The 72089-nt window shown below is 33.1% G+C and overlaps 5 protein-coding genes across 9 annotated transcripts in view; all 5 read left to right on the top strand.

Annotated features, from left to right (window-relative positions):
* LOC132753866 (mediator of RNA polymerase II transcription subunit 25-like) overlaps positions 1-7321 on the top strand; it is a gene marked incomplete at its 5' end in the record, with an annotated part of 26870 nt that extends 19549 nt beyond the window's left edge. For all 3 annotated transcript variants that reach the window (XM_060744408.1, XM_060744407.1, XM_060744406.1), the window contains 2 exon segments: positions 391-509; positions 1904-7321. In XM_060744408.1, the coding sequence (XP_060600391.1) occupies positions 391-509; positions 1904-2086 (302 nt within the window).
* Positions 7322-20314: 12993 nt separating this feature from the next.
* LOC132753869 (chromosome partition protein Smc-like) lies at positions 20315-30881 on the top strand. Its single transcript, XM_060744410.1, has 9 exons — positions 20315-20396; positions 22418-22500; positions 23896-23964; positions 24988-25165; positions 26226-26997; positions 28013-28131; positions 28649-28721; positions 29284-29947; positions 30743-30881. Exons 3-9 carry the CDS (start codon positions 23897-23899, stop codon positions 30879-30881), a joined length of 2013 nt encoding a protein of 670 aa, XP_060600393.1. The 5' UTR covers positions 20315-20396; positions 22418-22500; position 23896.
* A 323-nt stretch (positions 30882-31204) lies between these two features.
* Positions 31205-35774, top strand: LOC132753868 (bromodomain and WD repeat-containing DDB_G0285837-like). Its single transcript, XM_060744409.1, has 3 exons — positions 31205-31289; positions 32246-34419; positions 35595-35774. Exons 1-3 carry the CDS (start codon positions 31205-31207, stop codon positions 35772-35774), a joined length of 2439 nt encoding a protein of 812 aa, XP_060600392.1.
* A 136-nt stretch (positions 35775-35910) lies between these two features.
* LOC132753865 (uncharacterized) lies at positions 35911-49666 on the top strand. The gene is made up of 8 exons (XM_060744405.1): positions 35911-35942; positions 40293-40382; positions 41606-41695; positions 43309-43389; positions 44256-44396; positions 44814-44885; positions 45536-45636; positions 46900-49666. Coding segments are annotated over exons 2-8 (528 nt in total). The 5' UTR covers positions 35911-35942; positions 40293-40340; the 3' UTR covers positions 46901-49666.
* A 5408-nt stretch (positions 49667-55074) lies between these two features.
* The window catches only part of LOC132753864 (uncharacterized), a 17277-nt gene continuing 262 nt past the window's right edge, over positions 55075-72089 (top strand). The window contains exons 1-9 of one of the 3 annotated variants that reach the window (XM_060744403.1): positions 55075-55220; positions 58096-58257; positions 58758-58895; positions 59461-59631; positions 60885-61025; positions 62107-62274; positions 63698-63850; positions 67244-67360; positions 68537-72089. The exon at positions 68537-72089 is cut by the window's right edge and continues 262 nt beyond it. In XM_060744403.1, coding sequence (XP_060600386.1) covers positions 55142-55220; positions 58096-58257; positions 58758-58895; positions 59461-59631; positions 60885-61025; positions 62107-62274; positions 63698-63850; positions 67244-67360; positions 68537-69630 — 2223 coding nt within the window. In that variant the 5' untranslated portion in view covers positions 55075-55141 and the 3' untranslated portion in view covers positions 69631-72089. Of the gene's footprint in view, positions 55221-58095; positions 58258-58757; positions 58896-59460; positions 59632-60884; positions 61026-62106; positions 62275-63691; positions 63851-67243; positions 67361-68536 lie in introns of those variants that run through there. The other 2 variants (XM_060744402.1, XM_060744404.1) reach the window with 2 other exon arrangements.

The raw sequence follows: 72089 nt of genomic DNA, 5'->3' as shown, positions 1-72089 counted from the left end.
CAAATTTTAACTGTTTATAATAGGAATTTAGTATATAGCGATAAAAGATGAATGATTGTAAATCATCCAATGCCCAATATTTTGAAAAAATAACATTCCGGAAATAACCGATTTGCTACTATATTGGCCGATGTTAATTTTTTTGGCTGGAAATCATTACAGTAGGACTACCTTAATAAGGACATTTGTTAACATATATAATCAAAAGCTTATGTTATCTGATAAACCTAAAACTGATCAAATTGACAGCATAGATTAAGTTTTTGCTGACTCAGCAGATATGTTGTGGCATGTAGCTAGCATATAATTTACGAGTGAAGGGGTTGAGTAAGCAACGGCTATGTGAGAAATTAAAAATCTAGAATCGTTTTCTTTCTGTCTTGTTAACAGTTCAACAACAACAACAACAGCAGCAGCAGCAAATGCAGCAGCGTCAACAGTTACAAATGCAGCAGCAGCAACAACAACAACAGCAACAACAACAACTTAGACATCTGCTGCTAAATCAGGTAAATTTTGTTGTTGTTTTGTCTGTCTCATGTTGGCAAGTTAGCAAGAAGTGGTTAAGATGAGCTGTATGATGATTGACTGTCTATTTATCTGTCATCCATAAAAAACATTATTAACACTTTCCACACTAAATATCTTAAATGGACTTGTCCATCTTTCAATATGGACTAAACCATTCATCATTTTTTAGGGAAAATTTATTAAATATCTGTTTTGAAATTATACTAACGGGTGCAGACCATGTAAAAATGGTGAAGATGATCTTGGTCTGATGAGTACATAGTGAGCAAAAAAACGACTTGAAATTGTTCATTCCTAAATACTTCATGATTTCTTAGCTCGTACCTTTTTCTATGAAAGGAGTTATGCTATCGCCGGCTTCAGGCTTAGGTAACCTTTTATTTTTACCTACCCATATATTGAATATTAAAGTATGGCTTTGAACTTTAATTATTGTTCCCCTTAACTCCCATGAAATTTTAAGTTTTTGCTGACCAGCAGATATTTTGCTGTTGTAGATTTTAATTTCGAAAGTTGAGAAAACCCTTGGGGTTACAATCATGTTCCCATAACATGTCCAGAGAAGTAATCTGTCAAAGATTATTGAATATGGCCCATTAAAATGCAAGTTTGCAACATAGGCAAGCAACAAAAAACTTAACTCCTGTTTTTTTTTTTTTTGCTTACCAGCTGCAGTTGACTTAAAATTTAAACTTATGATGATTGTTCTAATGGTATCACACAAAAAAATTTAATTCTTCCACTAAATATCTTAAATGCTTGTCCATTCTTTCAAAATACAAGAGATTCTTATGCTTTTACGAATTTTTAAAATTTTTTTATTTGGCAGACATATAAAAAGTCGATGCGCTGCTGTCATTACGGACAAGCTTTTGTTCATATCTTCTTCATAGCCCTTTCTCAAGTTCTTTAAAAATTTATTGTAACATGGAATTTTCGTTACAAGAAATGATATCCAGATTATCAATACTTTAGAGTGGTTGATCAATGCTTTATCAAAGTCTTTACATAATTTTCATCTAATAAGATTATGGTCTTTAAATACATAAACCTTCTTTTTTAAAATAAATAACCAGAGTCCATATGATGATTAATATTTTTATTTCCTTAAATAAGTACTTACTTCTATGCCAAAGATAATTACTTAACGGTATTATGCAAATTGTTAAATCATTGTAAAAGCAGGGAGACTAGATATTGAATTAATTGTGATTGGTCAATTTTGTACATGTGCTCTTCATTTTAAAGTACAGTTAATGTTAGAAAAGAATGGCCTCAATGACTCAGCAGTTTTGACAAATTTTGCTAATTTTTCTTCTTTGTCAAGTTGTCTGTTGCATATTGCAATAATTTTATACATTTCATGTCTTAGCGTCAACAACAGCAGCAGCAACAACAACAACAGATGATGATGCAAGGTCAAGGTCAGCCACCAGGAATGATGGGAGGTCAACAAGGGATGCCGGGTCAAGTTCCAAGTGGAATGGGGAACCAGATGTCTCAACCACAACAACAACAGAATCTGCTCTTTGATGACTTTGATCTGCCTTTATGAAATAATAATATAACAAGCTAAAGTTCTTCTTTTATGAAATATTTATATGCCATAAATTATGGAGTAAGCATTTAAAATGCCAAAGTTAAGAGCTTGACTTTATTATGTATGTTGTAACAAGATCTAAATCTGCCCTTGTGTAGTGTTTAGTTTTATGTACATTGTAACAGGCACTTGATCTGCCTCATTAAAGTGCTTGATTTTAGGTATATGATCTGCCTCATTAAAGTGCTTGATTTTAGGTATTTGATATGCCTCATTAAAGTGCATAATTTCGTGTACATCGTAACAGGCACTTGATCTGCCTCATTAAAGTGCATGATTAAATGCACATCATAACAGGTACTTGATCTGCCTCAATAATGTGCTTGGTTTTTATGTACATCAATTCAGATATTTGATCTGCCCCATTTAAGTGCATAATTTTATGTACATCATTACAGGTACTTGATCTGCCTCATTAAAGTGCTTGATTTAATGTACCTCCTAACAAGCATGTGATCTACACAAATGAAGTGTTGGACATGTCATTCATTCAAAATGAACTAAATCATCTTCTTTTTTAAGAAAAATTGACCTTTTCGAAAAACCTAGCTTAACACCGTTTTCCGGTACGTTACCGTTTTAGCTCTGGGGAATTACACCAAATGAAGTACATAACACAGTTACGTGATATTTCTATTTTCTATCATTATTTAACCCTTTAAGGTGAAAAAATTGATGTTTTTGAAAATTATCAATATTCCTTTGATATCTATTGCAAATTATTCAAAAAAATAAATCATTTATAATGAAAATCAATAAAATTCAAACAGACGTAGTGGAATCTTCCATAATAAATAAGGTTATTTTCTGTGTAAACTTGTGCATTTACTTTATTTTTTGTATGGAAATATTCAGACAATGATATTTAATTATTTTCTTATAAAAGAGATAACTGTTTTATTTCAATTTAATTTAAAAAAGGCCGAAAACATCGAGTTCCCTATTACACTCCATTAGGTGAATTCCCCAGAGCTATGTACAGAAAGTACCGGAAAACGGCGATTAGCTAGGTTTTCGAATTCGTGAATTAAAACTGTTGTACAGACTGAATTAACAGTGCAGACCATGATCATTTGGCACAGATTAAGTCATAACTTGATAAGACAGTGTGGATGTATGGCTGATTTTTATTGCACTAATCAAATGGATATTGTATCAGGCTAAATAACTTAAAATTCCATCTGTTGCATGAATGAGATATAAGAAACCTATCCAGAAATCAAAGGAATATATACTAAATGAAAAAAGTGATTTTGTTTTGCCAGTTTATTCTATATTTTTGTACTTCCGTTTTTTTGAAAGCTTTTGTAAAGCCATTGTATTGAATGTATTGTATTATATGAGTCAGTTTTTATTTTCAAACATGTTTAAATACTTGTTTATAACAGTATTTATATTTAACTGTCTCAAAATGTGTGTGTATATAGATATGATCTGTTAATTAAGTCAGTAACTGTCTATAAAATACTTGCATAAATTATGAATTATTTAACAAACATTAATGAATACTAAGAGGAGTGTTTAATTTAGCCATTTGCTTTGAAAAATGAGTCTCAAGATATTAAAGACTTCTATATTAAAGGTCCAATTTTTATAGAATCTAAGCTTCAATGAAACCCTGTCTGATGACGGCATATTTGGTTTTCATTGCAGTTACTGTATGGTAATAACTTATGAAATACATTACATCCTTTATTGTCAGAAAATTTGTTTGAAAATCATACCAAAGTACCTAAATTTGTAAATTTCTGTTAAAGTGAGTGGGGCATACTAACACCACTACTGGCATGCGAGCAGTTCCCGTAAAGAAGCAGTACCCGTATTTTTCATTTAAACGCTTGATTTTTACTTGCATTCTTCAAAAATTCATTTCAAATCAAACAGATACATAAACGAGACAAAATCTAAGTGTCAGTTCTGCAGTACGTATATAAAGTCTCATTTTAAATCACTTTCACCTGTGCGTCGTCAAAACGTGACCTTGTTTTCTCTGGGGGATTCCGTCCTTGCGTGCATGCGCAAAAATACTTACATGTGAGGCTTGTTAAAGGGTTTTCCACTAATACCACCTGTTTACAGATAAGTAGACAATGTGATGAAAACTTGTTTAATTATCAGAATTTTGACCAATATTACTATATAAAATAATATTTATGGCTTTGATGCGTAAAATATCATGCATACAAGCATGCGATTGCATGTGAATGCGTTGGGGTAACGGTACCGGGTAATAGATACCCGCGTTAAGCCTACGCTCTATTTCCTGAATTACATCTATTTATCTCTTAGATAATGGTCTGTTCAACAATTGTAAATGAAAAATAGGTCCGATAAAATAAAATTGTATAATTATAATGGGTTAGATTTTATGTACGGGAACTATTTCTCTTCATACAAAATAATGAATAATTTCGTTACCCCATATGAGGCCTCATAAGTAAGGGTTATTCTATGTTTAGAACATGATGGAATTTCCATGATTTGTGTGACGAGCCGAATATTGATGTGTAAAATTCAAATTTTGGTGAGTGAGCGTAATAAAAAATAATATTTAAGTAACTATGATTTTTGTACGGGAACTGCTCGCATGCCAGTATGTATTCTAGGTGATTACATTTTATTCTTATTTCTAACATAATTTATGGATAAACTTTTTCTAAAACTATCGAGAAAACAGTTTGATTATAAGAATATGATATCAATGTTGTTAAACAGCTTTTTTAATGTGTTAAATAATTCATAATTTAACTGTCAGATGTAGCATGACAATTAATATATGATTTAAGGAATCAATAAGAAATGCTTTCATATCACTAACCAATTAGATTACCTGCATGATTTTTATTTAAAAGTTGAACGAAAAAGGAGTTTATTGCCATAAAAGGTGTTTGACTCAATTAATTGTTATTGTTTTCATTTTCTATTACATTGATATATTTATTTATTCATGGACATTGCATGATTTTTTTGATACTGACTTAGGTGTTTTGTTTTTTTCAAAACAATATTTTTTGAGAGAGATTTACAAATTTTGACAGAACAGTTTTAAAGATATTTGTGAGATGATTTGTATTGTATTTTGTGCATATTTGTATTATGTATATATTGTTGAACAATTTGTTAATCAAATGATGATCTATCATTGTATTGCCGATTTATTACATCTGCTATTGTACTTAAGTTATATTGCAGATTGGTGTACAGTTGTATGTAAAGTTATATTGTAGATTGATAGATCTGCTGTTGTATGTAAGTAGTATTACAGATTGATCTACTACTGCATAAAAGAGTTTGCACATTGATAGATGTGCTGTTGTATTTAAGTTATATTGCAGATTGATGTATTGTTGGTGAGTTATATTGCAGTTAAATGTAAGTAATATTGCAGATTGACCTGCAGTTGTGTGCAAGTTATATTGCAGATTGATCTTCGATTCTGCAAGTTATATGGCAGATTGCTCTGCAGTTGTGAGCAAGTTATATTGCAGATTGATCTTCAATTGTGCAAGTTATATGGCAGATTGATCTGCAGTTGAGTGCAAGTTATATATTGCAGATTGATCTTCAATTGTGCAAGTTATATGGCAGATTGATCTGCAGTTATGTGTAAGTTATATTGCAGATTGAACTGCAGTTGTGTGCAAGTTATATTGCAGATTGATATTCAATTGTGCAAACTATATGGCAGATTGATCTGCAGTTGTGTGCAAGTTATATGGCAGATTGATCTGCAGTTGTGTGCAAGTTATATTGCAGATTGATCTTCAATTGTGCAAGTAATATGGCAGATTGATCTGCAGTTATGTGTAAGTTATATTGCAGATTGAACTGCAGTTGTGTGCAAGTTATATTACAGATTGATCTTCAATTTTGCAAATTATATGGCAGATTGATCTGCAGTTATGTGTAGTTATATTGCAGATTGATCTGCAGTTATGTGTTATTTTGCAGATTGATCTGCAGTTGTGTGCAAGTTATATGCAGATTGATCTTCAATTTTGCAAATTAAATGGCAGATTGATCTGCAGTTATGTGTAAGTTATATTGCAGATTGATCTGCAGTTGTGTGCAAGTTTTATTGCAGATTGATCTTCAATAGTGCAAGTTATATATGGCAGATTGATCTGCAGTTATGTGCAAGTTATTACACTGTATTTGAGTTATATTGTAGATTGGTCTTATATTGCAGATTGATAGATCTGCCATTTTATGTAAGTTATAATGTAGATTGATATGCTATTTTATGTTGACTATTTATATTGACTTTATGCCATGTTTGTTATGAAAATGATAGTTATTGTTAAGTATGTATGATGAATTAATTATGTATACAGTGTTAACTGGCATTTCATTAAGATCTGAAAAATGGTATTAAACAGGTGTTTTCAAGTACCGGTATCTTATTCCCGGCATTTAAATTGAAAAGTTATTGAATATTTCTGAAATAAAGTCACTCGTGTTTAAATCTATTATGCTTACTTTTATTTTGATAAATGAAATTTTGAGTTTAAAAACCAAAGAACAACTACTTCTGGTTGAAGATATACTATGCTGAAGTAAAATATTTGTATTGCAGAAATTTATTGCAATCTATAAAATTCTTACTGAATATGTCATATTTAATTAAAAGAACGTAAAACTATATATTGGAATCTTTCTTCCTTATTACAGGTCAAATAAAGCTGGTCCTTTCTAAAAAATATGACACTTTATATTGAAAGTGTGTCCACAAATAGTGTGTAGGATTTAAAGCATAACATATCTTCTTTGTTTGAAGTCAAAACATGTTTATTTTATGTTTTTAAAAAAAAACTGTGTAGCAATTATCAATATATTCAAATGTTGAGCAAGGTACATGTATATCTTTAATTGCTTTGTAGTATTCCTTTCCAGGAACAATTTTATACTATGTTAACACAACAAATCTTACAATGTAGGAAAAATAATAGTTTAAAGGGAGCAGTGACTTAGTGATAACAGTGTCCGTGGGTTTGAGTCCAAATTGCAAGAGATTGTTATGGCAGTCAAGCTTAGAAAGAATTGATGAAAGTAATAGATGATGATAATCTAACATTTAAGACATACTATGATTGAAAAAAGTGTTCATTGTGCTAAATTTATTCGTGGCATGTCAGTATCATGTATTATTCTTGATCTATGTTGAAAATAAAATGTGCTAGAATGTAATAATATGTTTCTTGTTTGTGTTGGTTCGTGTTTGTTTTGAGAAAAAGTCAAGTTAGTATGACTTCTGCGTTGTCGTCGTTGCTATGTAAAACCTTTAATCACGGACATTAAAAGTCCGAAAGGCCATGCTTTAATGTAGTCCATCTAATAGTATCACTTTAAAAGGCATTAACACGAAATTTGGAATGCTTGCTTATCATGACAAGGTGCAGTTGTAAGACAAGGGGCTTCTTTCTGAAAGCTATATTTTTGGAGTTACGCCCCTTGTAAGTTTAAACGTAAGTAGCATGATTTATAGTCTATGAAATATATCAACATGAAAGGTGTAATTTAATTGCACTAAAACGCTACTAGGCAAAGTTTAAAACTAAATAGTCATATACAATTAATGTACTATGTATTATAGAGTTACAGCGATTTCTATAGAAACTGACGAGCCTATACATTAACGTAGCATTTTAGCTCACAACTATTATCATGCATTAGTTTATAATCTTAAAAACAGAATAAATAAAATAGAAGAAGAAAGTCGAAACAATATTGATATAATCATACATAGTTTAAATTAATTCCTTTTCGGCGCAGTTAAAAAGACTACCAATATTATGCACCCGCCCAAGTGTTTAAATGTATTGCAGCACATATTCGAAAATTTATTTTCTGTATTTGATAAACGAAATAGTTAAGTAAATTCTAGTTCAATAGCCCATCTCCTGTATAGATTTAAGTAGAAAGTCTTAGTAATAAATGTGTACCCGACAATTTATATCAATAGTACATGTATTAACACCCGACAATTTATACACGGAGTATTAACAGCAATTCACGTCTCAGTAGGTATGTAGGGTGAATAAATAACTTCACAATCTAGTTCTCTATTATTCTGACCGTACACAGCTTTATCGTATATTGGTTTGCATATAGCACCGTAAAATCCCGACATGTGTACGGAAGGGCTTTGCAGCGATCCTGCAGATATTTCTTTGACGATTTTGAAACGACTCGAAAAATGTTTCAAGGGGACTGAATGTTGTGGCGGGTATCTAAGTTTCTTGTGTTATGCAAGCCGGGTCTTTATTGGGCTTGGTTTAGACGGAATGGAAATTCTAGTTTTGAAAACGTCTGTGTTTTCGGATTTGACAAAAGGCAACGATGCAGTTGATGTTGGGCTTGGCGTGATGGTTTTTGTTTGTATGACTATCATAGGGATTCTAGGTGGGTTGGTTATTCAACCCCGTATCAGTAAAGATTCTCTTCAAAGACGTAAAAACATATTTTACCTTGCGTTTAAAACGATCAACGTGGTGTTCGCGGTGTTTATTAGTATCGGGACCATATACGGAAGAGACCAACTAGATTTTGACAGATGGGAGCATATTTTCTTGGTGGTCAGTCTTGGTTTGGACGTGCTCTTTGACCCATTTGAAATGATACTAGGATATTATCAGTGTTGCAGAAACTGAATTGACATTGAATATGAATGCAGAGAAATTTATCCAGTCTGTCTTATCCGTAAAAACAGTTTAGCCAACATATTAAAAGACATTCGATCACCGTATAAGATCAAACTATTTGGAAATGAATAGAAAAGACCTATTTGACGTAGGAAGCTTTGCTGGACTTGTTGTATTCTATTCTCCAGATATTCGGAATTTTGCGGGATTTTAGGACTAACTAAGTGCACTGAGTTTATTTCAAGTCGCCACTGGAAAACAAAATTGACTCCTTCCCCGGAAAAACAATTAGTTTCTTGGAACTGGAATTTAATTTGCATTGTTTGAAGCACCTTTACATGGACCTAAGATGTTAAATTTTGAAAATATCACTTTAAAAAAAAACTTGATAATAAAATATGTTAACATTGGTACTTTGTATTATATGAAATAAAGCTTTGCTACTAGAATCTAAATCTTTTTGTTGATATGATTTTCTACTACAACTCTATCTTGTATGATGATACAGTTGGTAACGTTACATGTATAACTTATTATTATTATTATTATTATTATTATTACGAGCATTAGTATTAGCGTTAGTATTATCTTAATCAAGTCATAAAATCAATATATTGATATGTTTATTGTGTGTCGTCATTCATTATTCTTAATTATTTCTATTTCTCTTTTATTCATAGATGTACATTAAATCCTTGTCGTTCTCTTTCAAGTTATAATTATAGTTTTTGAGTTGGCTACCAGAAACAAACCGTGCGGAACACTTTGAAATAACCGTTCATAACACCTGGAACATACTGTGCAGTACAAATATTATATGAGGAAATATGGTCGAGACTCGAGTAGGGCTCGAACCTACGGTCCCAGTCACATACATGTACTGGGTGACATTATTACATATACATGTATATTCAAATATAGTTAAGAAATATACTTTAAATAAATTGAAAATCGTATTTTTATGTTTTCCTTAGCACGAGTTGAATGAAAAGCGTTTAAACGCTTTTCATTTTAGGTCATTTATTTACAATTTGAATAATTACTCTGGAAAAACGAAGTGCGCGAATGATCTGAAATTTTGCATAAAGATTAGTGGTCTAAACCTACATCAAATGGTACATTTATCTGGAAATTTTTTTTTAGTCCCATCATGTCAAAAAACCTCAGTGGAGTCCCTTTAATAGTATTACACTTTCTAGTACATGTGATATATGTGATTAAATGAGGGCAGGATACAAAAAAAAATGTATCGAGATATTTTTGGCGGGACACAATAACAAATTATTGTTCTCTTAACATCCTCTCTTGGCATTCAGATATTCTTAAACATGATTTTACAAGTTTTCTAAAAAAAAAAGAAGAAACCTTGTCAATTGGAGTTGTAAAGTATGAAATCTTTTAATATATATTTTCGGACAAAGGTATATATTATTGTGGCTAAGGATCTTTCGTTCAAAATGTTTACCATGTATTGTTATTTTGTTGTTTTTCATCGGTTGTGCATGTATCTAGAGTTTGCAATGACCCATTTTTTCAGTAGCTGGTCCCTTCATAAGTATTACTTTTTAACTGTCTGTAAAGCTGAACGTTAAAAAAAACGAATGTATGTATATACGTATCCTTTTCTGATCACAATATGTATAAAATGAATTGATTCACAATGAGAATTAATACATTCACATATTTTCAGTGATACTCCGCTTTTCATGGAATGACACTAACGTATCACATTGAAGGTTCCATGACAACCGCAGTATATGCGAATGTTTCTACATTCAAAATTTCACCTTTACCATGTTTGAATGTTAAATTCTGGTAAAGCTGGGGCTGGCGAGGGGTCGAGGGGTACGGTGGGCATGGACGGTAGCTTGCGAATGCTATTACCTTCCATGAACAGCCTCAATCAAACCGAGTCTGCAACATTTTCATTTATGCCGTTTTGGGCTTTCTGTAGGGATTCTGCTTTTCTCTATTTTCTTTGTAGTTCTTAACTTATAAAAAAAGTTCTTACTACAAAACTATAGCGGCATCAGTTGTGATAATTCTTAACCTCCTGAATCTGTGTAATGGACTTATGGGAACAATCCATACAAAATTTCATTATCAGAATACATTAGAATACAAAAAAAAAGAGAGAAAAAAACGAGTAACAAACAGCATAGGGCTTGGTCAGACTGCACAAAATTGCAGACTGATCTGGCTCTAAACTTGTGGCAAAGATTAATCACTTTTGATTTGAGCAGGGTAAGGGTTAACAGAAGAGCATAAAGTTGACAAAGCTTCAAATGTATCTAAAAATAATATTAATAATTTTCTCAAGAACGAGCTTGAAATATTAGCTTTAGATTTGCGAAAAACGTGGAGAAAGATATTTTAACAGTTTCTTTATGGAATGCCGGTAGGGACATGCCACTTTGCTTATTTGCCAACTTCTGAATTGCTTATTTGCTAATTGCTGATTTGCCAATTTGCTTATTTGCTAATTGCTGATTTGCCAATTTGCTTATTTGCTAATTGCTTATTTGCTTATATACATAAATTTGTATGCTATTGTCAGGCGATACGTCCGACTTGCGGAGTACGTTCTTGTTTGATATGAAATAACAAGTCTTTGTTGACTTTATTTCAAGCTCATGAACCTATATATGTTATTATGTTTATAAATTTTGTGAATTAAATACTTGGACAATTATGAGCAATCCATCATTACCTAGAATATAGGTAGAAAGGCAGATGGATACTTTTTATTCAATTTCGAAAAAAGAAATAAATTCAGTATCAAAAAGTAGTTGTTTCTTTTTTAATTATCTTGAGTTTCAGTTTTAGTTAGCACTAGGGATGCTATTCTATCCACCAAGGCATTGGGCTTTTCTTGGTAACTTGTTTTTTTGTCATATCTCTGTTACATTCTGCTGATTCATGCATCTTACTGCAACTTGCATAAACTTTGCGTTACAAGCATGCATACAAAGTACATGAAGAAAAGCTGTGCCCCTTTATATACTGAATGCCAAAGGTCACCAAAGTATTGTACTACAAAGCCTTTGTTTTTTTTGTCATATCTCTGTTACTATTGCTTACATCTAACTGTAACTTCACATAAGCATTAAATAGGCATCACGCATACACAATATTCAAAGAGGCTTTGTCCATTATACCCTAGGTCATGATCATGGTCATGGTCACCTGATGGCATGTAAAATGTTTAACATGAAGAAACGGAAAAGTGTGACCAAATTTTACAGAGCTAAAAACGAAAGCCTATTGCTTAAATGCAAAGATAAACACCCATATTTGGCATGCACCAATTGGATCATTCGTCATACTATGGTTCGTACCACTAAAATGAGGCTCTACGTACATGACAAATCTGCTGAGAATAACGACATTTTTATATGCCATAAAATAAGAAATAGTTTTGTTTTCAAGTTCTTTTATTTTCAATCTTTACCCAATAATTTTCACTTATATATGACTATATCAAGTGTTTATTATGCATCAATCTCTGACTTAGGCTGCACAAACAGATCTATAGCTGCAACACATTATATAAGGCATTTCTCAAGCACAGACGCTGGGGGTCAGATCCCTGTCCCCAACGTGATACGCCTCTGTAAAGACTATATCAAAACTATTCTATTATTTATTTTAATACGAATTTGACATCCGTTAACAACGATAAAAACCATTAAAGTACTTTATTGAGACTTGGTGGTAATAATGGTATATTTTTTCATACTGGTATATTAAAAATTGTTTGAAAACCAGTTTTTAACGATGTTCCAATTCTTGTTTAAAATATTAAAATATTTTTAATAGAGTGTTTACAGGGTCACGTATCACGTTGGGGTTCGGGATCTGACCCCAAGCGTCTATAGTTCTCAAGGACATGTCAGCCATCAGTTGTAGACATATATCTGCGTAGGTATACAGCAATTAAATTCATTGACCAACAAGTATTTCTTGGAAAAACTGATTTACAAGAATACTGTTGGTAAAAAAGTGAACAGATATGACTCAACTGGTTGTTTTTCATATACTTCCGGCACAGTGTAAACACTATTTCTATTGCAAAAAAGCAAATTAGCAATTGGCAAATAAGCAAATACGTAAACCAGCGGTTAACAAATAAGCAAATTAGCAATTCAGCAATTGGCAAATAAGCAAATTTGTCATTAAGCCTATCAGCCATTGGCAAATAAGCAAATCGGCAATTAGCAAATAAGCAATTCAGCAAGTGGCAAATAAGCAAATTGGCATGTCCCTACCGGCATTCCATAGTTTATTACACTATAAATTCGCTAATGTTGTATATGTTTTTGTATCATAATTATAGATGAATTACAAACTTTAAAGTTAGCTTTAAACCTGACGCGAAACTTCAGTTAGTTTTAATAAAAGAGTTGTGTTTCACAGTTGGGTAAACACAACAGTCAAGTACATCTAGGTTAATGTTGGCATAATTTACATTTTTGGAAAATTTTCTCTGTCGATTATCGTGTAATATTTAACCGGAAACTTAACGAAAATGGGGTCTGACGGACTTTGCAGTGATCCAGCGGATATCTCGCTACTCGTGTTAAAGGTTTTCTCGTCGTGTTTAGGAGGAGATTTAAGCTTTTTGTTTTATGCAATACGAGTGTTATTTGGGTTGATATTAGACGGTGCTGAAATGCTTGTTCTAAAGACGACAGTTCTGAAAGACCTGACAGAAGATAACGACAACCTAGATTTCGGATCTAACATCGCTATTGCGCTGATGTTTAGTATTTCGCTAATCATTGTTGCAGTGTTGGGCGGAATGGTTTTGCAGTCAGGACTTGATGAAGAAGAGGTGCAAATTCGAAAGAACAGATTTTTCATCGCGTTTAAAACGACAAATATTCTGTTTGCGATTGTAATAGGTGCCGGTACGGTGTATGGTAGGGACGAATTAGACTTTGATAAATGGGAGCACATTTTCCTAATCGTCAGCCTCGGTTTGGACGTAATGTTCGATCCTATAGAATTGATTATCGGCTGCTGCGTGTGCTGCAGAAACGAGTGATCGACGGTTGAATGGTAACAATGAAGAAGATAACGGAACTTTTCGTTCATTGTAAAATATTATTGACTGCCACGCTTTATATATTATAGGGACTTGTCAATCCTTTAATCTGGACAAAACCAATCGTAATTTTAGGGGAAATTACTTGATGAACATTGACTGAATAGCAATCAGTGATACACGGGTTGTACAGGCTGATCTTGGTCTGCACTGGTCGAATGGGTCGATTTTTTCGCCGCTGTCATACTGAGTAGCACATGACAGAAAATAAAAACGACAAAAATGTTCGTTTAAAAATATTAAGAAAATGTAGCATCTAATTATGTTGTAGTGTATATTGTATCATCTAAATTTCATTGGTTTCCAGTTCTCATATATGTTCCTCTCTAAAGGTATATTTCTTAATATCTTATTGTGTTGATATTGTCACTTTAAATCGAATGTTTCAGACATTTTCAAATACCATTAATCAAAATATATTATTATACGAAAACCGATTATTATTATTATTCATTACTTTATTTCATTGATTTCAAGTTCATACACCGTTTCAATGGATTACATTTTTAACATCATTTTGTTGATATTGTCAATTTTATATAGAAGTTAGTACAATGTACATTGTACCTTTAATCAATAAAAAAGAATTGACCGCTGTCATAAATCTAAAGATAAATATAACTTAAGTCTTGCCTTTTCAACAAAGTTACCAGAGCGGATAATAATTAATCGTCCAGCTATATAGAATAAGCTTACGATAGAAACATGCATAGATTTCATTTTTTTGCTCACCTATTCCATTCAATATAAGAGTATCAAATTCATTGTTAATGAGCATTATTTTCTTTGAGCTTGGAACAAGTGCTCTGACCAAACCTGTTAGAGCATCAACATAGTTTCATGTCAGATTCAATTAATTTTTTAAGAGATCTATTAAAAAAAGAATTACATGTATGTATCTGATTTTTAAAAGAAATCTTATATTAGAAATAACATTGATACATTGATATATGAACTGATTAATAAAATATACCATACAAAATAAATATTCTGTAAAAAAAATATGCTTAACAGTTAACTGTCTGGAATAAGAGAAGATCCCTCGAGCAAAAGAAAGGTTGAAATTCCCGACTCAGTTTTATTGAGTCTATTAATGAGAGCTAGTGATGGAAGCTAACCCAACCCCGTCCCAAACCCGTCCCCAAGCCCCCACCCCCTCCCCCTCCAGCTTCAGCTTTAGTAATAACTCTTTTATTGCAGCGATTATGTTAGGACTTTATGATATATATATATAATACTGCCACACTTAAAAATTTGAATTTTGTATTATTGTTATAGATATTCAGTGTATGTAGACAATATACTATGTATAAGTCTTCAATAAAACATGATCTGTTCTGTCGTGTTTATCATAATTTGAATAATGTCCCTCCAATAACAGAATTATATGATATCAGTAAACAAACTTATTACACTTTATTATATTTACTAAAGACATACCAATATTAAATTGTGGTTATTATCATTATAATAATGATTATCTCATAGCAGTATGTGAATTATTTTAAAGTAGTACATGTACATCAATGTATTTTAAGTGTATTTGGTATGTTCGTGTAATACAATGAATGTCACCATTCGGATATAGTTTGTTATTGATTTCAAATAAATAAGCTATCATGCTATGAGCTTTTTTGTGACTTTTTATGTCTTTCCAGCTCATTTTCAAATTGGTCATCTTAGTATTTGTGTCATGTGACTTCAAAGTTTCATTTTTATTTGTTTGGGTCGTCAGATCAAACAAATAATGGTAGCGAAATTTCAGACTCTGATGCTGTTAATTGCAAATGCCGAAAGTAGTCCGCTTTTTTGAAGCGGTTACTTCCCTTTAGATGTACACTAACGCCGGAAAATTCAGGGGAGATCACTGCGTAATGGTCAAATGACAGGCGCATTAATTTTCAAGCAAAATAGTTCCCGAATGGTCGAAGATTTCTAATATTGTTTAATTCCTTATAGATATGCATGCTTATAGTAAGCTCCATAATAATTATTTACATCTGTGTAGCGTCGAAATAATAATGGTTACAAACCTAATTTAGAATAATATGGTTTTCTTCAGGCCGTTAACATATAAGTTCTCCGTGGCCGAGGGGTTTGCGCGTTCGCTTAGGAAGCGAGAGGTCTGGAGTTCAAATCCCAGTTAAGGCAACTCATTTTTTTTTCAAATTATTTAAGTCACATAAACATTGAATTGAATATCAGTGTTGCAATTAGTCTTATAGACAATTTACTACAATTAAAACGCTGGAAAGCATTGGTAGCACTATACAAAAACAAATTGGTTTATAATCTCACAACCTTCACCTTTCTGACATTCTGAGACCCAAACAAATTCAGCGCCTTCTATGCTTTGATTTCATTATATCATCATATACCAAAAATATGATACTATTATCTTGGTCAATTCTTTGTTGAAAAAGTCGAGCGAGCTATCTTCCCTTGACCGCTCTAGACCGTATTGAAAATTCTTTCTGGATTGACTAAATTCGCCATAAAGCCAATATCGGGTTATCCGTGTAGATGGGTTATACACAAAAGGCCATAAATGACATTTAAACCTACCTGTGGTATTTGCTAAAGTTGAGGTGCAATAGAGCATACAATTTTTTTCACGGCTTAAATGACTAGCATTATAAAATCTATTTCAGTTTCGATTCCCATTTGATAGGTTGTCAATAGTAGAGGTGTGGTCTAAACATGTCGTCGGATGGACTTTGTAGTGATCCGGTGGACTTCTCGTTACTAATACTTAAAATTTTGGCAAAATGTTGCAAAGGAAGTCTCAGCTTCTTGTTCTACGCTCTACGGGCCGCTCTTGGTCTTCTCATAGACGGAATAGAAATAATGCTGTTATCATTTGTGTTAGGTAAAAAGATCGAGGATAATAAGGATCTTGGGACTTCTCTAGAGATAGCATTGGGATTCTTGGTCAGTTTTGGTTTCATAGCCATCAGTATACTAATCGGTTACGTTCTGATAGGGATCTTCTCCGACGAAAGCGATTATCAGGTTCAGAAACGGAAGAACAGGTTCTTCTTGGGGTTTAAAATTATCAATTTAATCTTTGCCGCTGTTATAGGGGCAGGCACGATTTATGGAAAAGACGAAATTGATCTGAGCAACCGAGGACATATTTTGTTAATCGTCAGCCTTGGGTTGGATGCCATTTTCGATCCCATTGAGCTCGTCGTTGGAAGCATAATAATGTGTAGATCCTAAAAGTGAAAAGGATATCAATGTCAAAATAGTACAAAATGTGAACTAACAGTTACTTGTGTATCAAAATAAGTTCATGATAATGCCACATGTCTTCATTTTATATGTAACAGTATGTAACCTATAATACTTCAGGATGTAACCAACATCAAGTGAGAAAATGAACGTAAAGATGGATTCAGTCAACCTAACCAAGAAGTTGGACACAGTACATGTATTCACATATATCATTCTGTGTCAAACTGGATAGAAACATGAATGGATGTATTTGCTAAAAATATATTATAAATGAGCTGTTCGTGGAAAGCAATTTAATTTTTACATAAGTTGTTTTCATCTGAACTAAGCCATGTATGACAGCCTAATTACATCTTAAATATATTCGTTCTGCTATTTAAGCGAACATTTTCATAAAAAGTAAAGATTTCAATAGGTTATGTTCGTGTATATTGAAAAAAATTCTTTTGATGTAAGCATGAAAGAGATTTTTGTGTTATAATAGTATAAAGTATTTTAATTGTCGGACATTTATTTTACAAAAATACTGCTGGTGTAAGATCTAGGCCAAGTTCAGTGAGATCGACCCTGAAGTGACCTGAATTTCTGACTTAAGTATATATGTGAACTAAATATAAAATATACTCGAATTGATTTAATCGAGATTACTATTAACATAATATTGTTAGATTTACAAGACATAAATCAATGTTTACAACAATACTATGCTATGTATTCAGTGAAACATAAATAACTGTGAATAATATTGTTCGTTTAATCGCAAAAAAGCTGGTCTATATTTGCACGAATAAATATATATAAAAATGTTATATCGACTTTATATTTGTTCATTTACAATGTTCTGTGGTGTTAAAGTTTCCATGGTTATCTTCATATTTAATCACATGTTCCTGAAATTTGAATATATCTAAAAAATATTGGATAGTCGTATTTAGTCAACAGTAATATGGCAAACATAAAATATGAATATCAATAATATCTGTGCAACCATTTTGACAACTTGACCGATAATAAGTAAAAAACCTTAATAGTCAAGGGAACTAATAATATATTCGTCATTCAAGCAGAGACAGAGATAACATTATCTACACCTCTGATAGAAGCATGTTGATAGATAATTTAAAATATCTCTTCCAAGCCCCCAGGCCAGGAGATTTGCAACCGGATGACTGCATTAAATGTTTTGATAAGGGAGTACACTACAACAAATAATGCATGAAACTAACACAAATATATTCCAGCCCAACTCGTAAACGTATCTTTGGGCCGAGCGAGGGGACGACGAGGGGTAGGGGGTTCCGCCCTGAAGCCCGGTGCTGATCCTTGAAATACCCTATCCTCCTAAACATTCATGGCCAGCACATGTAGTGCGCTATGACAACGTAAGAAGCGTTGACGTCAAAACACTCACAAATATTTTCAACGTATCTGCTGCTGCCCGCAATACAAAGTAAATATGCCCGTGAACACTTTTGATAAGCATGGTTGGAGCCATTTTGTTCATATTTTTAGACGTGGCTCCCGTAGAAATGAATGCGAGCGACTAAAATATGTGACTTTAAAATTATGAGTATCTGTCTATTATATAGAGGATATAGAATGAGAGTAGGTTCTATACTGAATTTATTGAACGAGTTGGCGAGCAAAATATTATTTTATTCATCGAGTTCAATAAATCCAGTAATGATCATACACGAATATAATATTTTATTTATCACATGTCCAAAATAAAGACTGTTAAAATGCAAAATTTACGTAAGAATAGTGTAACGCTAACATTGAACGTGTCTTTGCACTTTGTTTATATGCACGGTCGAGCAATACCATCTTTAAGGAGTCGTAAACTGGACACGGGCATGTGATAAAATGTGTATACATTCAATAGGTAGTGTCCGAAAGAAAGACCCTGGTGTAAAGCACCTAAACGCCACTGTTTGTTAGTAAATGTTACTGTATAACTTTAAAGGACTTGCTGAAGAATTGAGTATTTTAAAACGTTGTTCTACACAATTTACTGAGACATTATTAAAATATTTTATGTCAAATTTCCCACGAATAAGCGATGACACGAAATATTTCCTACTGAAAGGGAGACAATCATCAAGCAAATGCAAACTCAGCATCGATCTCTACGTAGTGATCAGTGATCACCCATTGTTGTAATTGAGGTTGCATACCACACTCAAGTGAAATTATATATATGTATATAATTATGCTTATAAAACGATTTTCAAATAATGTAGAATATGTAAAATATGTACTGCAAATATTTTACATATTATATGTAATCATTAAAACATATGCATTCATTTCTTATTGAAAAGTTTGACAAAGGCCGCTATTCCATTAAGGCTGCTATTCCATTGATACGTGATCAGTGGTCCGCGTCCGTCATCCGTGTCCGCTACCGATTCGCTAATCAAAGAATACGTTGAATCTATTCCTTTTGTCCGTCTACCATTCGCTTCCGATACGGCACCTGCGACGTTTCGCAGGATGAGCGATTTTTCACGGACGCGGACAGTACGGGTAACGGACATGTCTCGTCGCGACCAAATGCCTCGAACGAAATTAAATACTTAATCAATTTCGAAAGGAGCTCATCAAAGTAGTGTGGGAGAACCTATAAGTTTATGATGCACCAATGACAGATTAAAAAAAAACAACATCTGGTCTTCGATTGCTCACGGATTTATATTATATGTAATATAAATCCGTGGATTGCTCAAGAGATGTTATCCAAAAACCTAACTGGTATTCAGTGTTTTTTTCCTTTATTCTTTGACGTTACAACTGGTTTTGGTATTAAAATAGAATTATAATATCATATTCTACAAATAAATATCATCTGTTCGCTATACTACAATTAAAAGTTTATAGAAAATAATACGTACCTATGGAATAATACTCACGGACATGCACCGGACACGGATCACGGACGCGGGTCAAGGATCGCGTAAAATTTTTTTTTTATTACCTCCCTTTATTTTCATGAAATGTTCAATTCGGTAATATCTTTATAAATAATGCTTTTTAGAACTTAAAGGATTGATAAATCTTAATTTGAGCATCACATTTATGATACAAAACCAAACAAAAAATTGTTACAGGATCTTTAATTCTTCGGCGTTAGTGTACATATAAAGGGATGTAACCGATGCGAGGAGTTTGATTCAGCATATTTAAGATTTGTCTCCCTTTGACTAATCGGACTGCAAAGTAAGCGTCATAAATTGGAAAAATAATGATGTCAAATTGAATTGCAGATATCTGTAACCATGTAAGACTAACTTTATTTATGAGTTTTTTATCTTTATTTACAAAATAAATAATACAGAAGAACAATTGGTTGGACAAAGGTACTTGTAATAAATGTTGTACTGACCTTGTTTATAATATTCAATTTGTAATTAGATTTCGCGAGGGTATTTTTTTAAATCCTGAGGGTTTCCAATTTTGACGTTGATATTGCTTGCACGTTTGGATATTGAGTGATAAATTATCTGTTAATGTAAACATGAAACATTGAAGTAGAAAATCTGTGACAGTGAAATGTTCATTTTTGTCTTTTTTCAGCTTTTAGTAGATGACCTAATTAAAAAATTATAATGACAATAACTGCAGATTTATAATTAATACATTAGATCTATAGATTTTGAATATATTTCCCCACACCCAGTGTCGTGATTTGATAAGAATGTGAAAACTCTCAGATTTTTAAATCCTCTTCAGTTGTTTTTTTTGGTAGATCTATATGCGATTATGAAGTAGATCTATAAATATTGAAAATCAACTAAAATTTTGACACTTGACCCATTTACTAAAAGGATTTGTACCTCAACCGGATCTTGTGAGAAGATCAACATCAGTTCAGTAAAAACAGGCGGGATGACCCATAAAACTTTTTAAGATGGCTTGCATTTAATCTGTGAAGTTATGTTAACATTTGAATCATAATAATTAAGAAATAGTTTATCTTTGGTTATATATATTATATGCATCCATAACCTACTTCGTTAAATAATGCACATGAAATGCTGTGCTCTTTACATCATATTTTGTTTTTGTCAACACATGCTGATTACACAAGCAAATTTTTTCCTAAAATTGTTTTACTTCACTATAACTCATATCTGAATCTTAACCTCATGTTACCGGACAGACACTAGTAGATATCTCTGAATAAGTTATTGTGCCGCAAGAGCATGACACATCTTTTAGTTTTATATAAGTAACTAATGCTGCACATATATGGGGAGCTTCATCATGTTTTCACTGTCTAATGAAGTAGCTGGTGATAGTTTAATCAGAAAGATAACAAATCTATTCTTCATTTACCATTCATTTTTCTTTGAAGAGATATAACTTTAGCTAAGCTATATAATAAGTAGTATAAACGTTTCTACTATTAAGTTCAACGGCATTGTTGTTAGTTTTGACGAGACCGTAATATGATATCAAGTATCAATCCTCCTCAAAGATCATCAAAGGATTTTAAATTTTTTTGATTACTTATTTCAACATGTTGAAAAGCTTTACACCTACCATTTCATTAGATCTATGCTTTTTAAAACATGGTTTTATATTCTCAGAAATGCATTGACTATAACATAATGTTGTCTGCACTAAATCTACTACTATAATTTACTACAGATTTACAAAGTTTGTGTATTGTACTTTTAATCTCTTTGTGATAAATCTGATGATACCATAACTACACCATTAAATTTTTAATGAAAATTAAATTGAGATAATTTTGATAAATATCAATGTAGATTTTATGCATTATAGGCAAAGTCAACATAGAGCTTTGATAGAATAGAAATATAATATATACAGGTAGTGAATGAAGTTTATGCTAAAAATTTCATTAGGGGTGTTGAAATTAAGGTGTTGTTACTGTAGAGTAATAATGAGTATGCTCACAATATTATTGAATGGTTCTGTCAAGGAAATCACTCTAAAATAGACTTAGCATTTTAAAATTTTCATGTGGAGTCATGCCATCCAAATCCGCTCTTCCCTACCTGCAATGCATTGCCAATTTTTAAACGCTACATGACTCTGACAGGTATGGTCAAGCTTAACTTAACTGCAAGGCTTTTAGAAGTGGCTTATACCTATATACATGTATGATTATTACAACATCATATATTTCTTATTAAAGTAAATATTATTCAATATTGTAAAAATCCCAGCTATTTCTGTATCTGTTAAGCTGAAGGAGACTAAGGTGATGATACCCTAAGGGTATAATGATGTTTTTATGATAACATCTGTTATATTTTTCGCTCTTGACAGGACATACCTGCCAATATTGAATCAATTTTAAAACTGGTGGAAAAGTTACTAGGATTCACAGAGCTGACAGTGTCAAAATAAAGGTACTTATTAATTTTAGTATGTTCATATGATCTGACATTTGATTGCAAGTAAAATAAACTTGTACATAATTGAGAAATATTTTATCAACATACAATGATACATGCCTTGTTACTTTTGAAATTAGAGATACACATACATTGTAATACAGATTTTGCTGTTATTTGAATGAAAAGTGGCAATATAATTTCAAGGGACCCTATCTTGGCTGAAAGTTAAAAGTAACTGACTGTATCCCCTGTTAATCATACCAGGTGAAAAAAAGTGGTGACATGGCCGAGTGATTAAAGCGTCGGACTAGTAATCTAATGATCGCTATGGGTTCAATCCCCATCAGGGGCAAGTCGTTGTTTCCTTGAGCAAGAAACTTTACACTCATTGCTCAGTACTGGTTGGTTCTAGGAACGGATTCGAAAGTGTGTCTATAAGCTTAAAGCTTCCTACACAATCGAACTAAAATAAATTCTGTATAAACCAATCATACCAGGGACAAAATATTGTCTCAAGATTAGAAAGCTGTTTGTCCAACAACTTATGGAAGGTCTGTGGGACCACCTTATTGTGCTATGTGGCGAGATATTGTGCTATTTTGAGTATGGGCAAAATCTCGCCTCTGGAAGAAAGATTCTGAACAAGAACAAAAATATATAAGAATCCAGCTTTGGCATGTCAATATATTTTTACTATGTTTCCACCCAGGTTCATACATGTACAACTTACATTATTAATACATGGAGGAGTATCTAGGGTTTCCTTCCTTTTGATTTGTCAGTTTAAGCATCTGAACTTATGACAAGATTATTATTAAAAAAGGACAACAGTTGCATTGAATTAGGATCAGCCCTAAAATGATAACTGGCCTTTCCAAATATATGACAATCTGAGAACAAAGACGTTATGCACAGCTGGGAATCCCGAGATAGGAGGGCTTATAAAGGTTTAGAAAGTTCATAAGCATTTTTGAAGACTACATATTTTTGTGAGTTTTGAAGTCATACTATTGACAGACTCTACAAGTGAGAAAGTTATGACGGAATTTCAGTGGTTCTACTCAGGTACCTTTTTACCTGAAACAATGTACAGAGGGGTTACCTGAGGTCTTTTTCCAGTAAAACTGGAAAGTTGCTATATGACCAATTCTGTGTTAGTGTGACCTTAAACCCAACCACTTGACACTCCTTGTTCAGTACTGGCTGGTTCCAGGAGTAGATTTGAGATTGTGTCTATAAGCTTTAAGCTTCCTACACAATCAAACTAAAAATAAATTCTGTATTAACCAAACCCAATTAATCAAAAAAAAAAAGAAAAAATGAATAAATAAAAAAAATGAAGTCCTACAATTTGTATAAATTAAATGTGAAAATTTTAACTTCACCTTTGATTTTGTTTTGTTTCAGCATGTCAGATGAGGAACTGTGCCTAGTGAAACCAGAAATTACTCAAATATCATGTCTAGGTAGTGAAAGGTATGAAAACAATGTTGTTCCACATTACCAGTACATTTTAACCTTTACCTTGTTGAAATTGTTAATTTGACTTGTCCAGCATTGGTGATATCAAGATGAAAATTTAAAGCCAACATTATATAACTTGGTTAGACAATACTAAATTTGGCATAGACTTATTGCTTTAGGTTCGTTTAAGGTAAGGTTTAAATATAGAGCATGCACTTTTCAGTCAAAATCACTTCAGTTGTAAGTTTCTCAACTGAAATCTATTTGGATGATTATTTTTGTAGTATAACTAAAATGTGTCTTAGTGAAAAAATGCTAGAAACCTTCACAAAATTAAAATGTTTTTTTTTACAAAGATCAAATTTTTTTGTGCAAAATATTGATAATGTCCTTTTGTCTACAGAAGCTTTAGAGGATGTTGAAAGATTTTTTTGTGTTTAAAGATATACTATGCTCATCTTTTGTTAAAATACTTTTAATGCAGAAATTTATTGAAATATTGGAAATGTTTCCTGAATATGTCTTATTCGAATAAGTGAATATGGGAAGCTGAAATTCTGGTTACTTGTCAGATTATTTTGGTCTGTAAAAGCTGCCAGATTTTTTAATGACTCTATGTAACCTGTAGTGTGTAGAGGTTAAATCGTTACATATTTTGTGACTTGGCTTGCCCGGCTATAGACTACAGGTGTGTAAAAAACCATGAAAAAAAGATCAAGATTTCCATACCTATCAGTGAAATTTTCAGTGTCATTTCTAGGTTAGCGCTGCCATTTTTAATGTAAACCAATGATAATCAGCCAGGTATTCTGATAAAGGAACAGTTGCAGCTTTTGGCTCTGCGGTGTTTCAATTGAAAACAGAAGTGGTGCATGAAATACCAAATGACACATTTAAAAGAAAAAAAGTAAATAAAAAATGAGTAGAATTTTTTTTTAATCTGATTTCCCTGTTCAAAGGCTTTGCCTACTTTTATATTAAACCTTAGCAAAGAATTACAAGAAAATACTGATGATGTTTAATGATATATTTCAGTTTTGAGGAGAGATGGAAGATCTGTGTTAGGGTGACAAGTAAATCAAGAAAGTTAAGGTCAGATGATGGGACACAATATTTCAAAGTTGTCCTTGAAGACAAGTCTGGGCAGATTGATGCGCTCGCATATGGAAGTCAGAATGTCCATAAATTCTTCGACAGATTTGAGGAGGATAAGGTACTAAGCTTACAGCAAGTCCCTCTATTTTTCCCCCAATGAATTATGTTACATGTAAAATGGTTACCCAGTAATATTACAATCCATCCAATTCCTGATAATTAATATTTTTGAGATATTATGTATTACTGGTATATTAAGCTCAAATAAGTGTCATTTCTATCTCTAGGTTTTATAATAATGATGATGATGATGAACATTGTGCCAGATTCTCAATTTAAAGCTGTATGCCTTGAAATCTTTGAAAAGTAAAATTGGAGCAAAAAAATTAAGAATTATATTAAAACTGTCAGTCACAAAATGTTAAGTTGTTAAATGACAATTTTCATTTCCTGAGCTAAATAGGACTGAATTTTACTTTAAAATTCTACTTAAAAATTCAGTTTAATTTTGCTTTTGCTTCACAGTATCAAGACAAGTTGCATTTCTTTAAAGGAACTCCACTGTGCTCCATTAGCCTAAAATTATAAAATTTGAAATTCTTTCATAAATCAACTGGTGTACTTAAAATTGAAAAATATGCAATAGATAACATATAAATGAATATACTTGATATTAAATTGAATATTTACTGTTACATGATTTTTGGCCAATTTAGTACAACACTTTTCATTTTGGGGGTCAATTTGCATGACAAAATTGATTATTCCTGGGGAATGGAGTGAGCAAATGATCTGAAGTTCTGTAGACAAGACCTACATCCAGTTAAAAAATATTGTAAAATGAAAAATATTTTCGATTAGTTTGTGTCAAAAAACCTCAGTGGAGTCCCTTTAACTTGAATGAAGCTAGTTTGGTATTCATAAGCTACAGTCCTAGGTGTAGTACATTTCTTTTTATGATGGTAAGGATGGTAGTCAGGCCATTTGTCTTCAGCTGCTTGACTACCAGTAAGTGGAAAAGTGAGCGATTACTTGTGAAGACACAGGTTTTATACAATAATAGAAATTAGGAATCTATGATATGAAAATACATGTATGTACCGGTAAGTGTCTGAAATTCTGTGAAAAAACTGGTGCTAAAACAAATTTCATGTTAAATTTGAGCTGATTTATTTCAGGTTTACTTTATATCTGATGGAAAGTTGGTAAAACATATAAAAAAGAATCCACATAAATCTGCAAAAGATAATTTGGATGAAATAGAGAAAATCACGCATAAAAATGATGACAACTCAACTGATGGAAAGGCAGAAACTGAAATAGGAGAGAGGGTAGATCAAAATGGAAAGATACAAAACAAAAATGAAGGGACAATAGATGAAAATGAAGGGAAAATAGATGAAAATGGGGAAAAGATAGATGAAAATGGGGAAAAGATAGATGAAACTGGGAAAAAGGTAGATGAAAAAAGAGAAAAGATAGATGAAAATGGGGAAAAGATAGATGAAAATGGGGAAAAGATAGATGAAAATGGGGAAAAGGTAGATGAAAATGGGGAAAAGATAGATGAAAATGGAGGGAAGATAGATGAAAGTGAAGGGAAAATAGATGATAATGATGGGAAAGTACAAAGTGAAGAAGAAAGGAAGATAGATGAAAATCAAGGGCATTTACAAAGTGAAACTGAAAAGAAGATAGAAAATATAGAGGAAAATGTTGATAAAATCATTGATGAAAATGAGCCAAAGAAAGAGGATGAAATAAACCTTGTAGCAGAGAAAGATGATGATAAAAATGACAGAAATAAAGATGATGATATGGATGAAGAGTATTTCTATGAAATACATCTTGAGTCAGGAACTGTGGTTACATGTAAAGATGTAGACAGCAAGCCTACAAGTCATTTTACCCCCATTACACAGTTAAGGCATGTCAGTAAAACATTTGTGGGTAAGTAGGCTTACTGATTAATCAGTTTTCTTGTTATAAAGTACATAACATATTAAGTGTTACTCATTGGGCAAAAGAGGATGGATGGATGGCAAGTTAAAAGTGAACGTAAAAACATAAATGAGGACTAGTAATGCCTTGAATATTTTTATTATAGTCAGCATTGTTTCAGGAGTGTATTTGTTTTTCTTTTGAGTAATATTTATCATTTCCCTTCCTTCATAATGTTTGTTTTATCTTAAAATGATAAGACATTATTGAATTCACCCTTGCAATGCTAAAACCAAAATTGGAAGGCCTTAGCCAGCAGTATAGAGCCAGATTAAGCTAAAACTGCTGGTTTACTGTCTTGCAGGTTCATTGAGGAAATTTAGCAGGTTAATTAGAGAACTATGTCTTACATTTCTTTACATTCAGCAGGTTTTTTGACACACCCCCCTTTTTGAGGCCTCAAACAGTCTACAATACCCTATTTAGGCCCAAAACACTGTTTTTCGTTTGAGAAATGTTGATAAAAAAGTGATCACTTTTTTGGTGCCACCCCCTCTCAAAAAGTACATCAAGGGGTCGCAAAGAAAATTTTGGACATGTGACATTTAAAAATGGCCTCAGGTCAATTGTAAGGGAACGTGTAACCAGCGCTGAAAAGCCTTTGACTCTATCTCAGTCCATTAAAAAGTTGCAGCACTTTGAAATTAGTTTTGATGGAAAAAACCGATGCAAAATAGTGATTTTTGGCAATTTTGAGACGTCCCCCTGATGCCATGAATGATGATAACAGGAAATTTAAGACTGAGCATGTTACACAGGCTATGGTCCAGTCAATATTTGTGCCAAGTTTCATCAGTATTGAATTATTTTCCATAGTATCATAGCAGTTTGAACTTGTAACAAGAGGCTTTTCAATGAAAACGGCCATTTTTTACAATATGCTCATGAGGTAAAGGGTTAATTATTTGATTACAAACAGTGTGGTAAATGAATGCAATATTCAGATTTTTTTTCTTCACTCCAGATGTTGTTGGGATTGTGACAGGTGTCTGGAAGTTAGAGATGAAATATACGCAATTTAGATCTATAAATATAACAGACGAGAACGGATGCGATGTGAATGTTGCATTATGGGGCAAACTGGTAAACATTTATTATATTTTCAGTATTAGATAGTGGAACATGTATTATCACATGACAATAAAAATCACAAATTACACGAAATCTGTAATTAGATGCGATATATTTTTACAGTAATTTGAGTAAAGTATCTGAACATGTACAGACAATTTTTTTTCCAAAAAAGTCATTTTGTAGTAAGAAAACAATATTTATAGCTAGGATTGACTCTTTTATTTGTAAATATTTATTTTGGGATTTCATAAATATTTTATTTTCAGATTTTGTAGAGATATTGTTTTTTCACGATTTTGTCAATATTTTATTTTCACTATCCTGGACATTGAAGTACTAGAACTGCCAGAAATTTCATTGTTATTGAAAAGAAAAGAATAACTTGATTGCAAATTTTAAGCTTTAATTATGAGTTTAAAGGTTTTTATAAATAAAATTGTGATGACAAAAAACCCCCATAAAATTCAAGCCCAGACAGATGTTTTGAACTTTAGGTGAACTTGTTTATGTAATTTTCACTTTACAGGCTACAGATTTTGATGTTAAGTCTATAAGTACTGTGGTATCTTTGAAGCATGTGAGAGTGAAGAAAGAGAACGGTAAGAAAAGTTATTTACATAACAACAAACTAACAAATATAATCCATATGTTTCATGATGCATAAATGCATTCTCAGCTTAATTATTAAAAAAAGTGGGGATATTTTACTGACTCTTGTTTATCTTACAATGTATATTAAAGGGTGTGAAGCTTTATTTAATAGTTTGTTTTATAACTGTTTAGCAATGATTTTGTGCATTGGCCATTCCCTCATTTAGAACAGTTTTTCATGCAAATTAATGAACAATTTAATATGTGAATACACAGCTTTTTAAAAGAAATTTGCATTGCTTTTAAAAAATAATGAATGCCTTTTCTTTTTCAATAGCCAAGTTAGACTGTTGATGCAGTTGTACCAAATTTAGATATTTATATATTTTTGTTGTTATATTGTTTTGTTAAATAACAACTTTCCAGTGTTTTAATTACAAAAGCATATCATAGCCAACATTATTTTCAATTTCATTGGACAAGGGTTGCAGGAAATTTCTAAGTTGTATTAGTTTAATTTATCGGCCAATATATCATCATTCACGTAACAGCGTTGTTATTATTAAACAGGAGATGCTGAACTTCAAAGCACTCCGAATACAATACTTGATTACAAACCAGCTGAGCCAGAAGCTGTTGTACTGAGAGAAATCCTGGGTATAGCCGAAGACGTCACTGATGTAGAAAATGAAACCAGTCATTGTTCCAGATGTCGTAAACGGAGAGGAAGTTTCAGCTCTAGCGTAAGCGGTTCTTCTAAACGTCATAGAAACGATTCCGGTAATAGCAGTGGAAGACCGAAGCCCAAGCGAAATAATTCAAATAATAGCGCAATGTGTAAAAGACGTGGAAACAAACAGTTACTTGGTCGAAAGGGGAGAAAAATTTATATCAGAAAACGTAACAGTACACGTGATTATTTCAAAAGTGAGGATAGTGACTCTGATCCGAGTGATTCGGTATCGGAGGACGTGAGAGAGGTGAGGGGGAGAAGACGACCAGTCAGGCATTGCCAAAGCTTGTACTCAGAAAAAATGAAAAAGAAAAGGAGAGTGCACTCATCATCAGATGATGATTCTGAAGAAAGTGATGACTCTGATGATTTTACAAGTGATGATACAGATGCTTCCGAGAAGAAGAAAGATAAAAAGAATGGAAGGAGAGGCAGATCTGGAAATGGTGATGATAAAAAGAAATCCTCACAAGATTCATCCAAAAAAGATGGTGCAAGCAGGTAAAAACTTCGAATCACTCATAGAGTACTATAAAATTACTGTTTTCAGTTAAAAACTCTTTAAAGAATGTTTAATTTAATTTTTTTTTGCTTGTGTTCCATCAGTTTGGCTTATACTGTATAAGTGGTTAATTTTGTGATTGGAAATATTTGGGATTATTTGCAAATACATGAGCACATAAAATTTATCTTTTAAAAGTCCATTCTTAATTAAGCTTGTGCCCTTGCACCAGTGCTGTGTTTAACTAGCAATTCTTATGTTAATATTGTGTGTGTATTTGAGTTTAATTTTACTTGCCACTATTTGCCCATATGGGCGAGTCCTTCAGAAGAGTGTTAGTCATTTTAGATGTTTGAAGTTTTGAAGTGCAAAATACAGGTACAGAAAGATGCCCAAATTCCAGGAGCTTCTGCTGGTACTTTAGCATGCCAAGTGTTAAAGCAAACATACACAGGACTTTGATTGAAGGTCTCAACCGGAAGACTGATTAGTAATTTTAGTTGGCCAGTCCGGGAATCGAACCCACAATGTCGAGATAACAAGTCTCGCGCTTTAACCTATTGAGCTATGCGGGCTGGCATATATCTTTACAACAGTTTGTCTATACTTTTATCAATGGTGAATGAATAAGTTTTAATTCTGCTGGTTCTGAAATCAAGTTCACTGAATACTTGTTTGTTTAATTGTTCTCATTTCATAACAAATCACACCAATTGAAATACCGATATATCGAATCAGATCTACTGACATATAAAGATATGTATATCATTTTATTTCTTTGTGTATTTTCACAGCTCACAAGCTCCTCACACTGTTATTTCTATAGAGACGGACGATGAGTCAGAAGTGGAAAGTCTCAATTCAAAGCCAGCCATTCTCACCAAGGGAGAGAAAAAGTGGAAAGACAGTGGTAATTTTATAACTATCCTTTAATATAAATTCCCATTTTAAGAGAGCATGGTAATGAATATGAATATATGGCTATTGATGAATTTGGTTATGATTCCCAGTAACATCATAATTATGATAATAGAGCAAAATTGAAATGCTTCATTGAAACTAATTTGCAGAAGTTTTCTATTAAAATCAGAAAAAATACTTCTCAATAAATAATTACATATACTATTAATTAAAACTAACATCCATTTAAAGGAATTCTCAAGTAATTTAGTCATTCCATTCCATCATTGAAAGGTCTATTGGACTCTGTTCTCATAACCTAAGGGTAATTATAATAAGAAATAAGTGTCAACGAAATGATATCAGATGCAAGATTGTATTTCCCTAAGCAATCAGAAATTACAGTTCAAATAATTTTACATCATAGATATACCCCTTTAGGTAAACTTTATTTCATAGGTTTAGGTATTAGGCTTAAAATAGTAAGATACATGTACATATGTGTGATAAATACTTCATATTTCACTGAATGAAACCCAGAAATATTTTGATAAGCACAAAATAAGAGGTTTGATCATTTGAGCTCAATATTAAAACAAATTCACAATTATTAAGAGCAAGGCCAGTGTGCATATCAATGCTTTTTGACGCTACAGTACGCTGCTCAGATGTAGCTAGTATTTTGATATTAATAATCCTTATATTAATAAATCAGCTGTTTCAAATCTAGTGGTTAAAAATGAAGATTTTTTCAAAGTCCACCTATCTAAAAAAAATTATCATTCTTTGAAAGGCATTGAAATTTTACTAAGACAAGTCAATATTATCATTACTGAGAAATGGGTCTAATGACTTGTAAAATAATAATTTCTTAAATGAGACTTGGGTGGTCCTTTTGGCTTTTTCCCTGTTAACCGTCATACATACTCGGAAAGAAGATCTACAAGTATACATGTTTATCCTTATTTGAAACTGTTCCAGATAAATTCAGGAGATGCACAACATTGGGAGTTTATCTGAATGTGAACAGAATGATATATACATGATTGTTAAATTGTAGTAGAGGGTGTTGACATTTACCTAAATCTTTCGATGTATTGATAAAGAACAATTTTATATGCATCTGTGAAAAACGTCATATAATTGTGACATTGAAATTCTGTAATATTTTTTTAATTGTTTATCGAGAGTTAAAAAAAAATGATTATCTCTCTCATAGATTCTACGATGCACTAGTGTCGCTACTTAGATAAATCTCATAATATATCTCTGCCAAAGAAAATCTGGGCTGCAAGGAAATTCGTGGCCGCGGCAGAGAGAGTCTGGCTCCGCCAAAGAGGAATCAGTCAAACAAAGGAAGTGGTAAGGAAAAGCAGGCAACTGATGAATATTTTGAGGCTCTAATAGTGAGTGTAGCAGTGATTCAAGTTCAGATGATAGTGATGACAGTGATGATGATAAAACTGATGATGGATCTGATGATAAAGAAAAAAAGAAGTCTGGTTCCAAAAAGTCAAAAGTTAACAACTCTAAGAGTAAGTCTAAGAGAATTGAAAGTGATGATGACAAAACAGATGATTATGAAGAAGAAAATAATGATAATAATAAAAAAGGTAAATCAAGTTCTGTAAAGAAAAATTTAAGAACACGTGGATCTGCACGGAAAAAGAAAGAAGTAGATACTGATGATGAAGCCGACGGGAAAAGTGGTGACAAGACCAATGATGTTAATGATAAAAATGATATACCTAGTGCAGGAAAAATATCCAGACCATGTCGTAATATTAGAAATAAGAAATATAGTCTTTCAGATGATGATGACCAGATTGAAGAAGATAAAGTTGATGAAATAAATGATAAATCAAAACCGACAAGAAAGCAACCAAAAAGTGTTCCCTCAACATGTAAACAGAGAAAAAGTGACAAAAGTAATGAAGATGCTCATAAGGCTAGTAGTGGTGGAAAGGAAAGATCTGAATCAACAAAAGAGTTGCCAAGAATTCGTCTGATTTTGCGAAAAACCAAAAAGAAGGTTTCTTATAGCGAAGCTGATGATAAACCTGTTGGTATCAATGATGAACCTAAATCCTCAGGTAGACCGAAAAATAGCATGTCTAAAAAAGGCCAGGAAGACCAGAATGAAACAGATTCTGGAAAAACTAGGCCAGCTACTCGCCGTTCTACAAGTAAACAGAAAACTGAGGCTTCTGAAGAAGGTGATGATAAAGATTTAGAAACAGATGCAATAAATTCTTCTCAGAAAGATTCAAATACACGTCGTTCAATGCGTAAAAAGAAAAATTGTGATTATGACGAAGCTAAAGAGGAAACCATTGATGATGGTGATACTGATAAGATGAGTGATTCTCCTGCGAAAGGTAGAGCATCGCGTAGGTCTTCCCGCAGGAAAATAGATTTTACTGATGACGAGAATGAAGTAAAGAATGAAAGTGATCACGAGGAGAGACAAAACTTAAAGCCAAAATCTCGCAGGTCGTCTGGTAAAAGAAAAACTAATGTATCTGATGAAGAGGAGGATGAACAATTTAACAACATTGATGATGCAAATGATCTCTTTGATTCTAGTAAGAAAAACATTAAGACTCGTGCTTCAGGGCGTAATCAGAAAAGTGAGATTTCTGAGTTAAATATCGAAGATAATGATGAAGATGATTTAGACGATTTTGACCTTGTAGTTGAAACAACAGGTAGTGCAAAGAAAAATGCCGAAAATTGTTCTTCTGATCCGAAGGAAGACAATGTTGTTGAAAGTACTGAAATTGATTCCCCAGTCACAAAACCCAAAACTCGTCGTTCCTGTGGGAAGAGTAAAAACTATATTTCGGATGATGAAAACAAAAGTGAGGACATTAAAGAAAAAAATGATTCACTAGAAGAATTGCCACAGAACCGTCATTCATTACGGAAACGAAAAATTCCTGTCAAATATGCTGATATTGATGATATTGAAGACAGTGTGGAAAATGTAAAGGATAACACTGTGTCTGGAAATAAAAAACGCAACACTCGGCGGACCTCTAGTCGACAGAAGACTGTTGTTACTGATGATGATGATGATGATGATGATGACTTTCAGGATGAAACTGAGTCTGCTAAGAAAAAAGCCAAATATGTACGTTTGGCACGAAAAAAGAAAATCAATGCGGCTGATGATGAAAATAAAGACAAAGCAGATAAAGACGATAGTGAAACCGAAAAATCAGATCCTTCTAAGAATATGCCGAAACTTTCTATAGTCATTGATAAATTAAAAAATGACATCTCTGGTTATAATAGCGGGAGTAAGAATGCTAGTGATGAAGAGGAAAATCCAGATTCCCATGTTAAAGAAAAGCAGTGTGACTCTGATGATGGAATTGATGACAAGGCTATTGATAACAATGATGATGAAAATGATTTTGTTACAAAAAAGTCAACAAGGAGTGGCTCCGCAGTGAAACGGAGGCAGATTAGTTCTGATAATGAAGGTGATGAGAAACAGGACACCGACGCTGATGACGATAAAGATGATAAAGTTAAATCTAGCTCCAGCAAGAAAAAATTCAAAAGGGTAAGCTCAATTAAATGAATCACAAATTAATTATTCTAACATTTGGTTTAAACATATATTATTTTTTGTAATAATTATATAACACAACAATTTGTTTATGTTACATATAAAATCCATATAAATAATACAATAACTGACTTGAAGCAACTTAATGTTTTTTGGAGTTGTTTCATAATGATAGGAAGTATAATTACAAAATAAGCTGTATAATTTTGTCATTTATTGACGGAATCAATTGTGGGATAGAATTTTGAAATTTATTTTTGTTTAATATGAAACTCTTTGGCTGTATGTTAAAGTGGATAGGTCTACAATGGGCACATTTTCTCTAAGTATTTCAAATATTGATAGAAATGTATTATTTGGATATTCTAATAAAATATTGAATCAAAGAAAATGTTTATTAAAGTTCTAAGTGATATATATGTATTATAAACATTTATATGGTTAGAAAAACGTTTTATGTTCTAGAACATTTTATTATAAAGATTCTAATGTGTTTCATTTTTTGGTCATTTTGACATTAATTGAAATGATATATTCTGGAAAGATATGTAGGTAATGAAATTGTATCGCTGAATTTGTGCACACAAGAATATTGCACCGATCTACCTCAATCAAATCCAGAAAAAAAATACTCAACAGTCCTGTCATGTTCAAGTCTCCTTTAAATGAAAACCTTTAGAAGGGAAAACATAATTACATGTAGGTCTATACAAGTTTTCAACTATCGTTCTGGTAAGTTTGATGCAAAAGAAGAGAGGTATTTGTTGCTGAAAAGATATTGATGAAAAAAATACCATAAACTAATTCTATAACTCTTCCAATGATGAGAAATGAAATTCCATGGGTAATGTTAAAATTTTTTTATAGAGTAGGTTTAAGCTGATAGTTGTCCATGAATACAACAACTATAAATTTTAGACTCCTAGTGACAGAAACATTCAGGGGTGACAAAATATCATTTGTCCGTAATGCCCAGGTTGTCTCACAGCCTGTACGGACAAGTTAGAAGGTTTTAAGAACTTACCATATAAATATCAAACAGACAAGAAATGCTTCAGATAAAAACGAACAAGTTGGTCAAAATCAGATTTTACCGACCCTGCGGTATTCTTTCATACAAATTGGGGCGTAAAACAAAACAAAATTATATATTTTCTTTCATGTTTCAGATAAAGACCACATATACTTCTTCTCAAGAAACCTCCCAGTCTGTCAACACAGAAACTACTTCTTCTCAAGAAACATCCCAGTCTGTGAACCCTGAGGATGAATTTGGCTTTGAATTGGAAAACAGTGGCAATGAATCTGAAACCAATAGTGTTCACTCAGAGCGAGGAAAACAGGGATAAAATGAACAGATGAAGGGTCGTTAATTGATAGCGGCCTTATGTATTGAGCAGTCTGAGAGAGATGCGGAAGAGATGATGATGGAACTGTTTAAGTTATTACAAAAACATTATATCCTCGGTTTGCCATGCGAAGCAGGGTGTGAATCTTTGGATGAAGAAGATTTTCAAAGGTATGAATATTAAAATAACAAAAAGTTGTCATGCCCACTAATAGGGCTGTTATGTAAAATGTATTCAAATCCGCGTGTAAATCTATGAGCATTTTTTATGGCCCCCCACCTACTTTCAGTTGTGGTGGTCGGCCAAAGCAAGTCTAGAGTTAGCGCGATCTGTCCTGACTTATTGTGACGGAGAGCTGTCTGCTTCATAGTAGATGACAAGAGCATTGTACGTCCTGTGTGAGACCCTAAAACCTCCGTCTGGTAAATCCAGGAAAAGGAACTTTTGGCAAGTACCTTGCCCACACTATGCCTTTTATGCATGCGCTACTTCCAGATGGTGCTGTGGCTGTTTCATATCCTATGGATAATGACTTTTCTTTAGTTCCTTGTTTTTCTGACTCTAGGTCCTTTCTCAAATCTTGAAATGTTTATTTAATACTTGTATTAGAATTGGGGAAACTTGAGCAATTTTGTTTTGTGAAATATTCTTGTATGAGTGGACTCAGTGATAACAGCTAGTCAGTGCGCTCGTGCATAGTTTTATTACCCAGGTGCTGGCCTGCGGATGATATAATGCATGGAGGTCTTCCTGTTACTGATTTATATAAAAAGCACGTATATTTAACAAATTCTATGCGTATCTCTATGGTCGAGGAGTATGGATTGGGACAGAGAAGAAGACCAAAAAAGGGCAAGGGAGATATATGGCTCATTTATCGCCTGGGTGCTTGCCACCCGTACTATGTTGGCACTATCCCCTGTCTGCTAACACGTCTGATCCATAGGTATCCTTAAGACTTGACAAACGATTGGAATGTAGCGGACACCCTGTGTTGTCATCATCAACACATTTCTAGTTTTATAGCTCGTACCTTTTCTTATGAAAAGGGGAGCTATCCTACTCGCCCCGGGCGTCCCCTGATTGGCGTCAGCGACGGTTCTAGCGCGTTGGCCGTTCACACCTTGTTAAGTTTTTTCGTACCACCCCACTTTATTTCAGAAAGCTGCATTACAAGTTCATGGCTTTCGAAACTTACAGCATACTTGTTCACCATCATAACCTCCATTTCTACAGACAAGAGTAACATAACTCTGGCTTTCAAGGTTTGTTGACAGAATTTCGTCTATGGCCCCTTTTTTGACTTCAGAAAGTTGTATTGAGCTTGGTTAAAGTTTTGCCCTGTACCACCTTCACTTTATATTTCAAAAAAACCATTGGAGCGGGTATTTGCTATTGAAACTGGACACATACTTGTTTACCATCGATCGACCTTCATCAACAGACACCAGGAGGACATAACTCTGTCAAGGTTTTTTTCAGAATTATGCCCCTTTTTGAACTTAGAGAAATACACTTGAATATAATGGTATAAATCACTTATTGCCTTAACCTTTGAGAACTTGCTTTGAAACTTGTTAATGCCTATGTTCACATCATTACCCCCATCTGTAAACGCAAAGGAGAACTCTAACTCTGTCAGGGATTTGTTCTTATTAAGGCCTTTTATCAGACTCTAGAATCTTGGTTAAGTTTTTGTTGCTACAGTCAAACATTTTTTGATCTAGAATTCTTTGGTTGACGATATTTAAATTGAAAGTTGAATACTTGTATTTACCATCCATGTCCCAAAATGGGCAGGAGAAGGGTAATTCTGTCTAAGGATTTTTTCATTGAATTTATGGCCCTTTGACTTAGAAAACCTCTAGTCAAAATTTTCATTCTTGCTCCACTTCGTTGACCTAACCATTATGAGATATTTTTGAAAGTTGAAGTTCTTAGTGTGCCATACATGCAGACCCTATCTGTAAGCAAGAGAAGATTAAACTCTGGTGAAAAATGTTTCTTGATTGTACTTAAAAAAAAAATAAAAAAAAAAAAAGATTTCTAAAAGTTCTCTGCTACCTCTTTCTTGATGTTCTGTATCTAAAAGACGTACAGGAAAAATTCGTTACCGATATATTTGCAAACTACAAAATGCCATTTCTATTTAAGATTACATCCTCTCATCCGTTTATTTCATGTAAGCGTGGTATCCCGTTTAGTCAAGACTAAACGTTAATAGAGACGCGTCATTTCCCCGATGACGGTACTATTTTAAGCAGTCCTTTAGATACGTTAAATAGATATTTTTCTATAGAAAATTATCCTAACATCCTATTATTGAGAGAAGCGTTTGTCTAAAATTGAAGGGCATGCTCCCCAAAATGATTGCTCTAAGTCCTGTCGGTTAAAAAATACTAGTCTCAATAATACCTATCTTACTTGTAATGTTTTAATACATCCTGCCCTATATGGTGAAATTCTTCATCTCAAATATTGGGATCTATTACTTTGTGCTGGATCAAGGTAACGCGTAAAAATTGAGTGAGCGAGTAAACAACAAACCTATTTTAGCATATAGACGTCCTAAAACATTCGAGATTATCTTATCTAGAAGCTGCTTTACTTGATCGCACATTTTCTATCTAGCCAATGTTTACGAAGTAGATGTTCACATTGTACACAACTATAATTGTTGGTGTTCCCCAATTTAATTAGCAGCATAACAGGTTAGTTCTTTTTTGATTTACACAATGATGTTAATTTAGTACTACGCGTAATGTAATTTACCTCATTACATGTAAAGGCTGTAAAAAGCAATACGTAGGTCAGACTAATCAAGAATGTATCATGCAGAATGAATAAACATAGATTTGATATTAAGAATTGTGACGTTAATCCAGTTTCACATGTTGCGATCCATTTCGGATCAAACGATAATAAGTGTTCATTGTCAGATTTTTCATTTTTACCTATAGAAATTATAGACAACAACATGGACCGGTTATGTAAAGAATCTTTTTGGATCCATAAATTAAATACTATGATTCCAAATGGACTAAATAATAAAGTATTGTTTGATTTATAATAGGTTACATGAATATTAATATGTTTGTCTATTATCTTATTTTTATTAACACTGTCCTAATAGACATCTGTATCACTGTTGATCCATTTTAATTCATGTACCAGCTTTATTTATAGCATAAATATTTGTTTCTACATGTTATCATAGTTTTGCCGCTAAACGCCATAACGTTTTTCGCGCGTTTAAAGCGTGTTCCGTTATGACGTCGCTTCCGGTACTTTTTATTATGTTTTGCACTGATGAAGGCATATAGCCGAAACGTTTGCAATTAAATTAAATTACTAAATGTTCGTGTTTGTGTGGCTTGTCTGATTATTTGATTTGTACTTAGAAATTCCTAGTTAAAGTCTTGTGTGCCCTTAACTGTCAAAGTTTTGTTTTATAGGCAAGCACTAAAAAAGTCGAGCGCGCTGTCCTTCTGACAGCTCTTGTTTCTATGATGTTTTTTTCATGATTTGGCATAATTCTAACCAAGTTTTTTGTCTTTTTATATGCCCGAAAGGGCATATTATGTTATACCCCCTGGCGTCCGTCTGTCTGTCCGTCCGTCTGTCCGTACGTCCGTCCGTCCGTTAGCAATTTTGTTTCCGGAGCATAACTTAAGTTCCATTTGGCCCACAATCTTCAAACTTCATAGGATGATTGCCCATATTGGGTTGAAGACCTCTATTAATTTTGGGGTCAAAAGGTCAAAGGTCAAGGTCACTATGACATTAAAACTGAAAACAGTTTCCGGAGCATAACTTAAGTTCGAATTGACCCACAATGTTCAAACTTCATAGGATGATTGTCCATATTAGGTAGAAGACCCCTATTGATTTTGGGGTCAAAAGGTCAAAGGTCAAGGTCACTATGACCTTAAAACTGAAAACAGTTTCCGGAGCATAACTTAAGTTCCATACGACCCACAATGTTCAAACTTCATAGGATGATTGTCCATATTGGGTAGAAGACCCCTATCGATTTTGGGGTCACTAGGTCAAAGGTCAAGGTCACAATTACCTTAAAACCAAAAACAGTTTCTGGAGCATAACGGAAGTTCCATTTGTCCCACCATATTCAAACTTCATTGGATGATTGTCCATATTGGGTAGAAGACCCCTATTGATTTTGGGGTCACAAGGTCAAAGTCACTATTACCTTAATACTGAAAACAGTTTCTAGAGCATAATTAAAGTTCCAATTGGCCCACAATATTCAAACTTCTTAGGATAATTGTCCATATAAGGTAGAAGACCCCTATTGATTTTGGGGTCACAAGGTCAAAGGTTAAGTTTATAATAATAACTTAAGTATTAATCAACCTACAGCTGTAAAACTTTATAGGATGAACAGCGAATTCCCATGTCTTACAAATGCTTCATCCTTACTAAAAAAACAACACTTTCGGGCATATAATGCTCCGCCTAGCGGTGCTCTTGTTTGATTTGTTGCTATTTTATCTTACAGAAACAATTGACTTAAAGAATAAATTAGATGGCAGACTCGAGGTTATTATGAACATTTGTCAAAGTCAAGCATGGGGAGCAGATTTCAGGGTAAGTTTCTGTTTTTAAGGTAGGAAAGTACAGATAAAGCAACGTTAAGTATAGACAAAGCAACTTAAAGTATAGATAAAGCAACTTAAAGTATAGATAAAGCAACTTAAAGTATAGATAAAGCAACTTAAAGAATAGAAAAAGGAACTTCAAGAATAGATAAAGCAAGTTATAGATAAAGCAACTTAAAGTACAAATAAAGCAACTTAAAGTACAAATAAAGCAACTTAAAGTACAGATAAAGCAACTTAAAGAATAGATAAAAAACTTAAAGAATAGATAAAGAAACTTATAGATAAAGCAACTTAAAGAATAGATAAAGCAACTTTAAGTAAGAATAGATAAAGCAACTTAAAGAATAGATAAAGCAACTTTAAGTAAGAATAGATAAAGCAACTTAAAGAATAGATAAAGCAACTTTATAGAATAGATAAAGCAACTTAAAGTACAGATAAAGCAACTTAAAGTACAGATAAAGCAACTTAAAGTACAGATAAAGCAACTTAAAGTACAGATAAAGCAACTTTTAGAATAGATAAAGCAACTTATAGATAAAGCAACTTAAAGTACAGATAAAGTAACTTAAAGTATAGACAAAGCAACTTAAAGTACATATAAAGCAACTTAAAGAATAGATAAAGCAACTTAAAGAATAGATAAAGCAACCTGAAGTATAGATAAAGCAACTTAAAGTATAGATAAAGTAACTTAAAGTATAGATAAAGTAATTGAAAGTATAGATAAAACAACTTAAAGTATAGATAAAGTGACTGAAAGAATAGATAAAGCAACTTAAAGTATAGATAAATGAACTGAAAGTATAGATAAAACAATTTAAAGTATAGATAAAGTAATTGAAAGTATAGATAAAACAACTTAAAGTATAGATAAAGTAACTGAAAGTATAGATAAAACAACTTAAAGTACAGATAAAGCGACTTTCTGAAGTTACAGATAAGGTAATCTACATCTTGGTTTGTTTGTTTCAAATCAGTTTAAAGCACTTGTTTACTTCTTTGAAGTCCAAGTTAAATTTTCCAGCTTGATACATGTACTATGTTTTACTCATTTGACTTAAGTTGATAAATGAATACCATATAAAATAAGTCTTTCTATTGTACTTACGAAGGAATAGATTACATTGTTTTATTAGATTTTACTGCTGTGGCCACATTGCATTTCATGTACACCGACAATTGTTGTATGATTTCTTTTCTAATTAGGCAGATGTAATGACATATCCAAAATATAATGATGATGTTAAACACTCAGATCTGGCTGGTGGAGATATGAGACATCTCGGCAACTGTCAGGTAATATGTTTTACAAGGGTTTAATTGCTTGTGAAAGAAGCCCTGTCATTTCTTAATTCTTAGCTTTCTAGTAGCAACATATTCTACCCTTGTGACCATTGCAGACCAAGATTGGGCAACACATTTGTGCTGTCTGTGCATGGTATACAATGGTTGGTTTGCAGTCAGTACGTATTTTGAAAGTTTTCCTTATAAATGATGCTGGTTTTGTCCAAAATAAAAGATAGAAAAGTCCAATTTAACATATTTAGTGTGATATGGGCTAAAATAGGAGGGAAAATATTAAAAATTATAATAAGGAAAAGTAGGCGAGTGCTCAAAACATATTGCTGGGGAATTTACCTGACTACTGGGTCATATTGAAACACCTGAGCTTACCATTTGAATGCTACAAGTAGTAATGACTTAGTTATGTCATCAGTATATAGCTAGGCCAGTTTTTTTTCCATCCCTGATTATTTACCTGATTCCATTACACAAAATAAGCAGGAAAATCGCTGAAGAAGTTATGGTATAATATCCATCGTATGCTTGTAAAAATCCAATATTGTTGAACTTCACTTACAAATAGGCTGACTTGCTTATAAATTTTTGTGTCGCCTCTACGGAGTAGTGGCGACATATAGGGATCACTTCTCCGTCGTCTGTCTGTCCGTCTGTCTGTCCGTCCGTCTGTCTGTCTGTCCGTCCGTCCGTCACAAAACTTGTCCGGACTACTCCTCATAAACTACTGGTGCAATTTCATCCAAACTTTACAGGAATGATCAGTACCAAGTCTAGTTGTGCATATTGTCAGCATTTTCCGGTTCAATGATTTTTGTCAGAGTTATTGCCCTTTAATAATTTTTAATTTTAAAGTTTGTCCGGACTACTTCTCTTATACCACTAATGCAATTTCAATGAAACTTTACAGGATTGATCTGTAGCTCAAGTCCTTGCGCATATTGCATGGGTTTTCCGGTTGAATGATTTTTGGCCAAGTTATGGCCCTTTGATAAAAAGGTGTTTTTTTCTGTGTGTTGCCAGATACACAAAAGCTTGTCCGGACTACTCCTCATAAACTACTTGTGCAATTTCATCCAAACTTTACAGGAATGATTAGTACCAAGTCTAGTTGTGCATATTGTCAGCATTTTCTGGTTCAATGATTTTTGTCAGAGTAATGGCCCTTTAATAATTTTTATTTTTAAAGTTTGTCATGACTACTTCTCTTATACCACTAATGCAATTTCAATGAAACTTTACAGGATTGATCTGTAGCTCAAGTCCTTGCGCATATTGCACGGGTTTTCCGGGTGAATGATTTTTGGCCGAGTTATGGCCCTTTGATAAAAAGGTGTTTTTTCTGTGTGTTGCCAGATACGCAAAAGCTTGTCCGGACTACTCCTCATAAACTCCTGGTGCAATTTTATCCAAACTTTACAGGAATGATCAGTACCAAGTCTAGTTGTGCACTGTCTGTCTGTCTGTCCGTCTGTCACAAAATTTGTCCCAACATGAAATTGGCCATCATGAGGCGACACATGTGATTACTGATCGCTCTTGTTAATACTTATTTTTATTTAAATTTTGATTTACTTTAATAAAAACTTTCTGTTTATTTTGATATACAGGTATGCAACAGAGAAGGTCACCCTTGGTCAGTAATAGTTAAACTAGAGGGTGAACCCTATGACAGGGAATCATATCAGATGGTACATTATCTCCATTTACTTATGATAATACATTTGTACATAGTTCCATTGGAGTTCTTTGGAAAAAAAAATGTTTTGACTAAAACCTTTCTATTGCTTGAAATAGTCATGGAGTTAGTGTGTGAGTCATCAATCTGTCAGTGGCTATATAGTTATGGTTCGTGACTTTACATCACAGGCTTTTCATGACTTGATGGTGGGACACTTACAACCACAGAAACTGTCCAGATAATCATATAAGGTTGTTGGTTTTTACCTATGTGCTGGCATTTGCTTGAAATATTGCAGAAAGAGACTGCAGCCTATCACATAAGTAAAACCAACAAAGCTGGTGCATTTCTCCACCAGTAAATATAGAATGCCACCTTATAAAGTTAACAGTATTGTTGTGACTTGAACCTGATGGAGTAAAACTTACTTCTACATGTACTTGAGATCTTATTTAGAAATCTTAAGATAAAAAAACTTCTTTCTCATATTCTGTTTATCACCCTGATTGTACAATCAGTATGTCTTTTAACTCTCTTTTAAATACATGACTGTACATTCGATGTTTGGTGTTTGAGTCACATACAAATGAGCCGCGTCATGACAAAACCAACATAATGGGTTTGCGACCAGCATGGATTCAGACCAGCCTGCGCATCCGTGCAGTTTGATCAGGATCCATGCTGTTTGCTATCAGTTTCTTTACTTGTTATAGGGTTCGTAAGCAAACAACATGGATCCTAATCAGACTGCCCGAATGTGCAGGCTGGTCTGGATCCATGCTGGTTGCAAACCCATTATGTTGGTTTTGTCATGACACGGCTCAATTGGAGAATTTGTAAGATTATGTTATAAGTATTGCTATATTTTGATTTCAGAAAATGAAGGAAGAAGGGGACTCAACTCTTGAACTACCACCTGTGGAGTATTACATGGGCTGTTTCTGTCATCCAAGAACCAAACTGTTCCATAATCTCTACCATTTTGGTCATAACATTTATCATAAATGCAAGGAATTGGTAAATATTGTGTGCCTTATTCTATTATATATGGCCAATCACATTCATGCAAATTTTGTTGACTTTTCTTTGTTGTACTAAAGTGCAACACTTTCCCAAAATAATTAAAACCTTAAATCTTCTTCCACTGGTAAAGATGGAAGTTTAGTTATACATGTATCAATTTTTACAGTTTTGTAGCGAGTAGAAAGTCCAAACTGCCCTTTCAGCTCTCCCAACCTGTTCTGTCTTTTGTCATTTTTTTTCCCACAAGATTTTTAAAATCTGCAGCAGACCTTAATATTAAACAAATGTAAATCCATTCTGCACACAGAAATTTTGTAACTTAAGTTGCTAGGGTTACTTCCCCTCGATATTATGGTAAGAATGTTTAGATTACCACTTGTTAATATCAGTGTTTTTATTTTGATATTTTAGTTGGAGGAATATGACGACAATGATGAGAAAAAAATTGATAAAGTGGCAACAGATCCATCCTTGTTCAAGGAGGTAAATAAATGAATCTGTTTTGATTAACATGTTTTACAAATTTTATGTCCTATATTTTAAATGAATACATAATTTGATTGCCGTATGTTTTGAGTGTTTTCCAAATTGTATATATATTTTTAGATATAAACTCTATTTTAATGCCATGTGAATCTGATTGAGATGTATACCAACATTAATGCCATATCTTTATCCCAAATTATGTCATATGTTTTAACCCATGAGCATTTTGTAAAAAAAAGCTGTTTTCATTGAAAAGCCTCCTGTAACAAGTTCAAATTGCTATGAAACTATAAAAAAAAGGCTTCAATACTGTTCAAACTTGGCACAAATGTTGACTGGACCATAGCCTTTGTAACAGCATACTCAATCTTAAATTTCCTGTTACCATGGCAACAAGGGGACATCTCAAAATTGCCAAAAATCACTATTTTGCGTTGATTTTTCCATCAAAACTGATTTCAAAGTGCTGCAACTTCTCAATGGTTTGAGATAGAGTCAAAGGCTTTTCAGCGTTGGTTACACATTACCTTAAGGTCAACCTGAGGCCATTTTTAGCCTCTCACAAGTCCAAAATTTTCTTGGAGATGAGATATTGTAACAAATTTTAGATGTTACGTTGTGTCGAATATTTATATCAAATATTTCAGATGTCTTCCAAATTGAAGAAGTATATGAAAGAGGCAGAGGAAGATTATCTGACTGCGGATGGGGAGCGAGGAAACAGTAAATGGACGCGAGAATATAATTGGTAACACAGGACGCATTTTATGCCGGGACTGTATCATTATTTCTGTAAATGACAGCTAACATAAGTCAAAATATGTTTGTTTCTTATTGGATGAAGCAGAACTGAGAATGATTTTATTTTAAGTATTTACTTATTTGTATGAAAAAAAATATGTTTAACTCAAATCTGTAAATCCGTATCTCCTAGTCAACTTCAGAGAGTGAGACTGAAATGTCATTTTGTTAACATCATTGTCACTTTTGTATAAGTACAAGCAACATTTTTCATAGGCATTGGTACTAGAAGGGTTGTATTGTAATGTTTTGTTATCTCAAGTGGATTACAATATTTTTAAACCAAAAACTTTTCAATTTTTTAGAAAAATATAAATTCATTGAAAATGTTTATATAGTTAGTTATTTTGTTTTTTTTGTTTACTTTTATTTTATGCTTTATTTTATATACGCTCTGTTGATTATATGTTAATTTTTAGCCCTTATCCTAATGAATTGTGTTAATGGACTTTCCCTGTTTTGACTTTGGGACTGTTCATTTAAAGTTAAAGGCATTTGATTATCTAAATACACAAATAAAGCTACTAACATTGTAGTGCCTGGTCAGACTGCACTTAGGTGCATGCTGGCCTGGCTCTAGACTGGTTGTAAGGTCCAGTCACTTCTGATTCCAGAAAGTTAAGGGTTAAAGCTACAATACACCCCAAAGTGTTCATATCTTAAGTATTAAATGTGTTCAAATAGTCTATGCCCTATTCTCAACTTCCATGTTTTTAGAATTTCATATGAATTATTTTGTATTTTTGGTTTGCAACTGTGTCTTTCCATCTATTGCTGAAGAATTTTTTATTTTGTTTTTCAGTCCCCTTCTGGTGTTTCAATAAAGATGACTTAAGTTTGCCCACTGTTTTATTGGCTTTAAGTCTGTCTGTTTGTTATTCAGGCTGAAATCTGGTTGAAGTTTGGCTTTAAAAGATACCAAAATGTACACCCTAAAATTATAAACAATGTACTATGGAGATTGTTCAGGTCTTTTTTTTACTTTTTTTCCTTTGGTCAGAATTCCGGAAGCCGAATAAACAACAAAGCTTTAAATATTTGATGAATGCCTTTTCTGTATTTAGTCAAAAATACATTTGTTGCTATGGTAACAGAAATAGAAAAAAATGCAATTAAATAATGAGGCTAGGCTGATTAAATTTGATATACATGCATGTAATTATTAACATGTAACAACACTATCATTTCAAATGTATTTCATTTATTTTAGAAGATCATGCAGTGATGTTGCTGTGTTTATAAATTATCTCGAAAAATATGGCGTCTTACTGACAATGTGGGGCCAGTAGGGGACTTATATATTGCTTGCAACATCAGTGACATGTGGTTCTTTAATACATATTTTATAAAGTTAATATTTTTTGTTATGGAATGAAATGTTTCATATAGAAGTTGTTGGATTTGAGTATTTATTAAACAATTCATTTTATAGTAAGATATATAGTTTAAGATATTAAAAGTATTTATCTGCTGCCATATTGTTTTTTGAAGTTTATTTTTGACAGATTAATGGGTACATGTATTTTGCATATTTGTTTGGGAGTTATTTTTGCTTTGGACAGATGATGTTCATGTCTACTTCGAGATGGAATTTAAAACTAAAGTTCTAGTCCAAGTTTTAAAATGTCTGCATGTTACGCAGCATGTTTACGAGGTCATAATTTTACAATGTGTGATGGGTTACGTACAGTTACTGTGTATGGCAATTGTCACTTCTTTACAAGTTGAGCAATAAATAATTATAAAAATAATCATCATTAAATTAATAATTATATGCCATCATAAATCTGTAGTAGAATAAAAATGGTTAGTTTAATCTTAAGTTTGTATAGACAAAAGTTTGTATAGATGAAAGTTTGTATAGATAAACTTTGGTATAGATAAAAACTGTCCAGGATATACTCAGTGCTCTATTTTTTATCAGGTAAATTATTTTAGGGCATTTTTTACAGGGTACTCATTCTAAAAATAGTCCAGATAGAGTTTTAGGGTTCATTCAATTTTGAAAAATGGAATGAATTTCAATGTTTTAATATCTGTCATTTGCTAAGAAGTATTTTCAATGTTTGAAAAATTAATTAACCCAATCGTGTGGAGAAACCTGTACATGTATGTTGCTTTTATGTATGTAACTATATTTGATGTATTTGTTAAGGATTTAAGAAATTTAGATCAAAGTATTTTTTTAGAAGACTTTAGTACTTGAACTGCATGCCCATATTCATTGAATATTAAACCCACCAAAATTGTGTTTGTACATTTAAAGAAGATTTGATGTTAAAATATTTTGTTATGTGAAATTCATGTTAAATGAGCCGCGCAATTACAAAACCAACATAATGGGTTTGCGACCAGCATGGATCCAGACCAGCCTGCGCATCCGCGCAGTCTGATCAAGATCCATGCTGTTCGCTTACATACTCTATAACAAGTAGAGAAACTGATAGCAAACAGCATGGATCCTGATCAGTATGCACGGATGGGCAGTCTGGTCTTGATCAAACCCATTATGTTGGTTTTGCCGTGACGCGGCTCAAATGTTTTATTATGTGCTTTAGTTACACATGTAGATAGGTGTCAAAATATTGTATGTAGAATTTTTATTATGGCACATAATATGTATGACACAATTTTAAATGCAGATCTCTTTGTATATAACTGTATACTTGTCCATCTGTCAAAATTACATCTAATGAAATCTCTATAATTTGAACCAAGTTCAAATATTATAGTTGTCAGGACTGCATGAGTTTTATTATGTCATTTTAATGGTGTCAAAAAATTCGTAAGATAATATGATTATCAATCATTGTAAGTACATGTAGTATTTCATTGTTGTTGTTGTTTCTAGGTTGAGCAGCAGTTTGCTACAGCATTAACCTTTCTTTAACACTAAGCCTGGATCTTTATTTTTTTCCAAATTGAAGCTATCCAGCTACTTTACAGAACATTGGTGTTCTCCTCAGGTGCCAGTTTGTGCTTGAAATAATGCACGGAAATTGCACCTGAGGTCTTCCTCCAACAGTAAAGCTAATAAGTCGCCATATGACCTATACTGTGTTGGTGCGACATAAAACCCAACCAAAACACATACAAAATAAACTTGTATATATTCAGCTGCCATAATGTATTGTAACCATTTGTGTTTTTGTCAGTGATATGTTTTGGTGATATTACATACGAACATCTGTTAAATGAGCCGCGTCATGACAAAACTAACATAATGGGTTTGCGACCAGCATGGATCCAGACCAGCCTGCGCATCCGCGCAGTCTGATCAGGATCCACGCTGTTTGCTATCAGTTTCTCTACTTGTTATAGAGTTTGTAAGCGAACAGCATGAATCCTGATCAGACTGCGCGGATGGTCTTGATCCATGCTGGTCGCAAACCCACTATGTTGTTTGTCGTGAAGCGGCTCAAATAAAGAATTAAGTCCACACGGTTCATTACACTATTAATGTAAAGAAAATTAGCATGTCAAACGTTAATTTTGTGATTTTATTGTGCAATCATTTCATTGTAGTATTTATTCTTTAATATATTATTAACTAGCGGAAAATTAGTTTTAAAAAATTGTTTTAAAGTTTTTTTTAAAAAATCATGTTTAAAGTTTAAGAAAGTGTTAAAATATGTTTTACATTTTAGCTTTTAAAGCTGCATGCCTCCAGATGAATAAAAATATTTCAAGAAATTCAAACTTGAGAAAAAGTACTTTGATTTATAAGAACAATAAAAAATATTCAAGACTTAAGTAATAGTTTCCATGTAATCGGCGATTTGTGATCGATTTTGCAGTAGTTTTGACCATATTTTTACTGCGTTACTAACGCAGTAAAGGCTATTTTTGCATATTTTGATCTCTTTTTTGCTGATTTACATGGGTTGTAAGTGCTGTATCCAACGTGAAAATTATTTTCTTTGTTCACTTGACAATATTTTACTTTTTAAAACATTTTCAAAATTTTCATGAAAATTTGCATGAATCTGGAGGCGTGCTGCTTTAATCTATGTGTTTTAGATAGGATGAATCCAGTCAACTTGTGTCTATAATGAATTTCTCACAAGTATTAAGACAAACAAGCAATTTTATAAAATGAACTTTAAATTAAAATTTTTATCTGTATACAAAAGTTAAGATATCCATATATATAATTAATATATTCATATATTTGTAATTTGTTATATATATATTCATATATTTGTCATTTTTGTAATTTGTTTATTAATATTGTAATATTATGATAATGAACTTCCAGTTTTAATGAGTTTTATTGTTATTATCAAAATTCCATACATTTTGTATTAATTAGATAAAAAAATAATTCGGGAGCCTGGCAGAGGGTTAATTCCTGTAGGCTTACCCTGAAACTGTTGAATTTCTTATATGGACTTGCCCAGCTTTCATTTTGGGAACTGAGCATTGATATTTAGTTAAAAATTTTAAAGTAAGTGAGCCAACAGTAAAGAGCTTGGTCAAATTGCACATATGTGTGTGTATTTAAGTTTATTTTTACTTACCACCGGTTGCCCATATGGGCGAGTCCTCCAAAAGAGTATTAGTCATTTTATATTTTAGGACAATAGTGCAAGACACAGATACAAAAAGATGCCCCAATGCCAGAAGCTTCTCCTAGCTTAAGCATGCCAAGTGTTTAAGCACTCATACCAGGGACCTTAATTTAAAGTCTCATCCAAAAGACTGATTAGTAATTTTAGTTGGCCAACCTGGGAATCAAACCCACATACATGTAGTTGAGATTGCAAGTCAGGCACTCTATCCGATTGAGCTATATGGACTGGATTCTTCACATATGTGCAGACAGGTCCTGCTTTACACTTATGGCATGTAATTATGGTAGGGAGGGTAGAGGAGTACTTACTTTTTACTCCTGTTAGTTTAACACAAGGCTCACTGTTTATTGATACTTTAGCTTGATTTTTACAAAGTCAATCAAAACATAACAGGACCTTTTTTTTAAAGGTCAATACAACCTTATTATTATAATAAAGTTGATTTGTATTTATGTACTTAGTTTTTACCAGTCAAACAGTCAATATCACTAGCTTTTCCCTTGAAATTGGTTGGTCATAAAGACATTTCAAAAGTATATTTGTAAAAAGTATATATTACATGTAGATGCATTTTACATGTATTTCCGACAATATTTATAACTTGTTAAAGGGTAGATTTCTATTTATTAAAGTGACTGTGGGTGAAAGTGTTACTCAGGCATCACAATCCTGGTACCAGAATCAATTAGTTCCAGGAAGTGGACCTTAAACTTGTCTTCATTCTTCCTTAAGCTACATAAAGACTAAACACTGGTTTATATAACCTTTAGCCTGCAAGTGGCAACAGAATCTACCCATATGACCAATGCAGACCAACATCATCCACACATCTGCTATTCGGTCAGTACATATTTTGAAATTCTCCCTAAATGTGATGAATGGTTTTGTCCCGATTGAAACATGAGCAAGTCCATTTAAGATATTCTGGTGTGATAAGGGTTAAACTTTTTTTATCATCTTAGTTAATTCTAACTTAAAGTGTTCAGATATGTACCTATCACAAATCATCTGTTATTTCGTATCATTAGTGAAAATCTCAGTGCTACATTAGTTTCTGCAAGAACTACAATTACATATTTCGAATGGGTATTTTAAAATTAAATGCATTATTATATACAAAATAATCACTGTATATTGTAGACTGAACATTTTCTCATCATATTGTTAAAGAGTTTTAAATTCTTTTATTTGATATTTAGATTGTAGATAGTTAGATCATTTACAGAATTATAAAAAAAAAAAAAAAAAATTACAATGTTGTCTTTTTTAGTTTGCCTATTAGAAGATAGCTCGTCTATTAGAAAAGTAGCTGAGCTATCATACTCACCGGACAGATCTATGTTTGTGTCAGTAATTGCATTGGCATTACACTTGGTAATTTTTTACATGCATCATCATGTCTTGTAGCTCTGGTATGGATTTTGACTGAATACTCTCAAGTGTCAATCTCCACAACTACCGCAAGTACTCAACTTTAAACTTCACAATTGTCATTGGGATCATAATGATTGGTCACTGTTTCAGATCTTCATTTCTATCATGGACTTGAATTATAGTCCTTTGTGAACTTAGAAAATAACTTGTTATGGTTTTGCATGAGGGATCAAATTCTGCACTACTGAAGATATTCCCCTTGTGGCTAAGGGGTATCCATGCGTGATTGTTAGAGGCGACTAAATGGGTTCGAATTACTGGAGTCTAACTAGACTAAGTTTTTTTTACCAGAGAAATGTAGGTCACTGTCAAAGACTTTCAGGTTAAGCATGGATGGGATTTGACTAAATTATACCCTATTGCGCACTTACACAAATTCTAGCATTGCACAGTCTTTGTTTTAATCAATCTCTGAGAACAGCTCAAATTTAGTATTGATATGTGCAAAACAGTTTCCTTCTTTAAACAAACAAGTCTGACTTCTGCAGCATTTTGACAACAAGGACAGCCAATATACATAGTTGCTTTGATGTCTATAATAAAGAATGGTAAGTCCTCTCTAGAAGAGCTGGTCGGATTTACTTATTATTTTCTTTATATCATTCAGGCGATGTCTTTTGTATATTTGTTTTGTATTATGACCAAATGGTCCCCTTTTATAAAAGGACCACCAGAGCTGAAAATAGAAAAGTTTCATGATCATCACCAAATGTAGACAGACTAACTATAGCATTATAAGGTAGTTTTCCTTAATGTGTGTTCAAGGACACTTTTCGTTAGCACTGCAAGCATCTTTAAATGTCTTCTCATGAATCAATGAATGGTCCAACATTGCCAAAGATTTTAGTGACAATGTAGTTGTAAACAAATAACACCTGATAAAAACACAACACATTTTTTTCTGGCCACTAGGCTCGCTACAGTTTGATATGCATAAATGATCTGTTGATGTAAATGCTACAATTGGCACAGAATCTGCGTACTTAACTATTGAAAAACTTGTTTGTTAATACCATTTAGAGCCAGTTTGGTGAATGACACTTTACTTTGACTATTCAAGAACAAAGAATATTTGGGCTATCCTACTCCCTTGCAGTTCTTGTACAATATCACAGTGCTAAAGATATTACTTTGACTTGTAACTAAATTATCACATGTCTTCAATTTTATTGTCCCCGCCTTTTCGAAGAAAAAAGGGGGATATAGAAATAGGCTCCGTCCGTCCGTCACACTTTCGTGTCCGGTCCAGAACTTTGTCATTTATGAAAGGAATTTGAAATAACTTGGCACAAATGTTTATTATAATAAGACAATGTGTCATGCTCAACAACCAGACCACTACCTACAGGGTCAAGGTCACACTTGCTCATTCAAGGTCAACATTGTCTATTTGAGGGTATATGTCGTGTCCGTCCATAACTTTCTTATCTATGAAGGGATTTTGTAAATACTTGCCATAATTGTTCACAATAATCAGACGATGTGTCATGTGCAAAAACCAGTCACCTACCTTCAAGGTCAAGGTCACACTTAGAGGTCAAATATTAACATAGTCTGTTACAGGGTATATTTCGTGTCCGGTCCATAACTTTGTCATTTATCAAAAGAATTTGAAATAACTTCGCACAAATGTTTGTTATAATAAGACGATGTGTCATGCACAACAACCAGACCCCTACCTCCAGGGTCAAGGTCGCACTTGCTCATTCAAGGTCAACATTGTCTATTTGAGGGTATATGTTGTGTCTGGTCCATAACTTTCTTATCTATGAAGGAATTTTGTAAATACTTGCCATAATTGTTCACAATAATCAGACAATGTGTCATGCACAAAAACCAGTCACCTACCTTCAAGGTCAACGTCAGACTTGGAGGTCAAATACTTACATAGTCTGTTCCTTGGTAATTATTTTGTGTCCGGTCCATAACTTTTTCATAGATCAAAGGATTTTGAAAATATTTCGCACAAATAGTCACTATAATAAGAGGATGTGTCATGCGCAACACCTGCATCCCTACCTCCAAGGTCAAGGTCACACTTAGAGGTAAAAAATTAACATAGTCTGTTATAGGGTATATTTTGTGTCGGATCTAGAACTTCTTCGTAGTTCAAGGGATTTTGAAATAACTTGGCACAAATAGTCACAATAATAAGACCATATGTCAAGTACAACACCTGCATCCCTACCTCCAAGGTCAAGGTCACAATTTGAGGTCAAAGGTTAACAGAGTCTGTTATTTGGTATATTTTGTGTCCCGTCCATTACTTCTTCATAGATTAAGGGATTTTGAAAATACTTGGCACAAATGGTCACAATGATTAGATGATATGTCATGCGTAACATCTGTGTCCCTACCTCCAAGGTCAAGGTCACACTTAGAGGTCAAAGATTTACATAGTCTGTTTTAGGGTATATTTTGTGTTCAATCTATAACTTCTTCATAGTTCAAGGGATTTTGAAAATACTCTGCACAAATAGTCTCAATAATAAGACGTTATGTCATGTACAACACCTGCATTCCTACCTCCAAAGTCAAGGTCAATACTCTGCACAAATAGTCTCAATAATAAGACGTTATGTCATGTACAACACCTGCATTCCTACCTCCAAAGTCAAGGTCACACTTAGAGGTCAAAGCTTTACATGATAGATTTTTAAATTCCGTGTTTCATTTTATTTTTTTAACAAATTTATTGTTGCATTTGCAGATCTAGCATTGATCATAATTTTGGACTGAATGTCCTGAGATCCATACCTCAATCTTTTGAAATAGCACAATTTTATGCATCATATAAAACTTCCCGAGGCGGGGGACGTTGGTAACTCTGTTACAAACTCTTGTTCATATACATATGTAATAAATTGAAGGTTACTATCCAAGTCTTACTGACTCTGACATGGATTTTAATTAAGCAAGTTTTGCATGCTGTCAAATCTTAAAAACTCTTGAGGGTTTTTCATTTGAACCTTAACACATGTCTTGAGGATTATAATAGGAAATAACTGTCCAAGGTCTATAACTCTGGTATGAATTAAATGACTTTATTGAGACTTGATGGTACACAGGATGTTTTTTATTCATTCACATCAAAATTGAATCAAAACAAGTTGATGACTGAAACAGATGTCCCACTTAGTTAAAATGTTAAAAATTGCTTAGAATTTTAAGGCTTATTTATTGAGCAAGGAAGAGTCCTTGTCTAACCCCCAAATGTCTGTGAATTTTGAATGAATTATGGCATTTATGTGAACTTTAACTATCAACAGGAATATATATGCATTTTTGTTTGTTTATAAACCTCTCTGCTAACACCCTTAAGGTTGTCCTCTTATTTAAAGTAACAATATCCTTTGCGCTTCTAGAGAAACCTTTAGGTTGATTATTTCTCTTTCTGGTAATTACAGGAACCCGTCAATTAATGGCCGACAAGAAGTTAAGTTGATGGATCCGATACAAGGGTTTTTATTTTGGAGATTAACCTTTTTTCTTGCTGTTGAATTACAGTTTATTGATTTGGGTTGTAAGTGAATTATTTATACTTTATATACATAGAACGATTAGCAATAGATGATGAAGTAAAACAATGTGGTAGACTCCAGTTTCTTTAATTTTGACTGGGACATAAGATAACTTTTTATCTTATGTCCCAGATTTTGATGATGAACCTGTTTGCTGCTTCACGTCTTCAGACATCAGTAGGCCTACTTGCATAATTTTTTTCATGCGCGGTTCTTATTAAATTTATAAAAGAGAATACCCATTGCCTATGTGGCACATATCACAGTGTAAGCTTTTTTATGACCTGATATATTGCTTGCTATGCTTCACCACTTATTCATGCAACATGCCTGTGGTTTTCATTCTGTCTACAGATGAGTCATTTTATCAGGTCTTGTTTATAGCCAGATTAGTGCATAATGCACCGTTATGTGTGCGATGCACTTATTGACCTTTTCGAAAACCTAGCTAAACACCGTTTTCCGGTACATTACGGATTTAGCTCTGGGGAATTACACCAAATGAAGTACATAACACAGTTACATGATATTTCTATTTTTCTATCATTATTTTACTGTTTAAGGTGAACAAAATTAATGTCTGAAAATTATCAATTTTCCTTGAATATCTATTGCAAATTATTCAAATAAACAATTTTTTTATAATGAAAATCAATAAAATTCAAACAGACAGTGGAATCTTCGATAGTAAATAAGGTTATTTTCTGCGTAAACTTGTGTATTTACTTTCTTTTTTTATGGAATTATTCATATAATGATATTTAAATAAATTATTTTCTTATAAAGAATTAAGTGTATTTCAGTTTAGTTTAAAAAAAGGCCGAAAACATTGACTTCGCTATTACACTCCATTACGTGAATTCCCCAGAGCTATGTACAGAAAGTACCGGAAAACGGCGTTTAGCTAGGTTTTCGAATTCGTGAATAAAATTTAAACGGACTGAGTGGAATCTTCATAATAAGTAAGGTTATTTTCTGCGTAAACTTGTGTATCTACTTTATTTTCTGTATGGAATTATTCATACAATGATATTTAATTATTTTCTTATAAAGAAATAACTGTTTTATTTCAATTTAATTCAAAAAAGGCCGAAAACATCGAGTTCGCTATTACACTCGATTAGGTGAATTCCCCAGAGCTATGTACAGACAGTACCGGAAAACGGCGTTAAGCTAGGTTTTCGAATTCGTGAATTGGTGTATTTTAAAATGCACCAATTGGTTTACCAGTCTAACATGCACATCTAATTCTTTGAATCATTGTAAATAGGCCTATAGCAGAGCGAATAATGGCACCTTCACTTACTATAGTCTATACAACAGCTTACTATACTAAAGATAATGTTATATATGATATTAGGCAAAGCCATTATGAAGTTGATTGGGGAAGTTGGTTAAAAAAAGGTTTATATTTCTGTTTTGGAAGTAGCTTGCCGTACAGGCCTGTACGGCTAGCCAAAAGTTCTAGCTGTATGTGAGTCACGTACGACTAGCCAGGACACAATGCATTGTCTAGCCGTACGACACTTTTCAAAATTATATGGAAGTCGAACATGCATATGTTATTTTGTGCCTCATGATTATGATTTGTTGTTTTATTTGTATGAAAGATGAATGTTTGTTTATTAAGCACATGGATCGAATAAATAATGATAGGAGTGGGATAAATAAAAAAACATTGGAAAAAAAGTGGTGAAAAGCAAAAAATAATTGTATAATTTTTGAAATACAGTAGATAAATATCGATCAATTAATTAGCCTTAATTAAAGCCTACTAAGGGACTGATAATAGAATTTTAAAATGCGTTTCATGGAACATGCAAACTTTCCTTAATGATGGACAAACTTCTATACCGTCGGTAATTGACGCAATTATCAGAGCCCAACAACAATAATTTTCGCTTTTTGTTTCATTTTAAAGGTGTCGAAAATTAAACTTAATGAAACAAAAAAGGACTATTATCAAAATTTTGTAAACTATTTCAATTGGTGTTATTTAACTGCTACCAAGCGCTATTTTTTCTCGACGTCTTGAGATGACAAAGATCGATATTCATACTTTTTTACTGTAGCCAACAAGGCGATTAATCTTGAAAAAGTAAACATACGAAGACAATTGCTGTTTCTTGGTTAAAATCCTCGCTTAAAGTCATAAAATAACATATGCATTTTCGACTTCCATATAATTTTGAAAATGCTGTACAGCTAGCCAATACAGTGAGTCCTTGCTAGTCGTACGGGCCCGTACGGCTAGTCAAAAGTTCTAGCCGTACGTGAGTCACGTACGACTTCCTTCTGTTTTAAAGGTGTAATTCGGTATTTCATGCTCCACTTTCGTTATTAATCAGAAAACCTAGACAATTATTATTTAACTAAATCGTTGTGATCGTTCTATTATCAGAATATCCCCGCCTATTTTCATTGAGTTACATTGATAGTGTATCATACACTAATCTGGAGATATACTAGACCTATTTATCTGAGTTATTAAGTCTCAGTTTATATCAGTCACTATATTTGGAGGTGAAGATGTGGAAGCAGCCAGATAGCACAGTAGGTAGAGCGGCAGAACTGTATTCCGAGATCCCAGGTTTGAGTCTTGGTCACGCTGCACATTTTTCTCACCCTGTGACATTTGGCGGCCATCCTGGGAGCTTGTCAAAAGTATTTATGCATAAAACGCGGATTTGAAGCTCTAGTTTACATTGTAATTGTTAAAACAATTGAAATATGTTTTAGAGATTTGATTATGTTACCAAGATGAAATATATCTCTGTGATTGTTTACATGAATATATGTGAGCAAATACATGTATTTGACAAATAATTTTAGAGATAGTATAATGTAATGAATCATAAATGCTTGTTTTATTTTCAGCTTCCACGCAGTTAGCTGATCCTTACATTTATACGAAGCCACCCTGTCCGGATTTTATTTGTAGATACCAGATTCGTTTACCATGTCAGTATAGATGTGATGGTCAGTTAGATTGCCCAACTGGTGAAGATGAGAAAGATTGCCCATTCATTCAAAATCAAAGTATATAACTTTTTTTTTATATGCAGTAGAACTTCTATGAGTCAAACTTTTATAAGTCATTTTCTCGATGTGTCTAAGTATGTTAAAAATAGATAAAAAATAGGACTTAGCTAATGTCAAGTTTCTTTATCTGTAGAAAATGCATGCATAAAAGATAAGCTGTTTTCCAAGGTTTTTTAATACTGTTAAAAGCAATCTTTTTTCTATATAAAATATGATGAAAATAATGCTACAAAGTATAAATACAGAATTTTCAGGACTTTGATATTTTTAATTTCTACTCATATATTCTTTGCATTCATTTCTGAGAAATTCACATATCTGTTTGTTTTTCTTTTGTATTTCTAAACAGTACATGTGCATTTGTATTTGTAAATTACAAATCAGCAATTGTATATAATGTAAAACTCTGTAAAAGCTGCTTTTAAGCATAGTCTTATATTGTGATCTGTTTTTAAAGTCTTTCTATTATAATGTTGTTTCCTGTCTTTTTTCCATAGCTCCAAAGGTTTTTGAAGGCCTTTATTTAAATATCACACCAGAACATGTTGTCGTTCAACAAGGCCAAGTAGCGGAAGTCAATTGTTCAACTAAGGATATTACTGCACCTATCAAAGACTTCAAATGGCAAGCTTTAGGTACCTTTAAATAATTTGTGTCAAAAGCCAGTTTGCAGTCTTTTTATTAAGAATAAATACTTAAAATGTGATAAAGGAATGATAAGTAAGCTTCTTACCCTTGGACCACAGGCTTCATGGAGAAATCAAAAGTTAACCAAATGATTCTATATTTAGAATTACCATTAGGGTTTTAATCGGTAACATCATAAGATACTCTTGCAGTTCTTAAGTGTTTGTTTCATTCTACCACTATGCTTGTTTTTTGTTTGTGTATACAGTAGTTTATTGCTTAAATGAATTTGCGACATTTGTTTGCCTAGAAGCTATAGTTCTGAACACAATAATTATAAATGAAAAAGTAAAATTTTTAAAATACGAATGGATCTGGGATGCACAAGATCTGTATAAAAGAACTTTAGCAGGCTTTTCTGCTTAAAACAACGTGATTTTAGCTGTCAACCATTAAACAGTTTGCATTTGCATTATCGGCCATGCTGGCACAAAATTTTGAAAACAAAAGTATTTTCCCATTGATATATCATACAATGTATACAAGTCATGTATCGTTTGAATTATTTTCCAGGAAATGAAATAAAAGACTATATGTTCAAACAGATACAGCTTGAGAAATATGTCATAAAATTGCTGATACCTAATGCCCAACCAGAGAACTCGGGTACATATAGATGTAAGCTTCATACAGCTGATGGTCAGCATGCTAGTAAGGTTATTCAGATATGGGTCAACAGAACTGGTAATTATGCTTTATTTTTATGCTATATTTAATGTATCATCACGTGTCTGCACCTGCCTGAAATGAGGTAGCATTACAATTTTTGGCACTGAAATTTTTATAATTTGGCTACAGACATTGTAATTTGGCAACAGTTTGGCTGCAGAACTTGTAATTTGGCAACAGTTTGGCTATAGAACTTGTAATTTGGCAACAGTTTGGCTACAGAAATTGTAATTTGGCAACAGTTTGGCTGCAGAACTTGTAATTTGGCAACAGTTTGGCTGCAGAACTTGTAATTTGGCAACAGTTTTGCTACAGAAATTGTAATTTGGCAACAGTTTGGCTACATTACTTGTAATTTGGCAACAGTTTGGCTACATAACTTGTAATTTGGCTGCAGAACTTGTAATTTGGCAACAGTTTGGCTACAGAAATTGTAATTTGGCAACAGTTTGGCTGCAGAACTTGTAATTTGGCAACAGTTTTGCTACAGAAATTGTAATTTGGCAACAGTTTGGCTACATAACTTGTAATTTGGCAACAGTTTGGCTACATAACTTGTAATTTGGCAACAGTTTGGCTACAGAACTTGTAATTTGGCAACAGTTTGGCTGCAGAACTTGTAATTTGGCAACAGTTTGGCTGCAGAACTTGTAATTTGGCAACAGTTTGGCTGCACAACTTGTAATTTGGCAACAGTTTGGCTGCACAACTTGTAATTTGGCAACAGTTTGGCTACAGAAATTAGTTTGGCGACAGGATTTCTTAACCATGCTTTGCTATTTTGATAAAATTTTGTATGAAATCAGAAAAAGTCACTGACTATGTTAAAAGAAATTTTTAATCAGAGTAAACCTTTGTCTATGATGGAGTGCTTCATTTTCAAGTAATGCTAGAAAATCACCATAAGGCCTTATCTTGATACTTGTTAAATGCATTGTAGTTTATCATGAAATATAAGTAGTTACTTGCTGTACTTTGACCATCATGTAGTCAGAATCCAAGATGGAACGCAAAATGAAACATGCATTGTTGTTTAAGTTCAAAAATGCATTTTCTTTGCATCAAGAAATGCACTTAAATTTGCAAAGGAATGTACATGGAAGCAAATCTTAAGATATTGTTACAATGTCAAACTTGTATAATTTACAACTTGTTGTATATGTTTTTACTTAGATGGAGGCACAGTTAAATTTTTTTTTTAATAAGATAGGTTTTCATACATTTTAAAATATGAAAAAAAATCACATTTTTATCTCCTTCCGTTTCAGCGGACCTTCAACTAAGTGTTGAACCTACAAGACATTTTGTGAATCCATTATTTGTTACTAGAGGGGAGACCATACGAGTCAACTGTTCTGCCAAAGACCTAAAAGTTCCGATTGTCAGCCTGAGATGGGAAGGAGAAGCTGGTATGTAATGTTTTTTATTACACTGTCTTCAGATGTGTGTCTGCCCTTCAAGCTCAATAGGGAGAGCACCCGATAAGTAATCCAAGGGTTGCTGGTTTGATCCTTGGGCGAGGCAAATTTTACAAGGCTCTGCCGAGTTTCCGCTAAACAGTTAGCAATGACATCATTTAAAGCATGCAACTTGTCTTACATGGGGGGAATGTGTAAGAAAGAGTTTTCTAGCACCTGTGTAAACAGTAGATAATCTTGTGTGATATGCAAGAAAAAATGATACTCCTAACTTTTTGAAATGTTATGACCAGAAATAAACAAATTAGGAGAACAATTGGTAATTTATATTGATATAATTAGATGGCTTTTTTACATCACAGCAATCCTATGTTTTAATACTTTGTTATTGCTTTTCATCTTAGCAACTTTAATTATGTGCGTCAGTTACAGAAAGAAGGCTTCTTACTTCTTACATACACTTGGACATATTCTTTATTTGCTGAGGCAAATGGGATTTGGTGAACTGGGTTTAAATGTGATTTGAACTTGAACTTGTAGAGGGTTTTCTTTGGAAAATTTATGTAAAATTTTAACCCATAAACTGTTGACCTCAAAAATGATAAATCTTTGCAAAGTCAGCTTAAATATAGCCTGACCGCTTGTTGTATTTTGAAAATTGAAATCCCTTTAACTTTGAATGGACTGTACAAAATTAAAAACTGGAAAAATCCATTTCACAGGTTAAGGATAAACTGACTTCATTAAAGAAACATGTAAATGCTAATCTACAGTTGTTTTTATTATGCACGAATGTGAATTTATTCTCTTTAAAATGAGAACTAAGGAGTTAATTGTTTTAACCCTTAATTTGCTGATTAGCCTTTGCCACCAGTAATGACCAGTATAGAGCCAAGGCCAGCCTGCACATCCATGCAGTCTGTCTGACCATGCTCTATACTGTTGGTAGCTCAATTTTTGTATTTTGATATTGAAATCCCTTGAACTTTGAATGGACTGTTCCAAATTCAAAGTGGGACAGATCCATTATAGAAATATAGCAGGTTAATTGTTTTAAGTTTTAACATTTCAGGTGGCCGAGCTGATTCATTAGGGAATGTCAGACAGATTCATTACAATGAAAGCATAGTCTCATTACATGTATCTCAGGTAGACTTAAAGAATACAGGAACTTATGTTTGTAAACTGTTCACAACTTTTGGTGTGACTGCAGCTATAAAGTTACAATTACGAGTAACAGGTGAGAATTTTGAAAGGAATGGTACAGCTCTCCCTTGTGATTTAATGTTTTATCTTATTTGATAACCAATGAAATTGATAGATCCCTACTCTGACCTTTCATTTGAATAACAATAGATTTAACCATAAACATTGACATGTGCTCTTTTGTTAACAAATATGTTGTGGTGAAGTTCTGAATGTATCCTTTAATCTGTTTTTTTTATAACAAATATGTTGTATATTAATGTATCCACTAATCTGATGATTAGAATTAGACAGGTCAGGGATCTATGCATTGCTTCAAATATGTAAACTTCATTGGTTGTTCTCATTTGTTAAAATAGGCTACAAAATGATTATTTTAGTGCTTGAAATTATTTTTTGTTCACTAGTATTGTAATTGTATCATAACATATTTGCTTTGGTAAAATGGCTGTCTATCAAACTGTCTAGCACAAAAAGTGATTACCAACACTGAATTGGTTAGTGTTCATTAGTTAGCATTTACCACATTCTATTAGTTAGACGAGTGCATTTTTCTTGACCAATGCTTACAAATGAACACTAAACTATACAAAAAGTTTTAGTAAGAGCATGGGGCTTTGTTATCGTCATAGTTATGATGATACAGTGATTTTCCTTCTCTTCCCTTCCCAATTGAATTTTTCTTTAAAATCATGCAGCTTTCCCAAGAGTCTGAACTTACACCAGCTTTTTTACTTCCCACATTAACAAAACTTTGTAGAAAATAAAATAAAAATATATGTAATGTTTGTATCTTTTGGTTATTGTGGCATTCAATATGTTTAGATTTTGTGCTTGTAAAATAAGCCGGCAAAGGGCATGTGGTGTCTGGACAGTGTTCAGTTTTGTATATGCATGGAGGGATAATAGCATTACTTGATATAAGTTTTCATCCGTAAGAAATGTACTGCCGCGTGCATGAACCAGGTTTCTAGTTCAATCTTATCTTATACATATAAGGAAGGATAGCAGTATTATTTGATTCAAATGTTCATCATCATAAGTCCTATGTTTCGCGAATGAACTAGGTGCTAAGCTAGGCCAGAGGTCAAAGTCACAATTGTCAGAGGAAAGTGCTTGTCCAATGTGGGACTTCTACATACATCGCAGGAATGATTTATAACTTGGTACATATGCTCAACATTGTGAGGCATAATGTTGTGAATAAAATTAAGGTCCCTTTTGCCAAGGTCACTTGCAGGGGTCAAATTGAAAATGTGAATATTCATAAATTGTGGGATTTTAATGAAAATGTTCAGTATTGTATAACTTGGCATTTATGATGTGTATATTTTGTGACAAATGAGGCACTCTCTTTACCTTTTGGTTTAAATTTTCTGTTTTCTGACTCCTTTATACATTTTACATGTACTCTTGACAACCGCAATTTTATAAAAATGCATTTTCGGTAGTTTCAGATGTAAGTATAGCAGTGGCAAATACCGCCAAGTTTTGTCGACTTATTTGTAAGGACACTGTTGATAAACATACATTTATACATGTACCATGCCATTACAAGTGTGATGGTGTTCAGCACTGCCCTTGGGGAGAGGATGAACAAAATTGTCCAGGTAACTTCTTAATTTGCTGATCAGAACCTTAAGCTGATGTGTATGTATTAATCTAGGCTTATGAGGGTCCATCTGCCCTTTCAGGCACTGAGAGTACGGATCCCCAGACATGTCACCATTCATGTCCTTGAAAGTGATTATATGTAAAAAGTTGACCAATAAATTTTGTATCAGTAATGCACTGAATGATACTAAACATGTATGCAAGCTGATTTTTGTGACGTTTAATATTTAAAAGATGCATGGGAGACTAATGATACTATTATAATTATGCATCATGGAGAAGAATAAGGTTTTGCTGCCAAAATAAATTGTCATATCATTTGGATGAGCTTGACTGACTGATACGCTTACAGAAAATAGTTACTATATTTGGATATGTATTGTTATCATGATGAATACAACAAAATACGAACAAAATGTCATATCTTGACAAAGAAACATAGTTAACATTGAAAATGTAAGGATTTTATTAGTAAGGTCAATTGTTAAACGTTTGACATGGTTATAAGGTCGCCATATAAATAGTTAGCATTTTTTCTAACAGTGACACATACTAGGTGAAATGTCTGAGGATCTGAACTCTCAGTGCCTGAAGTGGCAGATGGACCCTCATTAAGCATATTTTCTAATTAGTACACCCTGACCCATACTAGTCGCTGTTCAGTCAGTAAATATTTTGAAATAAATATACACTAATTAGCAAACAGTGCAGACCATGATCAGTCAGCATGCATGTATGTGCCAGATTGTCTTGGTCTACATTGGTAGTGTGGGAAGACTCAATCAGCAGGCTCTCGGTTAATTAATTCTGTGTTTTATTAGAAGAAGATCATTTTGGTATGTTTGAACTAAAAATGAGTTTACAAAAATTGATTTAAATTATGTTAATTTAAACCAATTATAATAAGTATTAAATTATATGATTTCAATGAATAATTTGAACTAGTAGAATGAAATAAGTTTATATACTTTTTTCAAAACTATAAAAGAGGTAAACCTGTCTTTTTAGCTCACCTGTCACAAAGTGACAGGGTGAGCTTTTGTGATCGCTTTTCGTCCGGCGTCCGTCCGTCCGTCCGTCCGTCCGTAAACTTTTACTTTAAATGACATCTCCTCATAAACCACTAAGCCTATTTCATCCAAACTTCACAGGAATGTTCCTTTGGTGGTCATCTTTAAAAATTGTTCAAAGAATTTAATTCCATGCAGAACTCTGGTTGCCATGGCAACCGAAAGAAAAAACTTTAAATATCTTCTTTTAAAAAAGCATAAGAGCTAGAGCTTAGATATTTGGCATGAAACATCTTCTAGTGAGTGTCTACCAAGTTTGTTCAAGTAAAAGCCCTGGGGTCAAAATTGGCCCCGCCCCAGGGGGTCATTGAATTTCCTTATATGCATATAGTAAAAACTTGAAAAATCTTCTTTTAAAGAACCCAAAGAGCTAGAGCTAAGATATTTAGCATGAAACATGTTCTAATGGGTGTCTACCAAGTTTGTTCAAATAAAAGCCCTGGGGTCAAAATTGGCCCCGCCCCGGGGGGTCATTGATTTTCCCTATATGCATATAGTAAAAACTTAAAAAATCTTCTTTTAAAGAACTCAAAGAGCTATGGCTAAGATATTTAGCATGAAACATGTTCTAATAGGTGTCTACCAAGTTTGTTCAAATAAAAGCCCTGGGGTCAAAATTGGCCCCGCCCCAGGGGTCATTGATTTTCCCTATATGCATATAGTAAAAACTTAAAAAATCTTCTTTTAAAGAACCAAAGAGCTAGAGCTAAGATATTTAGCATGAAACATGTTCTAATGGGTGTCTACCAAGTTTGTTCAAATAAAAGCCCTGGGGTCAAAATTGGCCCAGCCCCGGGGGGTCATTGATTTTCCCTATATGCATATAGTAAAAACTTAAAAAATCTTCTTTTAAAGAACTCAAAGAGCTATGGCTAAGATATTTAGCATCAAACATGTTCTAATAGGTGTCTACCAAGTTTGTTCAAATAAAAGCCCTGGGGTCAAAATTGGCCCCGCCCCAGGGGGTCATTGATTTTCCCTATATGCATATAGTAAAAACTTAAAACCTTCTTTTAAAGAACCAAAAGAGTTAGAGCTAAGATATTTAGCATGAAACATGTTCTAATAAGTGTCTACCAAGTTTGTTCAAATAAAAGCCCTGGGGTCAAAATTGGCCCGCCCCGGGGGGTCATTGATTTTCCCTATATGCATATAGTAAAAACTTAAAAAATCTTCTTTTAAAGAACTCAAAGAGCTATGGCTAAGATATTTAGCATCAAACATGTTCTAATGGGTGTCTACCAAGTTTGTTCAAATAAAAGCCCTGGGGTCAAAATTGGCCCCGCCCCGGGGGTCATTGATTTTCCTTATATGTGTATAGCAAAAACTTAAAAAATCTTCTTTGAAAAAACCCAAATAGCTAGAGTTAAGATATTCAGCATGAAACATCTTTTAGTGAGTGTCTACAAAGTTTGTTCAAATAAAAGACCTGGGGTCAAAAATTGGCCCCGCCCCAGTGGGTCATTGATTTTCTTTATATGTGTATAGCAAAAACTTAAAATCTTCTTTGAAAAAACCCAAATAGCTAGAGTTTAGATATTAAGCATGAAACATCTTCTAGTAAGTGTCTACAAAGTTTTGTTCAAATAAAAAGCCCTGGGGTCAAAACTGGCCCGGCCGCCAGGGGTGTCATTGTTTTTAACTATATGTGCATAGTAAAATTTTAAAAAAAACTCTTCTTTTTAAAAAGCCCATGAGCTAAAGCTTAGATGTCTAGCATGAAACATCTTCTTATGGGTGTCTACCAAGTTTGTGCAAATAAAAGCCATTGGGTTAAATTGGCCCCTGCAACGTTGGGGGGGGGGGGGGTTGGGGGGCCTATATACAGGTGAGCGACCTCAGGGCCATCATGGCCCTCTTGTCTTTTTTACATTCATATTGACTTTTAATATTATATATTCAACATTTAGTTAAAGATCCTGTATGTTTTGTGATTGATATTTTTACTGTGTGAATACCACACTAGCAAAAAAATATATATGTACATATTTATGCAAATAAAACAATTTTTAAACATCGAAGAATATGTAAAATGTGTACTGCAAATATTTGTGCACATTTTATTTAATCAATAAATTACAGGCATTCATTTCTTATTGCAAAATTTGACTTAGAATTTATAGAAAATAAATTTCTAATTACCTCCCTTTATTTACATGAAATGTTAAATTGGGTAATATCTTTATAAATAATGCTTATTGGAACTTACAATATTGACAAATCTTAATTTGAGCATCATATTTATGAATAAACCATGAAAAAATTGTGTTACAGGATCTTTAAATATTATTTTTGTAAAGTTTCTGGTATGTTTTGTAGAGATGATTTGCGAGAATAAATTCCGGTGTAATAATAGTCGATGTATAGACCATGCGTATGTATGTGATAAAGTGAATCATTGTGATGATTGGTCAGATGAAAACAGGTGCATGATGGGTAAGTTATTACAAATTTCTTAATAAAATGCGGTATTAATTAATTAAACAAAAGGTATCTTTACTAGTCACATTACTGGAATAGGTGCATGATGGGTAAGTTATTTCAAATTTGTTATTAAAATCGGGTAACAGCTGTCCGGTAATAACTAATTAAAAGATAGGTAACAACTAGCCGCATTACTGCAATATAATCAAAACATTGGAATAATGATAAGATCCGGTATTATAAAATAGGTAACTCGATAATTATGACATTGACTTCAAGGTTAGGCCAGTCCATTACTATGTGGAATTTTTCCGAAATAAATGTTATTGTTCGTAGTAGAGATGTCATTGATTCAGTGCAAAACATAATTATAGACATAATATTCATATTGGATAACAAAATATTGATGACACACTGATATATCGATAATTTCTAATATTTACTTGCCTTTTATTCACTTTCATACCTGTTTTCAGAAATATACAAGATTATTCTGTTCATACAATTATGACATGTCTTGTTTATAAATGACAATTGCATGATTTTTTTTTTTCACATAACTTCAATGAAATAAGTCCATTACATAACGACAGCATTAGGTTAAGACAGGGACACCCGCTTCTGTATGTTTTGGGTGAATTTTCATAATTTCTAGTCATTGAAATAATTTGTCAAAATTGTTGATTTATTTTCAAATGTGTATTGACTTTTGATAAACAGAAAAAAATCAATGATACATTGATATTGTTTCTATCAATGACAGCTCTTTCCCTTATTTATATTTCATGCTTAATTTGCAAGGACCATAGCTCAGAAGGTATTTTGAAGGTACCAAATAGCAGCATTATAGGTTTTGGTCCAAATATCCTGGTCAGAAAATTGTTTAGATGATTTCTAGCTCAAGTTTGAGTATGGGTCATCTTGTGTAAAAAAAACTAGGTGACAGCACATAAAAGACATGTATGGAAAAACCTTATTAACATTTGCACTATTTCAGATGCATATTTGAACATTGTGATATCAGTTTAAGTTTATGACTATATGTGCTTTTCATAAATTGCTAACAATAATAATTCAGAGCCCAGTTCATTTAGTTGTTAATAAAGCTGAATTGATATCTGTTTTGTTAGTTAGAAAATTCAGCTTCTGTTGTCATTAAAATGGTACTAATGTTATTTGTTGTTTCAGTCACGACAGAACAAACACTTGTTAACATACCACCTGTGGACAGCACTGAGGAGGAAGATAATCAGATGATATGGTTAAAGACAACTGTATACACAGTGATAGCTTGTACAGTTGGAATAGTCTTTCTTATATCAGTCATAGTCATTGCAATATTTAGAATAAAGATGAAACGTGCTGCCGTGCGTCGAGCACTAAGACAGGCAGAAAGACGAAGACGTCACAACGATAGGTGTGAGTCTCGAGACAATTTGCGTAATCAGCCGAGGAGCGAACCTGTTGAGAACGAACCATTCATTTCAGCGCCATCACCCACCCATTTTGGAAATATAATAGTTAATGTTAATAATGGTGTTCAATATGTGCCAAATGTAGAGTTTCCCGTCGAAGTTCAGTTACCACCAACTTACTCAGAAGTGATGGCCGAAAGTGGGAGAGTTGGGCGCAATTCTCCGCCTCCAGAATATAGTACAATAGATAGGAATCCCAATAGAATGTCTGAGATACAAGACTCAGAGTCACACATACAGTTGCTAAGTGAATCAAGATCTGCTGAAACTAATGCTCCACACCTAGCTAGTGGTATGAACGAAAACGACTGCTGGGATATAAATGAAAGAGGTGTTCAAGAAAGTGAAAGTGTTAATGATTATAATTCATTAAGCAGTACTGAGAATGCAATAATCACGCCACCGTCAGGTTCCTTGGCTGATGGTCAAGGTACTCACTCACTCGGAAGAAGACAGTCTGGAAGTCAGAGTGCTAGACATTCTAGAAATGTTAGATCTGTAGGCTCCCCGTGCAGGCCTAAACAACTTAAAGTTTGTGACGGACAGATCGTTCTTGATGACGACTCATCAAATTCATCTTCACCGGAGACAGTAAATAGAAATACGCAAACTAATCTGGCTGACATTACATCAGCCAATCAGAACGTGGTGAAACCAGCACAGATTCAAGTGCAGGCGGGACAAATAATTCTAGCCAATCAGGAAGCGGAATCCTCCATTAATGGAAGAGAAGCAGACGGGGCTATTGCTCAAGGACAGCTGGATGTCAAAGATGGACATATTGTTTTTAAACCTACAGGATCATGAGATAATTATTGAAGAATTTCTATGTGCTATTTATTACATAAAGTTTATATTTCATTTTTTTGAAATCAAATTAAAAGCGATTGCAAAACTGTCATAACTTGTTATACAAAGTTGGATGGTGTGAACTTAAACTGTTTTAGGATAGTAGTACTAGAAAAAATGAAAAAAGAGCAAATTTGAATATAGATATAATTCCTCAAATATGAAAGTACAGTGTACATGTATAATGATGTTAAAAATGGACTGGTTTTGTGATGAATCTGAGTCTGAGTTTTGTGAATGCTTATTGTTTAGAATATTGCAGGTCAGATTGTAACAAAAACGTTCATAGTTTTTAGAACTTTATCACTTGTTTTGTGAAAGTTCATATTCTTAAGAATACTGATGTCACTGGTGAAAAGTTATTTAATAAGTAATAAAAAGTGTACAATAATTTTGAATATATTTGAACTTCAAAATCCTAACGAAAATAGCCTGTTGTGTTGATTGAATATAATTATTCTATCACATTTAAATCTTTTCAATACTAATCTGCAGCATTTAGTAGAAAGTGCCTGTTTTTATAAATATTGGATTTCTCATTTTTTTTTTTTTACTTGAAATCATGTTTGTTGTTAGATTAAAATTTATTAAACTGTATACATTACTTATTGGGCAACCTAATTCATAAATAGGTGATTTGTCAAATTGTGTTAGATTCAAGTTTCCTTTGTATATGTACCCTATAAAAATGTTACTTGTTACATGTACATAGTAAGACTTAAAGTGAATGCTTAACCTGCTATACTGAGCTTTTTACCACCAAAAAACAGCCAGTGCAGTCTGTCCAGGCTCTATACTTAAAAATATTTGGCAGCACAATTTTTTTGTTTTTTAAAATTGAAATCATTTAATCCTTGAATATGGACTATTCCAAATTAAAATCTGTCAAAATTCATGAAACAAATTCAGCAGTGTTAAGTGTTTAAAATCAGATCTGTATAGAATGGTGGAATCTCAGACAAAAAGTAATGTTTAATTTCTCATTACATAACAATGAATTTATAATTAGTCTGAATTCTAGACATGTAATACCATTAAACCATAAATGAGCCGCGCCATGACAGAACCAACGTAATGCGTTTGCGATCAGGATCCATGCTGTTCGCTATCAGTTTCTCTACTTGTTATATGGTTTGTAGGCGAACAGCATGGATCCTGATCAGACTGCGCGGATGCGCAGGCTGGTCTGGATCCATGCTGGTCATAAACGTATTATGTTGGTTTTGTCGTGACGCGGCTCAATTAGTAATGTTGAACTGGGGTGAAGATGCTGAATCATTTTACTTCTACACTGGTAATAGGTCAGGGCTTCCATTAGTGGAAGTTTGGGAGTCATTTACTCCTGATCTTGGCCTGTGACTTGAAAAATATAATGCTCTCTTTAATTCCAATGTCAGACATTTTCAGTATCTCACTTCCAAATTTTACACCTTAATGGAAGCCCTGTCAGCATCAACTCAGCTTTAAATAATAAGTCCTCCCTTTATCAGCCAAACTTGTGTTTTTCTTGAAACAATTTATTGTACTAATGTATATTATGATTTTCTTGCCAAATTTGTATGTGTCAAAATGGCCTCGCACATAATTAAATGCTTCAATCTTTGATGCTTTGGTAGTTCATATAGCATTATTAATTTAAGGGTTTTTCAGTATAAATATTATAAATCTATTCAGCAAATAGTCTAAGTTCAGAGTTCATGGAATTTACACAATGACAGAGGCAATTCATCAGGGCTGCCTTCTGAGAAAATTTTGAAAATCTAGTGTAATGCTTTATGTCTTTTTCTTATTGTAATGCATGATACCGCAAGTCAAAAAGACGTAACACCATATTGCATTTTTTGAAATGTATATGTTTTGTTAATGTAAAAACCATTCCAGGAATGATTTAATACTTTTGTAAAAGTGATGATACCTTAGCAATATTTGTAAACTATGATACATGTTAAAATGACCTTTTCTTAAAAGTGGCCTTCAGTTCTTATTTTCTGTTGGAAAAACAATTCTGTTTTGTTTTAAACTATGAAGTTCAGTAAATTTATCTTGGAAAAATGCATCATGTCACTGTTAAATCTTCTCCGAAATATTGTCCCTAGAGTTATTTATAACGCATAAATGATGTTTATGCCTCCACAGAGTGGGGAGCATATAGCGTTGCACTTGTCCGTCCGTACGTCCCAAAATCTTGTGAACGCAAATCCTCTAAAACCGGATGGCAGATTTTGCTTAAACTTCCAGGGATGAACAACCTTAATGTGTAGATGAAAGTAAAGGAAGAAATTTTTGCTGCGACCAAATTTAACAGAATTATGGCCCTTTGTTGATTTTTTCACTATATAGAAATTTTGTGAACGCAACTCCTCTTAAACCGGATGGCAGATTTTGCTTAAACTTCCAGGAATGAACGACCTTAATGT

This window comes from Ruditapes philippinarum, unplaced genomic scaffold (assembly GCF_026571515.1).
Source record: "Ruditapes philippinarum isolate M1 unplaced genomic scaffold, ASM2657151v2 ctg3770_1_1_1_1, whole genome shotgun sequence".
In the NCBI taxonomy this organism is placed as follows: domain Eukaryota; kingdom Metazoa; phylum Mollusca; class Bivalvia; order Venerida; family Veneridae; genus Ruditapes; species Ruditapes philippinarum.
The sequence above is the reverse complement of the archived record's forward strand: the minus strand, read 5'-3'. Positions and strand labels throughout refer to the sequence as shown.

What these genes read in the sequence shown, in the direction of transcription:
- LOC132753868 (XM_060744409.1), top strand. Translation starts at nt 31,205, where the DNA reads ATGATATCAGATGCAAGATTGTATTTCCCTAAGCAATCAGAAATTACA. An exon ending in TCATAGATATACCCCTTTAG is followed by an intron (nt 31,290 to 32,245) that starts GTAAACTTTATT and finishes GAATATTTTGAG; the next exon opens with GCTCTAATAGTGAGTGTAGC. An exon ending in GCAAGAAAAAATTCAAAAGG is followed by an intron (nt 34,420 to 35,594) that starts GTAAGCTCAATT and finishes TTCATGTTTCAG; the next exon opens with ATAAAGACCACATATACTTC.
- LOC132753869 (XM_060744410.1), top strand. Translation starts at nt 23,897, where the DNA reads ATGTCAGATGAGGAACTGTGCCTAGTGAAACCAGAAATTACTCAAATA. An exon ending in ACAGATTTGAGGAGGATAAG is followed by an intron (nt 25,166 to 26,225) that starts GTACTAAGCTTA and finishes GATTTATTTCAG; the next exon opens with GTTTACTTTATATCTGATGG. An exon ending in TTGCATTATGGGGCAAACTG is followed by an intron (nt 28,132 to 28,648) that starts GTAAACATTTAT and finishes TTCACTTTACAG; the next exon opens with GCTACAGATTTTGATGTTAA.
- LOC132753865 (XM_060744405.1), top strand. Translation starts at nt 40,341, where the DNA reads ATGAACATTTGTCAAAGTCAAGCATGGGGAGCAGATTTCAGG. An exon ending in GACATCTCGGCAACTGTCAG is followed by an intron (nt 41,696 to 43,308) that starts GTAATATGTTTT and finishes TTTGATATACAG; the next exon opens with GTATGCAACAGAGAAGGTCA. An exon ending in ACAGGGAATCATATCAGATG is followed by an intron (nt 43,390 to 44,255) that starts GTACATTATCTC and finishes TTTTGATTTCAG; the next exon opens with AAAATGAAGGAAGAAGGGGA.